Here is a 72,089-nt window from a genome sequence, read left to right as displayed (position 1 = left end):
AGATCCCTTGGTTTATTGACATATATGATTGGGGTTGCAATGCCGAAATATGTCTATAATATTTTCCCCTAAAGAATGAGGTTGTAAATCTTCTGTTGTCAGGTGAAATGATTTATCATGAGGATCCGAGGTATTCGAACTGGAAGGTGACCTGTATAAAATACAATACAATACATCATCATCATATTATTTTCATGATTTAACCGAGGTGGGAATTCCCATGGTTAGCTTTATAAATTCATTTTCACGTAAATAGGACAAATAATCGTTTGCTGTTGTAGACTGGTGATTCTTTGTAGAGTCATCATCCCTTAGCTTGGATGATCATCTATGCAGCTTTTGTGTACATTTGATGAAACTAGATCCGGTGTCTTCAAACTCATTCAATCTTCGCCCGATGTACAAGTCGATCCATGTGAAAATATGTTCTGAAATCAAACATGGAAAGACATCGCCTGATTACCAACCAATGATGTAAGTTGTTAACAAGTGCGAGAGGAATCACCGATAATGATAATGACCCTCAAGGTACTACAATACAATTCACGTGATGTGAATATATGATCTGATGTTGAACACCATGTAAAATCTTTCGGTCGAAGGCCATTAATTTAAACATGTCGCCGGAAGTGAGAAACTTGCCATTGAGGCATGCAAGCTTCAAAGTACTAAAAGGATTGTTCCTAAGTCAACTTCTTGGATGATGAGCTGATGTCAAAAATAAATTGCCCGTCATAGGAGGGCCTTAATGTATCCCACATCTACGACATGAAACAAAGCAAATGATTTTATGGAGGTGAAAATGATCTGATGATACAAGGTTCAGGAATGGCGGTCATGAAAAATGGAGGGTGAAGGTATTGCAGTGGATGAGCATTAGCTGGGTAGTGAATTCTCTAAATGACTTCTCTTGAACATGTCGGTGATACTGATATGGATTGATAGTGTTAACCCCAAAAGATGGATGGTTTGGAGGACCAATGGTGATATGACCAGTGAACAGAATATCCCAACCCGACTCAATCATGGTGGTGGAGTCAAAGTGTCATGTTCAAGAGTGACCTGCTACCAATGAAGTTCTTCAAGTTTTCTTCCCTTTTCTCCCAAGTAATTGTTGACTAGTACCTCTTTATTTTTGTCAAGCTTGAGGAGGATAACATGTGCTTGTTCTAAAATTTTCCCTTCGGGCAAACCTGTCGCTATGTTTTAGCGAGTCTAGCGATAGTGAAACACACTCTTTTCCAGATGGACAAGTTTGTCACTATCATTTTAACGAGTTTAATGACAAAGATAACTCGGTCCTTTTCATCTTTAGAGAGTTTGAAAAGGGATGAAAAGGAAACTCCAACAGTCCTTTTTCGTAGCATAATCTCTTAAGTTTAAAAAAGTATAAAATAATACGAAAGGGATGGCTTTTCGATCGCTTTAGGGAGTCGAAAAAGACAAGCACTTGATATTTCTATGGAATGATCCCTCGGGTCCAAAAATATTAAAATGTAGAGGAGGGATGCTGCTTCCTCTTACTTTAATGAGCTGGAAAGGCTAGTAGCTCAGAAATCTTTTCATATTTAACAAGTCTAAAAAGAGCTTAAAAGAGACTCGTTTTTTGAGGAACGAGTGATGTTTTTAGGTAGCAACTGGTTCCAGGTAAGTTTGGAACTTCCCAAAACATGGCAGTGTGAAGAGGGTGGCTAACAGGATCACTCATTGCAGATGTTCCTCAAAAGGGTAAACAATCAAGTGGAAGCGTATAATTGGCCAAAAGAATGGAGGTGATGGTAAGAACACAACCAAGGCTTGAAAGGTTGATAGCATGGCAATCACAAGTGTTGTTTACTGAAGGCGGGTTTATTTTTTAATGATCTTGAACCTTGCATTAACATATGCTCAGTGGCGGATTCATTTTTTAATGAGCTTGAACCTTGTGGAAACATTGCTCATGATAATAGCCAAAGACATTCAATTTAGCATTAACACATTAGATTCTTTCGATGGTCGTACAACCTGTTCAATTGCTCCATCATATTGATTAGAAATAAAAATACATGTTTGAAAAATGAGCTAAAACCCAACATTTTACTTGAAGTACGTGAATAGTAACATAAAAAGCAGTTTTACCTCTCATTTTTACCATTTCATTCAAAATTTGGAATTTTTGGAGCTCTGGAGGTGCTTTCCCCCTCAAATTTCATCATATGATTTCGGGAGATCTGGTGGACTATTCTCCGCACCGTCAGGGCCAGGTAGGAGCTAACCCTGAGCTCTTCAATTGAATTCCATCCTTTTCTGATTTTGAGCAAGTTTTCCCTTTCTTATGGGCCCCAGAGATTTAAAGAATTCGTTATTTCCTCATCACACCTAGCCTGCATCGAAAAGTGTGATGCATACTAAGCTGGACATTGGCCAATTTTTATGTATCTCACCCTGTACCTAGGCAGGGTGTGATGGGCGTAGAAGGGAAAGTTTGTATAGTGTTTTTTCATGAAATTTTTGCCCGTTTTTGCGCAAATCAGGATCCTAATTCATCTTTCGTTTGTGTTTCAGAGATTCATTGGATTAGGATGGTCATTACAAGGCGTGAACATGAGCAGGAAGAGAGGACATGATTGCCTTACATGATTCGGGTACGATTACTGCATTGCGAAACTGTGGCTTGCTAAAATTCTTTCGCATATACAACATGAGGCAACAAATCAATTTGTTGCAGTATTTTCTCGATGCATGGGATCCAATCAACCAGGAATTCCAGATTAGAGGAAATCCATTCCTTTGATAATAAAGGATATCTACTTTTTGACTGGGTTCTCGAGGCGTGGTGCCCTTCTCTCACTATCAGGATCTGCCCATGGGGGTGAATCTGTGAGGGATTATATTCGCTAGTTTTATAGAGATGGATGTTAGCCCAGCAAGGATGGCAACACCAATATCTGACATGTTATTGATCAGTCCTTGAGGAGCATTTTATTTACCTTTGCTAGATTAGCTGGTAGCGCAACTCTTCATTTGGCCAATTGATTTTATATGCAGTACACCCTAGAATGCCTGGAACCAAAGGTATTCAAATGGGGTGAGGCGGTACCTCTGGTCATAAAAGAACAACTCTCTAAGGTAAAGAATGGAAGATCCAAGAACTTTGGTTAAGGTTCCATTCTGACTGCTTTCGCCTTGGGAAGGATTCCACTGATGCAGTCATAGTACATTTCACTAGGATTGCCAGCACTGAGGGAACCATGGATGTAGAGATGGGTTGACCTCATGTCCAGACATGCTGGTCAGTCACAAATTTCATTCTCTGATGCCTTCTTTGAGTGGTTCGACCATTAAGAAATGGTCTTTGCAGAATATCCATACGTTGGGATGGATTTCTAAGGTGACCCAAATTTGGTGTTACTGGCTAGCAAGCAGTGTAGTGTTATGGGTAAAATGATATGACCATATCTTTGTTTATCGGTTTTATAATGTTCTTGTGTTTTCTAAATGTTACCAAGACTAATCAAACTCGTATATGTGTGTAGATGTTGGGTCAGTGCGACCAGCAGCATGCCCTAGGGCAGCAGCTAACGTTCCAGCAGGAGACGCTGTAGGGAGGGCTACCCTTCACGATCTGGACATAGCGGAGACCTTGGAAGTGCTACAAGATCAGATCGAGGGTCTCACTCTTGGTATTCAGCATGTGAGGACTGACGAGTTACCTTTGAGGTTACAGTGCCATACTACTGGCATGCCGAGTCGATGGACTAGGCTCTTACGTATGATCGCACAGGCGGTGACTTGCTATCACCAGCACCATTAGTCTAGGGTGCTTTTCTGCATTTTTGAGTTTTTGGGTCATATGACTGATTTTGTCTTGGACACAAAACATTTTGTAAAAACTATAAATAGTTATATATTTTTTATTTTCGGAGTTTTATTTCGGTTAAGTTATGTGATCCTGATGCAAATGTTAATGTGAAATGCTTTTTTCTTTATAAATGCTGCAAATGTCTATCTAACACATAATTTGCTAATGAATTAGTTAATGTGTTTAAGTTTTTGGAAATGTGTTGATATTGAATAGAATCAAACTGCCTTTCCAAAATCCTGACCCTTAGGAACATATGATAGATAGCTGGATTCCGAATGGAATAGACGCCAGTAAGTTGTAGGATGACGAGTTGCGAATCTAGTTTGACAACAAGTCGGTGTATGTCATGTGCGATGGCATTAGAGAGAAGCTCCATCAACACGTTGTTGGACACAGATTGTCATTGATGTCAATATGGAATTATTCGAGGAGCAAATGGAGCCAAGAGGAGCAAACGGAGCCAAGAGGAGCAGAACTCAGATATATATATATATATATATATATATATATATATATATATATATATATATATATATATATATATATATATATATATATATATATATATATATATATATATATATATATATATATATATATGTGTGTGTGTGTGTGTGTGTGTGCATGCATTTAAATAGCGTTTGGGGACCATATATTCCAAAATAGGGCTATTGGAGCAACAAAGGAACAAGCAGAGCTATAAGGAAGCAAACAGAGTGTGTTTAAAAAAAAAAAAAAACCATCAGAGGCGCAGACTTACATATATATATCTATATATATATATATATATCTATATCTATATATATATATATATATATATATATCTCTATATCTATATATATATATATATATATATACATATACATTTATACTATTGGGCCTGTAAAACCCATGTATGCATGTTCTAACATTATCGGCGGTTAAACACCATATAAATATGCATTTAACGGAAACAGAGGCGGAAGGCTTATACATATATGCATTTACCCATCAGAGCCAAAAACATAGTTATATGGCGTTTAACACTATGGGAGGGCAAACGGAGGCCAAAACACACTATCAGCAAAGTTTATATATATATATATATATATATATATATATATATATCGGCATATATATGTATATTGGCGACAGCGCTAATCAGCGGTTCGACTATGTGTCACCACCGAAACCTTTGATTGAGATAGTGTACGTGGACCCGATGCTGCATTGCGTTATGGTTGAATGCAATATCACATCCACCCTATTGGGACTCTCACATCGCAATACCCAAAGGTTTGTCCTCCTACTATGCGCTGATTGCGATGACGCATGTGGACTCGATGTGGAATTGTGTTATGGTTGAATGCTTTATCGCATCCGCCCATCTCAACAATACACAAATGAATTACACTCTCCCAAGCGTCGATTGCGATATATACACATGGACCTGAAGGGTATATCAACTACTACTTAATATCATATCGCATCCACAGCAATTGCAAGTCCTAAAGGGATTGTGCTATAATCTGCTGATTTTGATTGTGGTATGGACCCGATGGACTCATCAAAAACAGTTTATATAATATCACGTCTAGCAGGGGAATCAGCCATCGACAATTGACTATGTTATGTGCAAACCTGCGGAAGCGGTGATTACGATAAAAGGATGACATGGCATGTGGGACCTCTATGTGGCTATAGCCTCGTTTATATGGTTTTCGTGAAGTAATAACTCTGTGAATAAAAGATTCTCCGACATAAATATTTTTCATATACAATTCGGCCTCTCCTCCCTAGGAAGAAGTAATATATATATATATATATATATATATATATATATATATATATATATATATATATATATATATATATATATATATATATATATATATATATATATATATATATATATATATGTGTTGAAATGCTTCATTTCTAGAATTGGTCTCGAGCATCTATATTACGAACAAATAACAGTTCACGACTCGTGAGCTTGAAAAGAAAAAAAGGACCTCTCTGATATTTTTTAATAACCATCATTTCTATTGTAATTCGGCCCCTCTTCCTCTTGAACGTGTCCTATGAAGCATTGGTTAATTCAAATAGGCAAAGGAAGCTAAAGCAACTGAAATTCGGGAAGCCGAAGAAGCAAGCAAGCGCAGAGGAAATGACAGCACCGAGGAGGAAACTGACAAGATAAGCGAGTGTTGAGGAAGCCAAAGAGCCTGCGGACAAAAGGAAGCCAAAGGCCAGGGTTGTCATATATAAGAAAATAAAGAATTGTTTGAATGTGTGGCTTAGTTGTTGTAGGCTGTTGGTGTTGCGAAGAACTAGAGTGTGAGGTAGCAGAAGCAACAGAGGTGGTTAAGCATTGTATGAAGTTGCTGGTGAACACTGGTGAAGGCTGCTGCAATTGTTGAACACTGTTGAAATAGTTGGAGAAAACAGTAGAATAGAAAGAGGGTCCAGAATAACAGAAAGAGGGCCGCAGGGCTAACAGGACAACAGACAGTCAAAGGGGAGAAGTAGCCAACAGAGAACATAAGCTTGAACAAGAAGTTTTTCTTTATGCAGAGCTTAGTGCAGCTAACAGTAGAATAACTAGAGTTGTGTGAAGACATTATCAGAGAGCATGAAGGCTATTGGAGACTATGCGTGGGTAGTCTGTAGAGTTGTAAAGACTCATTCATAAGAAGACTGGTTGTTATTGATAATGTAGCTTGAAGATTGCAGTGAAGCTATAATCAGACAGAACTCAGTAGAGAAGAGTTCTGAGAGTAGAACATTACTATCCTTGAGGTTGGTGCCTCATAAGTGAGAAGGATTGGAGTCCTTGGGGCTGGTGCCTCAGAAGCAAGTAGTATTGGAGTCCTTGGGGTTGATGCCTCAGAAGTAAGTAGGATTGAAGTCCTTGGGGTTGCTGCCTCAAAAGTAGGAAGGATTGAAGTCCTTGGGAGTTTGTGCTCCTAAGTCCAAGATTGGTGTCTTGGCGAAATAGAGTTGGTGCTCTAGAGGTTGGAACCTCACCAAAGTCCAAGTTGGAGTTTGGAAACGGAAATCATGATCCCAACACACGTTGTACTCAGGGATGTTGTTTTTTGATCAACCAATACATATCCCTCTGAAACTCACTAACTCGCCACTTGGATCAAAAAATGGCCCAGGCTGCAGAAGATAGGTTCTGTGTACAATGACTAGCTCCGTCAGCGTATCCAATGAATGATTCGAATAGGTCCAACATCTGCAACAAAAGCAAAGTGGATTACCTAACCAAAATGACAACTCTTGACAAAAACAAAAGGTAACAAAAGCATATATATAAAGAGATTACTACACTTCATCAAGCATAGTAATGCTTAAGATACAACCTCTTTCGGGATTGCAATAGTGGAATCCCATCGTAATCTACTAGCTCGTAGGCTCCTTTTGCTAATACTCTTTTAATAATGTAGGGGCCCATCCACAACGGTTCGAACTTACCTGCTCCCAATTTATCGGAGTCCTGATCATATAGAAAGACCAGGTCACCTTTTGAGAAGACATGGGGCTTGACATTTTTGTCAAATTGCACCTTGAAAAATTTCTTATGAGCCTCGTTAGCCAATGCGGCATCATGATGGGTTTCATCCAATTGGATTAGTTCCAAGAAACGAGCCTCTTCCTCCGAAGTTTCGGGAAGTAGATCAATTGCGAGCTTGAGAGATGAAACTTCACATTGAATCGGTAAGACTACTTCCAGGCCATACACCAACTGAAAGGGTGTAAATGCAATCACATTTCTTACCGATGTCCTATATGCCCACAAAGCCGTGTACAATATTAAGTGCCAATTCCATTTGTGGATTCCAATCATCCTTTGCAACATGCACTTCAGGACTTTGTTGATTGCCTCAACTTGTCCGTTAGCTTGCAGATAATATGGAGTAGAACTGTCATGGGACAGTCCTAATTTGGCAACCAATTCAACCATCATGTGATTGTGAAAATGCGATCCATGATCTATGACTATAGCTTGTGGAACACCAAACCTAGAGACTACATGATTAAAAGAGAAAAGAGCAACCATTTCACCGTTGTTGTTTAATGTAGGCATCGCCTCGGCCCATTTTGTAACATAGTCAACTACGACTATGATATACCCATGCCCCCTGACCAAGGTGGGGTTACATGTCATGAAATATATGCCCCATTTGGCGAATGGCCCAACAACAACTACTGGATGCAACGGTGCAAGTGGTAGTCTGGTTTTGTGGTCGAAAATCTGACAAGCATGGAAACTTCTGACTACGATTATACAATATTTGAATATAGTAGGCCAAAAGTAACTAGCTTGTAAGATCTTTTGTGCCGTAGCATAACCAGATTGATACCCCCCACATGCACCTGAATGAAAATCATTTAGGACTTTTTCAGCCTCCTCATGTGTGAGGCACCTTCGTAGAACTATATCGACATCACGACGATAAGGTGTATCACCGACGATCATGTAGTTTTTGGCTTGGTATCGAGTACGCCGTTGTTCAGGGTGAGAGGTGTTAGGCCTAAAGGTTTGGGTTTGGAGATAGATCAGTATATCTCCATACCATGGATCTCTTGATGATATGAGAAACAGATTTTCATCCACGATTGATGCTTTAGATGTTGAATCTTTGGATGAAGATGGGAGGTTGCATAGTAACTCTGCGAAAACTAGAGATTTCTTTGATTTGGATTTAGTGAATTCCATATCAAACTCTTGCAAAATGGCTATCCATTTTGAATATTTGCCCCCTAGTAATTGATGCGACAAAATGTAGGTCATAGGGTTTCAATCTGACAAAATGGTAGTTTTGCAAAAGAGGATATAGTGTCGAAATCTTTGTATTGCTTGAAAAGCTGCTAGAGCCAGCTTTTCAACATAGGAGTACTTGCTTTTTGTATCATTTCAGTTTTAGCTTAAATAATAAACCAGATGTTCAATTCCTTCATCTTCTTGTACTAAAACCATGGCGATATTTGTATCTATTGCAGCGAGATACAGGTTAAAGTTTTTTTGATAGTCACGAGCGTACATTAATGATGTTGTTATTAAGGAATCCTTTAAAACATCAAAGGAAGTTTGCACAACCTGATCCCAGTTGAAGGGCACTTCTTTTTTCAAAAGACATGTATAACCTTAGCAAGTTCGGCGTAATTTGGAATGAACCTCCTTAGAAAGTTTGCTTTCCCTTGGAGTTTCTAAATCTATAGCAAATTTGAAGGTGGAGGCATGTCAATGATTGCTTGAACCTTAGATGGGTCGAATCAAATTCCGTCCTTAGAAACTACAAAACCAAGTAACCGACCAAAACCAACACAAAACACCCACTTGTGTGGATTGAGTCATATCTTGTAGTGTTGGCAACGCAGAAATATAGCTCTCAAATGTTGTGGATGGTCATTCTGCTTTCGTGAATGAGATGGTAGATCGTCGAGATATGGTTGAATGATGTGCTTGATGTCATGGAAGGCATAGTTCATTGCCCTCTAAAAAGTTTCCCATACATTCTTCAAACCAAAAGGTTGTTTACGGTACGCGAATGTGCCCCATGGACATATAAATGCAATCTTCGACTAGTCCTGTGTGTAGATATTGATTTGATTGTATCCGGAAAATCCATCCATGAATGAAAAGATTTCGCATCCGGAACATTCATTAATTATTTGGTTGATGAAGGGTGTAGGGTAGTTTTCCTTTAGACAAGATTGATTTACATCCCTGTAATCGATGCACACTCTAATTGTTCCTTGATTTTTCATCACAAGAACAATATTCAATACCCAATCAATTAGAGGAATAGGGTAAATTAAACCAGCATGTAAATTTTTTTCAACTTCAGCCTTAATAGAAGTGGATTTCCTCGGGTGAACCAGTCTAATCCGTTGTCATATTGGTTTTAAATCTGGGTACATCTTGATTTCATGTTCAATGATGCTCGAGTCAATGCCTGGAATTTCTTCATATGACCATGCAAAGACATATCTAAATTCACGAAAGAGAGCACAGTATATTTCCAGTTTTGAAGGAGAACAATATTTACATCAGGTCGCTCTTGAACATGACACTTTCACTCTACCACCATGATTGAGTTGGGTTGGGATATTCCATTCACCAGTCATGTCACCATTGGTCCTCCACACCATCCATCCTTTTGGGGTTAATGCTACCAAAAGATATTTGTTATTTAGGGTTATTTGTATTTGTGATACACTGTAAAAACAAAGTACAAGGGTATGATCTTATGAGGTTATTGAGCTACCACAAAGGCATTTGGGATGCTTGTAATTCAGATGTTCAGTTTATAAACCAACTCGGAGATTGACTGAAGCCGCATTCATCTACTTTGCAGTTGCATAGCAAAAGCAGTTTGAAGGCTAGCTAGCTAACTTCAGGATCCGTTTGTAGTTTATAAAGCAAACAACAATAACAAAAAATCAAACTATTCGCTACCCAATGGAGTCACCATTTTGTTTCCGATAAAACTAGTGTCTTTTCGATTTACGAGTCCCACTAAGATGGGCAGCTATCTTAGAAACAAACAATCAAAAATACATTGACCATACAATTGCATCCACAAATAACAAGATTCACAAATAGACGATTATATGGAGGAAAACTCAAAGGACTTTATTAATAGTAGAAGAGAGGATTACAACCTAGCTGTCTGATCTAGCATCATCCTCCCAGCATCAAAGCCCTCTTCACCTCATGAAAAGCAAGATCACCCAACAATATGTTAGAAAATTATATATTACGGAGCAATGGAACACATAAAATATTGCAGAAATATAAACACAGAAAGTGCACAAAACAAGAGAGACACAGATATACGTGGTTCACCCAGTTTGGGCTACGTCCACCCCGAACAACCAGTCCTTCCTTTCTATTATCCAGCAAAATGAAGAGACACAACCTACAGCAAATCCGCTGTAATATCCTCTGTTTTCTCTCACAGTCTCACCTCTCTGTTTCTCGCTCACAAAATACACATCTATCACACAGCCTCAAATACAATACCCTCATACAAAGAGAGGGGTTGCCTTCTAGGGCAAAAAACCCTAAATTAAACATAAGTTCTACCGTCAGATCATCCGCCTAATGAACGGCCCAGATTGACTAGAAATTACTATACTTTTACAAGGCAATTTTACATTTATTTTTGGCTTCGGGGGCGCTGCCCCGAGCCCCCGCCGAGGGACCGCTGGCCCCCGGACCCCAGCCGAGGGGGATCAGCCTCCCCGGATCCCCGCGGGGGGGACAAGCGCCCCCCCCCCCCGCACCCCCCCGCGTGGAGGGGTGTACAAAACTTCCTGGGGTATACATCTGGCTGAAACAAAGACCTCTGAACAATCATGCTCCACACACAACAATCTCCCACTTGGAGAATGATTGTAGCAACTCCACCGCTGCTTCATTTGCTGGACAATGAATCCTCTTTGGACCTGGCTGTTTCTCATCTTCATCGTCATCCTTGAAGACCAATTGAAACTGAGCATGTTCTCAGTTTCTCCCTGGTTACAACTTTTGTTAGCATATCTGCAGGATTCTGGCTAGTGTGTATCTTTTCCAGCTTCAACTCTCCATCTTCCAACACTGATCGTATGAAATGGTACTTGAGCTGTATGTGTTTAGTCCTGGAATGAAATGCTGAGTTATTTGAAAGATGAATGGCACATTGACTATCACTGTATAACGTGCCCATATCATGCTCCTTACCCAATTCACCCATAAACCTTTGTAACCAAATCATTTCTTTACTAGCCTCTGTAGCAGCAACATACTCTGCTTCTGTTGTTGAAAGTGCAACAACACTTTGGATTTTTGAAACCTAACTGACAGTTGTTCCTCCAACAGTAAATACATATCCTGTAGTGCTCCTCCTGTTATCTCTGTCACCTGCCATATCTGCATCAACATATCCTTGTAGGGAGATGTTTGAACCACCAAAGCATAATGCTTTATTTGTGGTACCTTTCAAATATCTGAGAATCCATTTCACTGCCATCCAATGTTTCTTTCCTGGATTGTTCATGTACCTGCTTACAACTCCCACTGCATGTGCAATATCAGGCCTTGTGCAGACCTTTGCATACATTAAGCTTCCAACTGCTGATGCATATGGAACTTTAGACATATAATCGATGTAAACCCATTTATTCTGCAATGCTGTTTTACCTGTAGGCAACCTGACTAAGTCCCAAGTCTGGTTATGTGCTAAGGAGTCCATCTCTTCTTTCATGGCTTGCTCCCACTTCTTACTGGTTTCTACCTGCACTGCTTCTTCATAACATTCGGGTTCACCAGAATCAGCCAACAATAAATAATATAATGAAGGAGAGTAACGTTCAGGGGGTCTACTTATCCTGGTAGATCTTCTAACACCACTTTCGGGTGTTTGGGGTGCATGTTGCTGTTGTGGTGGTTGCTGTTGTTGTGGTTGTTGATTATTATTATTTTCAGGCACCTTTACTTTTTCAGTGATTTCGTCAAGAACTGCGTATTCTTTGTTTTCTTTTTCCTGCTTCTTTTCCTGCAACTGATTCTTATACAAGACCTTTTCATTGAATATTACATCTCTGCTCCTAATGATTTTGTGATTTTCATAATCATATAAGCGATAACCAAAATCATTAACACCATATCCAATAAAGGTACATTTCTTTGACTTTGCCTCAAGCTTTGTTCTATTTTCTTTATCAATACGGACAAAGGCCTCACAACCAAAAGGCTTTAAAAAATAGTAGTTTACCTTTTTACCTATCCATGCTTCCTCCGGAACACCACCATCCAAGGAACTTGAAGGCCCTCTGTTTATTAGATAAACAGCAGTATCTACAGCATCTGCCCAAAATTGTAAAGGTAATCCTGCATGCAATCTCATGCACCTTGCACGCTCCATGATTGTTCTGTTCATCCTTTCTGACACACCATTTTCTTGTGGTGTTCTTGGAACTGTCTTCTCTCTACGAATTCCATGCTCTGAACAGTACCTATCAAACTCTTTGTTGAAATATTCACCTCCATTGCCTGATCTAAGACACTTCAATTTCTTTCCTGTCTCAATCTCAACCAAAGCTTTCCATTTCTTGAAAGTATCAAATACATCAGATTTATTCTTAATACAATAAATCCAAGTTTTTCTAGTTGCATCATCAATAAAAATAACATAATAACGAGAGCCACCGAGAGATGATACCTGAGCAGGTCCCCATACATCTGTATGCACAAGCTCTAATTTTTCATTCTTCTTTTCTTTCCCAACTCTGAGAAATCTGACTCTCTTCTGTTTTCCATAAATGCAATTCTCACAGAAGTCCAAATCAACATTCTTCAAACCTGACAACAGATTCCTTGAGTGAAGAATCTTCATCCCCTTTTCACTCATGTGTCCGAGCCTATGATGCCATAATGCTGCATCTGCTCCGTTGGAAGTTAAAGCATTAACAGAGTTAGAAATATCATTGCATAAATACAATGTACCAACATTTTCGCCTTTTTCTATTACCAGGGCTCCTTTGGTGACCTTCCAAGCTGTATCTGTGAAAGTTGTCACACAACCTTCACCGCCTAACTGCCCTGTTGAAATCAGATTTTTATTTAGATCTGGAACATGCCTTACCTCCTTTAATAGCCATTGGTTTCCATTCTGCTGTTTTACAAGAACCTTACCCATTCCAACGATTTTACAGGGTTTATCATCACCCAAACGAACTTGTCCAAAATCTCCTTGAACATAGTCATGAAAGTATTTCTTATCAGGTGTGGCATGGAATGAAGCCCCTGAATCTACCACCCAGGAATCAGTAATATTTTCGAAAGAAAGAATCAAAGCATCTTGTAACACCTCACCTGTCACATTTGCTTCATGATTGTTTTCTTGTTGTGCATCTCCTTCTTTTCCCTTCCAAGATCTACAGTCTTTCTTTAGGTGTCCTTTCTTTCCACATTTCCAGCACACTATCCCCGATCTAGACTTGGATCTGCCTTTCCTTGATTTACTGCGATATCCTGAGCTCTTTCCTCTTTCAATTTTTCTTCCTCTAGACTCTGCACTCAAAGCATTTCCCGATGTCTCACCGGAGCTTTTCCGTCGCATTTCCTCGCTAAGGATAGCACCGACAACATCATCAAACTTTAAAGTACTAGATCCAGAAACGGAGTTACTAATGGCCATTACCAAACCATTCCAACTTTCTGGTAATGAGCACAAGAATACCAGAGCTCTAACTTCATCATCAAAGTTTACCCCTACAGAACTTAACTGACTTGTAACTGTATTAAAATCATTTAAATGGTTTGCAACAGATCCACCTTCCGACATATTCATATTAAATAATCGTTTCATAAGAAATACCTTGTTTGAGGCCGAGGGTTTTTCATATAGTTTCGACAACGTCTGCATCAAACCCTCTGTCGTGGTTTCCTTCGAAATGTTGAAGGTGACTGATGCAACAAGGCACAACCGTATTGTTCCGAGTGCCTTTCTATCGAGAAGGTTCCATTCTTCATCTTTCATACCCGTCGGCATCTTTGTTTTTCCGCCCAATGGTAGGTATAGATCTTTCTGATACAGATAATCTTCCATCTGCATCTTCCACAGCGAGAAGTTTTGGCTGTTAAATTTCTCGACCCTAAACTTACCATCTTCCACCATTGCTCCCACTCGAACCAGGAACCCTTCTTTCCTGCGAGTTTATCAGTCAAATAGACCTTCGGCTCTGATACCAGTTGTTAGAAAATTATATATTACGGAGCAATGGAACACAAAAAATATTGTAGAAATATAAACACAGAAAGCGCACAAAACAAGAGAGACACAGATATACGTGGTTTACCCAGTTTGGGCTACGTCCACCCCGAACAGCCAGTCCTTCCTTTCTATTATCCAGCAAAATGAACAGACACAACCTACAGCAAATCCGCTATAATATCCTCTGTTTTCTCTCACAATCTCACCTCTCTGTTTATCGCTCACAAAATACAAATCTATCACACAGCCTCAAATACAATACCCTCATACAAAGAGAGGGGTTGCCTTCTAGGGCAAAAAACCCTAAACTAAACATAAGTTCTACTGTCAGATCATCCGCCTAATGAACGGCCTAGATTGACTAGAAATTACTATACTTTTACAAGGAAATTTTACATTTATTTTTGGCTTCGGGGGCGTTGCCCCCGAGCCCCCGCCGGGTGACCGCTGGCCCCCGGACCCCCTAGCCGGGGGGATCCCGGGGGGGGGGCAAGCCCCCCCCGCATGGAGGGGTGTACAAAACTTCCTGGGGTATACATCCGGCTGAAACAAAGACCTCTGAACAATCATGCTCCACACACAACACAATACAATGTCTCTTCTCAAAGAAAAACCAACGGAAATTCCTTACAAATTACAAAATTCCCCAGTGGAGTCACCATTTTGTTTCCGGGAAAAATAGTGTCTTTTCGATCTTCTAGTCCCACTAAGATGGGTAGCTATCTTAGAAACAAACAATCAAAGAAAATTTCAATTTCCTTTATGTATGATAGATAAGAGAGAAGCAAAGGGGACCAACCTGGATCTTCTGCTTGGCTCCTTGCTCGTTTCCTCTCTCCCTTGATAGAGCTTGCCACTCTTCTCCTACTTGTCCTGCTTTAGAGAATACATGTAGAGGACAAGCAACAAAATACCATCAAAGAATCTCGATCTATAATATCATAAACAATGCAAAATCAGAAATACATTGACCATACAATTGCATCCACAAATAACAAGATTCACAAATACACGATTATATGGAGGAAAACTCAAAGAACTTTATTAATAGTAGAAGAGAGGATTACAACCCAGCTATCTAATCCAACATCATCCTCCCAGCATCAAGGCCCTCTTCACCTCATGAAAAGTAAGATCACCCAACAATATAATGTCTCTTCTCAAAGAGAAACCAACAGCACTTCCTTACAAATTACAAAATTCCAGCCTCTAGATCTCTCATTGAGGGATCCAATTATAGATATTTGTAAAGGTGTGAGTCAGCTCTGGGTTTCTAATTGGTGTCATTCCACTTGCAGTTCTTAGTTCCACTTGGAGATTTCATTGATCTCTTACTCATCCATGGGCGAATTTAGAGGGGCAAGTGTCATAAGAGAAGTTTCTAGAAGATTCCATGAGCATCCACTTAGCAAATTGTCTCAGCCATTTGTCCATTCTCACTCATCACACCCTACAGAAGGCCTTTCTAGTATGCATCACACCTCTCATGTGTAGCAGGTGAGATGCATATCACCTTGACAAAGGAGCAGTCAGTATGGTCCAACTTTGGCCAATTCTAAATGGTTTTTCAGGTGGAACTTCTGGGAAATGATGTAATCAGTTGACCATGATATTTTAGGGTATGAAACAAAAATTTTAGGGGTTAAAGAGCCCTTGTTTTATCCACATATATGATTGGGGTTACAGTGCTCAAATATGTCTATAACAGTTGCCCCCTAAAGCATGAGGTCGTAAATCTTCTGATGTCGGGTGAAATGCTTTATCATGAGGATCCGAGGTATTCAAACTGGAAGGAGAATTGTATAAAATACAATACAATACATCATCATCATATTATTTTCATGATCTAGCTGAGGCGGGCATTCCCATTCTTAGCTTTATAAATGCATTTTCATGTACATAGGACAAATAATCGTCTGCTGTTGCAGACTGGTGATTCTTTGTATGTAGAGTCATCATCCCTTGTCTTGGATCATCATTTGTGCATCTTCAGTGTACATTTGATGTCTTTATATTGCTAGATATATCACAACCTGGATGGATGAAACTATATCCAGGGTCTTCAAACTCATTCAATCTTCGCCCAATGTACAACTCAATCCATGTGAAAAGACGTCCTGAAGTTGAACATGGAAAGACATTGCCTGAATACTAGCCAATGATGTGAGCTATTAACATACGCGAGAGGGATCATCGATAATGATAATGACCCTCAAGGTACTACAGTACAATTCACGTGGTGTGAATATATGATCCGATGTTGAACACCATGTAAAATCTTTTGGTCAAAGGCCATTGATGTAAATCTGTCGCCGAAAGTGAGAAACTTGCCATTGAGGCATGCAATCTTCAAAGTACTGAAAGAGTTGTTCCTAAGTCAACTTCTTGGATAATGAGCTAATGTCGACAAGAAGTGACCCATTGTAGGAGGGCCTTAATGCAACCCACATCTACGACACGAAACAAAGCAAATTATTTTCTGGAGGTGAAAACGATCTGATGATACAAGGTTTAGGAATGGCGGTCATGAAAAATGGAGGGTGAAGGTATTGCAATGGATGAGGCATTAGCTGGGTGATGAACTCTTTGAATGACTTCTCTTGAACATGTCAGTGACATTGAGATAGATTGGTAGCATTAACCCCAAAAGATGGATGGTGTGGAGGACCAATGGTGATATGACTGGTGAATGGAATAACCCAACCCGACTCAATCATGGTGATGGAGTGAAAGTGTCATGTTCAAGAGTGACCTACTACCAATCAAGTTCTTCAAGTTTTCTTCCATTTTTTCCCAAGTAATTTCTGACCAGTATCTCTTTATTGTTGTCAAGCTTGAGGAGGATAACATATGCTTGTTCTATAATATGCCCTTCGGGCAAACCTTTCGCTATGTTTTAGCGAGCCTAGCGATAGTGAAACTCGTTCTTGTCTAGATGGACAAGTTCATCGCTATTGTTTTAACGAGTTTAACGACAAGGATAACTCAGTCCTTTTCATGTTTAGAGAGTTTGAAAAAGGATGGAAAGGAAGCTCTAGTAGTTCTTTTTCGTATCATAATCCCTTGAGTCCAAAAAATATTAAAATAATACAAAAGGGATGACTTTTCTGATCACTTTAGCGAGCCGAAAAAGACAAGCACTCGATCTTTTTGTGGGATAATCCCTCAGGTCCAAAAAGATTAAAATACAGGAGGGATGGCACTTCCAATCACTTTAGAGAGCTCGATAGGCCAATTGCTTGACAATCTTTTCATATTTAGCGAGTCCAAAAAGATTTTAAAGTAGACTCGTTATTCCCAAACACTTTAATGAGCTAGAATGCTCGATAATCTTTTCATATTTAACGAGTCTGAAGAGGGTTTAAAGGAGACTCATTTTTTAGGAATGAGTGGTGTTTTTGGGTAGAAACTGGTTCCAGGTAAGTTTGGAACTTCTCAAAACATGGCAGTGTGAAGAGGGTGGCTAAAAGAACCACTCATCGCAACTATTCCTCAAAAGGGTAAACAATCAAGTGGAAGCATATGATCGGCCAAAAGAATGGAGGTGATAGAAGAACACAACCAAGGCTTGAAAGGCTGATAGCATGGCAATCATAGAGGTCGTTTACTGAAGGCAAGTTTATTTTTTAATGAGCTTGAACCTTGCATTAACATATGCTCACTGGCGGGTTTATTTTTTAACGCGCTTGAACCTTGCAGAAACATTGCTCATGATAATAGTCAAAGACATTCAATTTACCATTAACATGCTAGATTCTTTCAATGATCATACAACCTATTCAACTGCTCCATCAAATTGATTAGAAATACAAGTACATGTCTGAAACATGAGTTAAAAACCAACATTTTACTTGAAGTACGTGAATAGTAACATAAAAAGCAGTTTTACCTCTCATTTCTACCATTTCATTCAAATTTGGGATTTTTGGAGCTTTGGAGGTGTTTTCCCCCTCAAATTTCATCAGCTAATTTCGAGAGATCTGGTGGACTATTCTTCGTGCCATCAGGACCAGGTAGGAGCTAACCCTGAGCTCTTCAATTGCATTCCATCCTTTTCTGATTTTGAGCAAGTTTTCCCTTTCTTCTGGGCCCCAGGGGTTTGAAGAATTCGTTCTCTCCCCATCGCACCTAGCCTGCATCAAAAAGTGTGATGCATACTGAGCTAGACATTGGCCAGTTAGTATGCATCTCACCCTGTACACAAGCAGGGTGCGATGGGCACAGAAGGGAAAGTTTTTACAGTGTTTTTTCATGACATTTTTTGTTGTTTTTACCCTAATCAGGATCCTAATTCATTTTTTGTCTATGTTTCAGAGATTCATTGGATCAAGATGGTCATTACATGGTGTGAACATGAGCATGAAGAAGATGGCATGATCACCTTACATGATTCAGATACGGTTACTGCATTTCAAAACTACGGCTCACTAAAGTTCTTCCACACATCTAGCATGAGGCAAAAAATCAATTTGTTGCAATATTTTCTCGATGCATGGGATCCGATCAACCAGTTATTCCATATTAGAGGTAAACCCATTCCTTTGACAGTCGAGGATATCTACTTTTTGACTAGGTTATCGAGGCGTGGTGCCCCTCTCTCACTATCGGGATCTGCCCGTGGGGGTGAATCTGTGTGGGATTATATTCGCCAGTTTTGTAGAGATGGATCTCAGTCCAACAGTGATGGCAAGATCAATATCCAAGATGTCATTGATCTGTCCTTGAGGACCATTTTATTCACCTTTGCCAGATTGGCTGGTAGTGCAGCTCTTCATTTGGCAAACAGATCTTATATGCAGTACGCCCTGGAATGCATGGAACCAAAGGTATTCAACTGGTGTGAGGTGGTACTTCCGGTCATAAAAGAACAGCTCTCCAAGGTAAATAATGGAAGATCAAAGAACTTTGGTTACAGTTCCATTCTGACTGCTTTCGCCTTAGAGAGGATTCCACTGATGCAACCATAGTACATTTCACTAGGATTGCCAGCACCGAGGGAACCACGGATGCATAGATGGGTTGACCTCATCGCCAGACATGTTGGCCAGTCACAGATTTCATTCTCTGATGCCTTCTTTGAATGGTTCGACCGTCAGCAAATGGTCTTTGTAGAATATCAATACGTTGGGATGGATTTCCGTGGTGACCCGGATTTGGCGTTACCAGCTAGTGAGCAGTGGAGTGTTATGGGTAAAATGATCTGACCATATCTTTGTTTATCGATTTTATAATGTTATTGTGTTTTTTAAATGTTACCAAGACTAATCAAACTCGTATATGCATGCAAATGTTGGGCCAGTGCGACTAGTAGCATGCCGTAGGGCAGCAACTGACTTTCCAGCAAGAGAGGTTGTAGGGAGGGTTGTCCTTCATGAACTGGATAGAGCAGAGACCCTAGCAGTGCTGGAGGATTAGATTAAGGGTCTCACTCTTGGTATTCAGGATGTGAGGACCAAAGAGTTATCTCGAAGGTTACAGTGCCATACTACTTGCGTGTCGAGTCGATGGACTAGGCTATTACGTATGATCACACAGGTGGTGACTTTCTATCACCAGCACCATTAGTTTAGAGTGCTTTTCTGCATTTTTGAGTTTTTGGGTCGTATGACCGATTTTGTCTAGAACACAAAACATTTTTTAAAAACCATAAATAGTTATATATTTTTGATTTTCGGAGTTTTGTTTCGATTAAGTTATGTGATCCTGATGCAAATGTTTATGTGAAATTATTTTTTCTTTATAAATGCTGCAAATGTCTATCTAACACATAATTTGCTAATGAATCAGTTATTGTGTTTAAGTTTCTGGAAATGTGTTGATATTGAATAGAATCAAACTGCCTTTCCAAAATCCTGACCCTTAGGAACATATGATAGATATTTGGATTCCAAACGGAATAGATTTCGAAACAAGCAGATGTTATACTCCTGAAGCTTGACAAAAATAAAGAGGTATTGGTCAGCAATAACTAGGGGAAAATGGAAGAAAACTTGAAGAACTTCATTGGTAGCAGGTCATTCTTGAACATGACACTTTCACTCCACCACCATGATTTAGTCAGGTTGGGATATTTCGTTCACCGGTCATATCACCATTGGTCCTCCACACCATCCATCTTTTGGGGTTAATGCTACCATACAATTGCATCCACAAATAACAAGATTCACAAATACACGATTATATGGAGGAAAACTCAAAGAAATTTACTAATAGTAGAAGAGAGGATTAAAACCCATCTGTATGATCTAGCATCATCCTTCAAGCATCAAAGCCCTCTTCACCTCATGAAAAGAAAGATCACCCAACAATACAATGTATCTTCTCAAACAGAAACCAATAGCACTTTCTTACAAATTACAAAATTCCAACCTCTAGATCTCTCATATGAGGGATATATTTATAGATATTTGTAGAGGTGTGAGTCAACTTTGGATTTTTGATTAGTGTCATTCAACTGATATTTCTTGGTTCCACTTGGATATTTCATTGATCTCCTACTCATCCCTAGGCAAATTTAGAGAGGCAAGTGTCATATGAGAAGTTTCTAGAAGATTCTCTGGGTATCCACTTAGAAAACTGTCTCTGCCATTTGTCTACTCTTGCTCATCACACCCTACGGAAGGATCTTTCAATATGAATTGCACCTAGATAGTATAGTAGCCAGTATGCATCACACCTTGACCATGGAGCAGTCGGTATGGTCCAGTTTTGGCCAATTCTAAGTGGTTTTTCAGGTGGAACTTTTGGGAATTGATGTGATCAGTTGACCATGATTCTTTAGGGTATGAAACAACACTTTTAGGGGTTAAATAGCTCTTGGTTTATTGGCATATATTATTGGGGTTGCAGTGCCCAAATATGTCTATAACACTCCTCCACAACCCAAACACCCCCTGTTACTCCAACTTTGGTTCACACTCCTACCCAACCTAGAGTCATGTCCAATAGATATGCTCCCCTAGTGATGCTTGTCACCCTAGGCACTATGTCATAGGACTATCAGAGTAAAATTGTTACTTTTGATGGCACTGGAATATACACAGCACAACAACACACTAGGAAAATGACATACTAGTTTGAAATTCATGAGATTAACACACCAGATGTCCAAATGAGAATTTTCGTCCAAATTCTGGCTGGAGAAGTAAGAACATGGTTTAGATATTTAACCCCTCAGAGTATATATAGTCTAAGAGTCCTTTACCAACAATTCTTGAATTGGTGGGAAAAGAAGAAATACCCCCTTCAAATTTTATCTGAATGTGAAAACCTTAAAAGGGGGCCAAATGAAACTGTTTAGGACTATTGCACCAGATTTAACAATGTATATAGTTGTTGTTGGGAAAAGTATCCAATACGGAATGACCCTATCCCACTCTAAGGGTGATAGTACCTCAGCAACAACCGAATGCAAAGCTAATCAAGATTACTTCTTTATGAGATGTAAGAGAGGGGAGAAAGAGATCCACTAACCGTTATCTTCTGCTAATGATTGATCCAATCTTCTCTCTTTGCTGCTTGCTCCCAGCTCCTTGCTCTTTCACTGGCCCAGCTACACCAAGATCCTGCAAAATAACAAGAAAGGGAAACTACAAGAAGCATACATTCATAATTGACTCAAGGATTAGAATAAATCAAATATACAAGCATAACAATACGCCATTGAGACACATGCATATAGAAGAACCTCAAATGCTTTATTAATTGAAGAAGTAAAGTTCAGGAAGTGATACAACCATAAAAGGCCCAATCCAGCATCACCTCCCAGCAGAAAGAAATCTCCTCTTCACCTCCTTCAAGCAAATCACCCAATAGTTCTATACTAAAACCAACAGCACTTCCTTACATTCACAAGATTCCCCCCCACCTAGACCTCATGAGAGAGCTCTATATATAGGAGATTTGGAGAAAGGATGAGTCAGCTTGAGGCTGGCATGAAGCTGACTAGTGTCCTCTCCCACTTCAGTTATACTTCAGTCCTTGAGTCCACTTGGAGTTTCTTTCTTCCACTTGGAGATCTAGATCCTCTTACTCATCACAAGGCGAATTCCCTGATCCAAGTGTCATTTTGGAAGCTTCCTGGGCATTTGACACCTTGCAGAATGACTGTGCCACTTGGCCAATCTCGCCCAGCGCAGGTAGCCTTCATTGCTTTTGACATTCAGCGCAGGTACAGAGTGGAGCAGTTGACATTCAGCGCAGATGCTCAGTGGAGCAGTTGACATGATCCAGAATTAGCTTGTTTTTGAGTGTTTTCAGGTGGAGAACTGATTTTCAGTGCTGTGGTTTGCTGACCTTGTTCCTCTAGGGGTAGGAACAACATGTTTAGGGACTTTGGATCCCTCAGATTATCGACATTTCATGCTTCATGCTGTAAGGCACAAAAATGTCTATAACAGTTGCCCCCTAAAGTATGAGGTCGTTTATCGGGTGAAATGCTTTATCAGGAGGATCCGAAGTTCATTCAATCGCTGAGAGGTGCCCTGTAATAAAATACAATACAATACATTATTTTTCATTCTGCTTTCATGATCTAGCTGAGGCGGGCATTCCCATGCTCAGCTTTATAAATTCATTTTGGTACATAGAACAGACGATCGTCTGATGGTAGACGGATAACTCTCTGCTGAAATTATCATCCTTTGAGTAGGATGATCATCTGCTGCAATGATGTACATAACAAATGTCTTTATATTTCCTGAATATATATCGCAACCCGGATGGATGAAACTAGATCCGGGGTCTTCAAACTCGTTCGATCTTCACTCTAAGTACAAGTCGATCCATGTGAGAATTGCTCTGAAGTCGAACATGGAAAGACATCGCTTGATTACCGGTCAATAATGTAAACCGTTAACAAGCGCGAGAGGAATCACCAATAATGACAATGACCCTCAAGGTACTACAGTACAATTCACGTGGTGTGAATAAAGGACTTGGCGTCGAACACCACGCAAAATCTTCTGGTCGAAGGTCATTGATGTATACCTGTCGCCGGAAGTGAGAAACTTGCCATTGAGGCATGCAAGCTTCAAAGTACTGAGGGTGTTGTTCCTAGATCAACTTCTTGGATAATGAGCTGAAGTCGACAAGAAGCGATCCGTCAAAGGAGGGACTTAATGAATCCCACATCAGTGGCACAGAACGGAGCTAATGATTTTAGTGGAGGTGAAAACAATCTGTGAAATATGATTCAGGGTGGCGATCATGGGTGGATGAAGGATAATGTATGGTAGTGGATGGGACACGGTTGACTCTTTCTGAACAACATCTCTTGAACATATAACGACACTGATGTGATGGATCGGTAGCATTACCCCAAATGTGGATGGTTTGGCGAGGACCATGGTGATGAGACCGGTGAATGAAACAACCCAACCCGATGTGATACGGAGGACAAAGTGTCATGTTCAATAGCGACTTGCTACCATTAAAGCTTTGAGGTTCTCCCAGTTTTTCCCCAGTCATTTCTGACCAGTACCTCTTTATTTTTGTCAAGCTTGAGGAGGATAACATATGCTTGTTCTATAACCTGCCCTTCGAGCAAGCCCATCGCTATGTTTTAACGAGCCTAGCGATAGGGAAACTCGTTCTCGTCTAAAGACAAGTTTGTCGCTATTTAATCATTTTAACGAGTCTAACGACAAGGAAAACTCGGTCCTTTTCAATTTTAGAGAGTCTGAAAAGGTACAGAAAGTTAACTCCAAAATTCCTTTTTCGTCATCTAATCCCTTAAGTCCGAAAAAGTATAAAACAATACAGAAGGGATGAATTTTCGATAACTTTAACGAGCCGAATAAAACAAGTGCTCGACCTTTTTGTGCAATAATCCCTCAGGTCCAAAAAGATTAAAATCTAGAGGAGGGATAGCTCTTCCGGTCCTTTTAACGAGCTGGAAGGCCAAAACTCGGCAAACTTTTCATATTTTACGAGTCAGATGAAAAGAGCTCAAAGAAGACTCGTCTTTTGAGGAACGAGTGATAAACATGGATAGCAGCAGATTCCAGGTACAGGTTGGAATTTTCCAATCACGGCAGTGTCACAAGGATGGCTAGGTGAAATCACTCTTCGCAGCAGTTCCTCAAAATAGGTAAACAATCATATGGAGGTGAACGATTGGCCAAATGGAGTGGAGGTGGCGGGTGCAAACACGACCAAGGCTTTTATGGCTAATAAATTTACGATCACAATGGTTATTTACCGGTACTGGGTTCATTTTTTAAAGAGCTTGAATGCGCCAAAACACTGCTCAATCTTATGTTTATTTTTTAACGAGCATGAACTATGCGCTAAAACTGCTCGGATCTCGCTTTTCTATTTTTTAACGAGCATAAATTCCGCGGTAAAACTGCTCGATGATAAGGTTGCATGCCCCCAGCATAATAATGCAAATCGAGGTGCACGCCCCCCAAGCTTCATTGCATTCAACTTGGTGGTTGGAATGAAGGTTTACCTTGGGGATTTGTTTCATTTTTTAATGAGGTTGACACAAGAAAGAATTATCCTCTTGACTCTTCATTTTTTAACGAGGTTGACCTGAGACAGGAACTATCCTCGATGTTTTTGGATCCATTTGAAATAGAAGGTTTCATATTCCACTGCGGCCATTTCTGCCAGATTACTTGGAGGCGGTAAGGCAAAAGTACCCATTAAAGTAGGGTCTTTTAGGAAAATGACTCCGATATTTTGGAGAGGATGATTGCTTCTATGGATCTTTGGAATGCTTCCTGTAATGAATGGTGGCATAACTTCTGCCGAAGTTGTCGTCGAACTGCTTGGTTGATCTCTTCCTTTGCCGTTCGACAACTGCGGATTCCCGCAGTCTTTGCTTCTTGTCGAAATCAAAGCATCATCCTGTTGCTCAGAGGTCGACACCATTAGCACCTGGCACCCGGAAGTATTTCCACTATCAACCAGATTTTGACCTGGATTGGGAAACGGATCAGTCAACACAGCTGGATTTTTCGGACTCTTAAAGAATCTTTTTATCTCAGCTTTGTATGGACAGTCTGCTGTCCAATGATCCTCGTCACATATAAAACATGGACTTTTTGGTTTTCCTTTCCTGGGAGAGTTCGAAGAATTCTTTCTAGGAGATGACTCACCCTGTTTCTTCTTCTTCTCTCTGTTTTGATTTTTCTTGCTTCCTGGTTGATTGGTTTCTTTGCCTTTATCTTCTGATACGGCATTTACTTCCGAAGCAAGAATTTCCTCTTTTGCATTTTGATCCGAATTCTTACGGGCTTTCTTTGACGAAGCCTTTATCGATTTCGCGTTTGCCGTGCCAATCACACCGTCACTGGCATGAGAGTCACTATTTGATTTAGGAGGGGGAGGAATCGAAAACTCTGGTCTAGGGGCGTCAGGTATTTTGTCATAGAGTGTGTCGGACTGAGTATAAACTAAGTCCAAATATTGTGCACGAGCAATCACTTGCTCCTCTATTACGACTCCCCCCTTAGCCACATCTTCCGTAATAGCCGAAAGTAACGACTTTATAAACCATTCAGCTAATAGCTGATCGGGAACATATGTTTTCACCATCCTACGATGACGACGCCACTCATGTATATGATCAGATATATGGGTAGCAGTTGTCTGTTTGAAGTTGGTTAATATTTCTGTTCCCGTTTCATACCTTATCGGTAATTGAAAGTGGGTTAAGAAAGTCGTGGCCAAGGAACTAAAATTGTCGAAAGAGGCTCTTGGCAATTCAATATACCATTTAGCTGCTGGACCTGTCAATGTCCTCTGAAAAAGGCGAAGCCTTATCGAATCGTCGTTAAGGGTGTTCGACGAACACCACAGATGAAAAGTCATCACGTGATTCGACGGGTCTTCACCTGGATTTCCATTGAATTTAGGAATGTCAGATGGAAGTTTATGAGGAATCGCTGGCCACCAAGGGGCATAAGCAATCAGATCGTTGGTTAAACAGTGTAAATCGGGTAACTCTAAAGTTGCCACGAATGGTAACTGTTGATTCAGGTTAGGCGAAGCGTAACCAGGGTACGATGGAATCGCTTGAGCAGTGGGCCTTTGAATACCAGCATAATGTAATTGATGTTGGTATGACTGATACGGTTGGTGGACTTGACCACTGTAAAGTGGTTGGTTTTGACCGTTTTGGATATACGGTTGTCCACTGTTCGCAAAGATCTGCTGCTCAGAACCTTGGTACACTTGCTGGAACTGCGGTTGTTGGTATTGCACAAGCCATGGTTGTGACGCCATGTTCTGTTGCGCCATGCTAACCATTGGACCAAGGTGTGGGGTAATTGTACCCGTTTGTACTTGTGTCGTCCCTCCAGTTGGCGATTGTGGTTGTGACCCATGGTCAAGCGACTGTTGCATTACAACCTAAGAAATCTGAGGTTGACATGTAACAGGTATCGCTTGAACTTGCGACACGGTTACAATAGCCGGTGTGGTTGGGATGTTCGTCACAGGTACACACTGTTGCATAGAATATACAATCCTCGGTTGTTGAGGTAGCATTGGTACCCAACTACTTGATGCAATTCCAGTATAACCTGAATACTGTTGAGAACTGCCATATGGATATCCTCCCGGAGGAGGTAATGAAAGGGCATACTGCCCCCCATACGGTAGCAATCCGGAACTCAGAGGGATTGTTAGTCCTTGAGGACTGGATGGCCCAAATTGACTCCCATGAGGATCAATCTGTCGAGTTTCAACATAATAATTACCGGGTATTACTCCAGATGAACAAACTGGAACAGACCATACTGTCGAAATAGTCCCTTGGTGGACTCCTTCTAGTTGTTGAGAACTAGTTGGGATAGCTGGTATACCGGCAAACATCGTCGGAGTGACGGCAGGGACTTCTGCTGTCGCTGTGTCATTTGACACAGTCCTAGATGATGACGGTTGTTTAGACATATTAAGTCTATCCAATAGATTTCCTAGCGATTCTACAAGAACTTCCACTTGTGGTGGATTAACTTCTGATGAAGGAAATAGAGTGATCCCGACTCCAAAATGAGTTGGAGTACTTGCTTGCGGATCCTCTGCAATCTCCTCTATCGCAATCAAACCTGGTGGAAGAGGAAGACCGTCAGGTCCGTAAAATATTTCTGGTGCCGAAGAAGTGGTTGCTTCGACAGCGACAGTGGTTTGAGGAACAAAACTCTCTGGACCGGTTACAGATGGAACTGGTTCAGTTATGCAAGTATTTGCCCCCAGACTAGGATCAGTACTACTGTCCTTCTGTGGCTGTTGAACTTCTTCTATAGAGGCAGGGTTTCCAGAAATGTTAGGAGTAACCGGAACCTCAGATGCAGTAGGAACACCTGTTCTAACTTTCAAAGGAGATTTTGAACCGGTTAAACGAGTTCGCTTTGCCCGTACTGTTTTCGATTCCAGAGACAAATACGGTTGACTCGTAAGCCTCCGCGAACGACGGGGTTTCAATTGACTTTCTTCCACGATTGCGGATTACTCGATCAACCAAAATATTAAAAGGGGGAATTTGTGTTTCCGAACTGAATGAATTTTATTAGACGCTTTTAGACACAACTTGCTTTTTCACTTTTTAAGAGTCGAGAAAAAGCTAAAGATGACTCTAGTCTCCTTCGATGTATTAATGAGCCCGAAGTGACAAATGCTCGGTTGGAATTTTTCAGTTATAGAGTTTGAAAAAGGCCAAAAGAAACTGCTCTGGAGATCTAGGCAGAGGGTGTACCAAACCTTTCGCAAAACCACAGAATACGTTTTACGGTACGAGTGGTCGATCTTCGTGAATGCTGTGTTCACTGCATTGCGATCAGTAGGGCGGCCGACACGGTTTCCTATTGGATAAAGGCTTTGTTCCTATAGGGGTCTCCCAATATATACGCGACGGTACATGGGAGCACAAGTCCGTATTAGTGCCACCGACTCTCAGGAGGAATCACCCACCTTCGTCGAGATCGACAGTCACTACGTTTAACGACGCCGGAACACGTCTCTAGCTTAGACCTCTACGTGTTGCGTTATGTTTCAAAGCGTTGTTAGGTTCATTCAGTATATTTTAAGTTGATCTTTTTAAAGTTTTCCTTTCAAGGTTCACCACGAGATGTTTTGATACAAATTCCTAAATGCAGTCTAAGATGAGAAGCAAGCTTTTTCAATCTTTTCGACTTATGAAAATCTTAACTACTGAGGGAAAAGAGAGATAAAATCTTTTCACACAGATCAAAGAGCACTCGCTAATGCACTCTTTCCCTAAATCAACATACAAACTTATATGCAAAATGCAAAAGATGCAAGTATTTATTTTCTCTTCCTTAATGTTTATGCGACACAAAAAGAAAGCTGTTGTATAACTTTGAATTCAATTTCAAGTGAAAACAAACAAGCTTGTCCAAAATCAAAAGACACCTTAAGATTTACTTGTTTCGACACTAGAAATATATAAATCCAAACCAAATGACGAAAGCAAAAGCTCAATCAGCTATGAACAACAAACAAACTAACTCTTAATATCAATACGACACTTTATCACAGGTCTAGATCTAAGAGGCCACAAAAAGACTGGTTCACTTTCGTTATGGGAAACTGTAAATGATACAAGAAATACACAAAGAACAAACACAGTTTCTTTATACAACCAAGGTGGAATAGTGGTAAGGAAAGTTGGTTTCAGATAGGCACATTGACTGGTAACAGACAACAAAAACAAGAGTGAAAACAGGGCAAGAAACAACAGGAAACCCCAGTAGCACAAGGCAAGACTGGTCCAGCGCAGGTGGGACACTGTCTGTTTGACCTTCAGCGCAGGTAGCCCCTTCGGGAACTGCGCTGAAATGCAGACAGCCTTTGTACAGCCTGCACTGAAGAACGAAACTTTCATTTCTCTTGGTTTCCGGGTCACAGATTGCTCAAAAATTCACAGTTTTTGCTCAAATCAGAAGCTATCAGTCAAGGACACACTAAGGGATGACAAGGAGGATGAAAAGCTATCACTAAGAGCTTATTAGAGTCCTTTTGGATCAGCTCTTCAAATCATAAACTTGCCCAGAAACTGAGCTAGAGTAGCTGCCCTCTACTTTGCATTTGAAAGATTCAAATACAGTTCGATTCGGTACTCCCTTTGTTTATGAAATGAATAGCAAAAACACAAACAACCAAAAAGATACGATCCCCAGTGGAGTCGCCAATTTGTTGTTGGGAAAAGTATCCAATACGGAATGACCCTATCCCACTCTAAGGGTGATAGTACCTCAGCAACAACCGAATGCAAAGCTAATCAAGATTACTTCTTTATGAGATGTAAGAGAGGGGAGAAAGAGATCCACTAACCGTTATCTTCCGCTAATGATTGATCCAATCTTCTCTCTTTGCTGCTTGCTCCCAGCTCCGTGCTCTTTCACTGGCCCAGCTACACCAAGATCCTGCAAAATAACAAGAAAGGGAAACTACAAGAAGCATACATTCATAATTGATTCAAGGATTAGAATAAATCAAATATACAAGCATAACAATACGCCATTGAGACACATGCATATAGAAGAACCTCAAATGCTTTATTAATGGAAGAAGTAAAGTTCAGGAAGTGATACAACCATAAAAGGCCCAATCCAGCATCACCTCCCAACAGAAAGAAATCTCCTCTTCACCTCCTTCAAGCAAATCACCCAATAGTTCTATACTAAAACCAACAGCACTTCCTTACATTCACAAGATTCCCCCCCACCTAGACCTCATGAGAGAGCTCTATATATAGGAGATTTGGAGAAAGGATGAGTCAGCTTGAGGCTGGCATGAAGCTGACTAGTGTCCTCTCCCACTTCAGTTATACTTCAGTCCTTGAGTCCACTTGGAGTTTCTTGCTTCCACTTGGAGATCTTGATCCTCTTACTCATCACAAGGCGAATTCCCTGATCCAAGTGTCATTTTGGAAGCTTCCTGGGCATTTGACACCTTGCAGAATGACTGTGCCACTTGGCCAATCTCGCCCAGCGCAGGTAGCCTTCATTGCTTTTGACATTCAGCGCAGGTACAGAGTGGAGCAGTTGACATTCAGCGCAGATGCTCAGTGGAGCAGTTGACATGATCCAGAATTAGCTTGTTTTTGAGTGTTTTCAGGTGGAGAACTGATTTTCAGTGTTGTGGTTTGCTGACCTTGTTCCTCTAGGGGTAGGAACAACATGTTTAGGGACTTTGGATCCCTTAGATTATCGACATTTCATGCTTCATGCTGTAAGGCACAAAAATGTCTATAACAATAGTGCCATTCCACTTGACCTTAGGCCTCCACCTAGCTTAGCCCTGATCAAATTTCCAGATGGATTTGATACAGATATGGCTTTTCAGTTAAGAGAAAGAAATCCCCCCACTCTGGAAGAAATTCAAAGTGTGGCAGTAAGCGTTGAAGCTAATCTGCTTTCCAAAAGAGCCAAAACTAGAAGTGAGAGAAGGACACCCTTGAAAGATGAAACTTCACAATTTGATCAAAAAATGGATGCCTTGGCCAAAGGAATGGAGAAGTTGATGGAAATAATAGAAGTTATTGAAAGAAAACCCTACTAGGATAACCAAAAGGCTAATACAGTGAGAAATCTAAATTTTAGGAAAAACCAGAACCAAAACACTGGTGAAAATGGTCCCGGTCAGAACATTAGACCACCTTTCCAGGAAAATTAAGTTGAGAGTTCCCACCAAGAAGACCCTGAGATAGATACCCAGATCAATCTTATGGGCTTAGATGAGGAAGAGAGTGTGTTTTTAACTCAGGATGATGAAGAACTATATATGCTTCTTCTTTTTTATTCTAATCGGGGACATCAGGGTTCTTCTTGCTTATTGGGCTTAGAATCCTTCGACTATAAGCAAGGGTATGACTCTGCTATTTTTGAGGTTCATAAATATTACGACCCAATAAGCAAGAAGAACCCTGATGTCCCGATTAGAATAAAAAAGAAATGCCTAATCGGCCTAAGAAAGGAAAAGCTATAAATCAAAACCCTCAAGTTACACAAACCTTTCACATCCTTTCTAGACCACATCAAGATCCTCCTAGCCCCAGCATTGAAGATGTAACAGATAACCAACCTATTGATGAGCATCTTTCCACCTCAGTTCCCCTCAAAGGAACAGTGGAACAAACTCCAAAAATCATACTAGAAAATCCAATTCAAAATACTCCTAACAATAAAAAAGAAGAACTTATTACTTAGAGCTCTGGCTCTAAAATTCCAAATATTCAAACAGATAAATCCTCTCTGCCTTTCCATTTGGGAGCAGAGGTGGAAACGCTCAAAGTTTCAATCCCTCTAATAGAATTGGCCAAACATGATGCTTACAGGTCCCAAATTAGCAAATCATTGAAATTTATTGAGAATGCAGACATTGTAAATCTAATTGATGACCAACATGAACTAGTCTTTGGTCTTGAGGTAAATGGAAATCTAGTTGAAGGAGGTATACAACCTTTCTACATAAGCCTCGACATTCATGATAGGATATTACACAATGCCATGCTAGACAGTGGAGCCTCACACAATCTTATGGCCAAATCTATAATGGAAAAACTCAACCTGGATATCACCCGACCTTATAAATATTTATTCTCCTTCGATTCAAGCCAGGTAAAATTCTTAGGTCTCATAAAAGATTTATGTGTCTCCCTAGTTCAGTACCCTTCCAAAACTATACTCATGGACATTATTGTTGCAGATATACCACCCAAGTATGGCATGTTGTTATTTAGATCATAGGGTGCTAAACTCCAAGGATCTCTGCAATTGGATATGTCTTACGCTACTATTTCAGTCTTTGGTCATCCCAAGAAACTGTATAGAGAAAATTTAATGAAATATGTAGTGAGTAGTTAGGAGAGACCACAAAATTTTCCCATATATTCAGTACATTCGGATATGGATTCTTTTATTCTCTATAATGCTGAAACAAATCCCGAAATTAACTCCATAGGCATTATAGTAGAACCAACAGAAATTGCAATATTAAAAGAAAATTCAACAGTTCAAATCCATGAAATATCAGATGAAAAGGAAAACCTAGATGCATTAATAAAAAAAAATAACCCTACTCCAGACACCAATTATGAACATGAAATCTTGTGGCATATTGAATTTGATGGATCAGTAAATAAAATAAGTGCAGGAGCAGGAGTATGGATCTATAATTTAGAAAATGATTATGTAGAGGGACATGCCTATAGACTAAAATTTAAATGCACCAACAATATGGCAGAATATGAAGCACTTCTTTTAGGTCTTAAGCTAGTCAGAGGATTAGGAGCCATTCGAATATCTATCATGGGAGATTCAGAATTGACAGTGAAGCAAATTAATGGAGTTTACTTGACTAGAGATCCTAGATTAATTTCTTACAAAGGCATAGTTGTAGATATTCTTAACACCTTTTTAGAGACCAAGCTTGTTGTTATCCCTAGAAAACACAACATGCAGGTCCATAGTTTAGCCATGTTTACCATTACATGTAAATTGCCCTTTCAACCTAACCAACAATACACTGCCAAGGTTAGGCACAGACCATCCATTCCAGACAATTTGAAGCACTGGCAAGTATTTGAGAAGATAGGCATATTAACAATTTTTTAACATTGGAGGAACAATTTGCTAATACTAATATAGATGCAAACTTTGCTAATGAAATAGAAGTTGCTAATGAATTAGAAAATGATAAATTAGAACAGGATCAAATAGCTATGCTTCATCCCATAGAATTTACAAAGACAGAAATTCATGATCTAAAACAGAGAGAAATTTATGAAATCATTGACGATGAGACTGAAGTAATAAACCTAAAAGATAAGTTTTTTCCCAAAGGGTTAACCCCTTGGAAGACTTATTCGACTCCAATGACATTCCTAAAAAGTCAAAGATGGAGCCCTTGAAAGCAGATATTGAGGAGTGTAATATATGTTCAGAAGAATATCCTAAATTCATAAAACTATCACAATCATTACCTCCTAGTGAAAAAAAAAACATATAGAACTACTAAAAGAATTTCAAGATGTATTTTCTTGGAACTATGAAGACCTGAAATCTTATGATACAAGCATAATACAACACACTATCCCTTTCAAAGAAGATCAGAAACCTTTTAGGCAAAAGCTAAGAAGAATTAATCATGTTTTATTACCTTCCATTGAAAAAGAGACCAAATGAATGTATGAAGCAGGAACCATTTCCCCCATTAGGTTTTTAGATTGGGTATCTAAGCGTGTGCCTGCCAGAAAGGAAATAGGAGAAATCAAACTGTCTGTAGATCTTAGAAATTTAAACAAAGTATCACTTAAAGATAACTATCCTCTACCAAAAATGGACCACATACTGTAGAGGGTGGTATGTTCTTCCAAGATTTCACTTTTAGAAGGATTCTCTGGCTACAACCAGATCTTAGTTCATCCTGATGATCAAGAAAAAATTTCATTTCCCACTCCATGGGGTACCTTCATGTATGCCAAAATGCCATTCGTATTGAAAAATGTAGAAGCCACCTTTCAAAGGGCAATGTATATTTCCTTTGCAAAGTAAATCCATGATTTCATGGTTATATACATTGATGATATAACAGTTTTTTCTAGCTCAGATCAACAACACCTGGATCATCTTAGGCAAGTTTTTCTTAAATGCAAGAAATATGGCATTTCTTTGAACCCAAAGAAGTCTTTATTTGGTTTGGAAGAATGAAAATTGTTAGGCCACATTATCTCTAAAGATGGAATCCGGATTGACCCAACCATGATTGAAGCTATCTTGCAAATACCTCACCCAAGAAACCTTAAAGAACTTTAGGCATTTTTAGGGAAAATAAATTTTTTAAGATTCATCTCTAATTCAGCTGAACTAATTAGATTATTGAATAACATGTTGAAAAACATTTCGGCTATTAAGTGGACAGTAGAGGCTAAACAATCATTTGAAGAAATAAAATTAGCCTTAACTCGAACACCAATCCTTACAAGCCCAAAATTTGACAGAGACTTCATTATCTTTCCTTTGCATTAGAACACAACATAGCTATAGTTTTACTACAAAAGGATGATCAAGGATGTGAAAAACCAATAGCCTTTTTTTAGTAAAGCTCTTAAAGATTCCTCATTAAAGTATAAAATAATGGAAAAACAAGATTTTGCTTTGGTAAAAGCTATTAAGGATTTTAGAGTGTATATTTTGTATTCTCATATAATAGCTTATGTTCCCAATGCTATAGTCAAAGACATCCTGACACAAGATGGAGTTGATGGCAAAATGGGAAAATGGATAGCCACTATTTTAGAATATGATTTAGAGATAAAACCTACCAAGTTAATTAAGGGTCAGGGGTTGGCCAAATTATGGAAAAAACAAATTGCCAAGCCCTAGACATAAATTTTATTGCAAAACTGGATAACGAACAGGAGATGGTGACTCTATTAAGAAATTTACTATATAACATAAATAATTACTGGGAGGAATAAATATAAAAATAACTAGCAACAACCATAAACAAATAAACACAAATGTTTATTCGGGAAAACCCCAAATCCGGGGAAAGAATCAACCTAATAATATCTCATTAGCATTGGCCAAAACCTTGGCCAATCTGACCAAGTGAGCCTTCATCGCTCACCTCCAGGTCTTACATTACAATGAAGTCCTTCCAGCCTTTTATAAGCTCCATTACATATAATACCACCAGAAGAATACTATGGGTGCACAATACCATGTGCCCCAAAACCATTATTGTTTAACCTCGTCAACTTTGACTCTATCCCAAGTCAAGTTTACCTAACAGACTCCACAGATCAGCTAGCCCTTTCTATATTCCCCCTAGTATGATGATATTATATATGTCTTACAAAACCTGCAGGCTCCTCTAGGGTTATCCAAAACTAAGAGTAGGTTTTTGAAAATGAAAGCTTTGAAATTTTGCATTATGGACAATACTTTGTTTTGGAAAGGTCATGAAGGTATTTTGTTGAATTGTTTATTAAAAGAAGAATTTGACAAAGTACTCCAAGAATTTCTTGCAAGAGATTGTGGTGAACATCTTTACTGGAAGTCAACTGTTGACAAAATTCTAAGAGTTGGATTTTATTGGCCAACCTTGTTTGCAGATGTTAGAAAAATTGTAACTTCCTGCCATAAATGTCAGATCTTCGAAGGCAAAAGAAAATTTTTACCCTTGCTTTTGAAACTCATTTCCACAGAAAAACCTTTTTTAAAATGGGGTCTTGACTTCATTGGAGAAATCCATCCACCCTCTTCTGATTAGCATAAATGGATACTCATTGCAACTGATTACTTTACGAAATGGATAGAAGCTATTCCCTCTATACATTCCACTGATATTGTAATAATAGGTTTTCTAGAGGCTAATATCCTGTCTAGGTTTGGTTGTCCTGACAAAATCATCACAGATAATCTTGCAGCCTTCAAGTCAAAGAGAATGATTGATTTTTGTCACAAGTACCATATAACCCTTGGTCATTCCATAGCTTACTATCCTCAAGGGAATGGACTTGCAGAATCCTCCAATAAAATTCTAATGAATATTATAAAAAGAGTATTGGAAGACAACAAGAAAACTTGGAACAAGAAATTCACCAATGATTTATGGGCAGATAGACTTACAACTAAGAAATCCATTGGAACCAGCCCCTATGAGCTAGTATATGGAATGGAGGCAGTTTTCCCTTCATCTTTAGGAGTTCTAGTCATGAAATTACTTCAAGAATTCCAAGTGGAACCAAATAGTATATAGAGGAGAATTAACCAGACTATCCATTTACATCAAACCAGGGAGGAAGTATACAACAGAGCCCAAGTACTACAAGAAAAACTTAAGAAGATTTCTGACAAAAGGACCAAAGCAGAAGACTTCTATCTGAGAGACAAAGTGTTAAAGTGGGATTCAAGAAGAGAGGACAAAGGGAAACATGGGAAGTTTGAATTCCTGTGGAAAGGTCCATACATTGTATATGCCTTCAGAGTTTCAGTTGTACATACTTTATCCTTCATAATGTTTAGAGTGGATTGGATGGGAAATTTTTGAAGTTGAAGCCTGATGAGAAGGCCCTAAGCTTCAGAAGTATTACTGTCATACATACAAATAAAGTAGCAGGAAAAAGGAAATTTGTAGAGTACAATCAAAGTCTTTCAAAGGCCATTGATCTACAGCTCTTGACTTTCCACCAGGGAAAGCCATCCCCAAGTGGAGCCATTGTTATGTTCCTATACTAATAGGTGTCATATATCATGATTGACTTGGTTTAGCTTGGAAATATGTACATACCTTTGCTTGTTGCAAATGTTTTCCATATTCAAAAACTCAAAAAAAAAAAAAATGTAAAGGGGTATGTCCTAGAAAAAGAATAAAATGACAAAAAGAATGAAAAGGTTAAAAGAAAAAAAGATGAAAAATGAACCCCAAGAAAAAGAAAAAGACCATGAAAGTGTGCAAGTCCAAATGCCACTTCTATTTTACTTCTTGTATAATAATGATTGTGTGAAACGTGTTACTTATGCCACAATCCATGGTAACCAAATAGTTTAATCTTGGTTATTCCATGTTTTGAATTTCATGCTTAGAGATAGAGAATAAAATCTGACCAAACTATTTAATCTTGGCAAATAAGTAGATAGGTAGAGTGAATAAAAGGAGCTCAACAGTTTAATCTGAGCCTTTGGATGTAATAAGGATAGACTTAGTTAAATTTCCGTTGTAAAAGAAAAGAAAAGTTTGAAAACGGTTTGCCAATTTAAGTGAACCTAAATAAAAAGAAGAAAAAATAGTAGGATGAGTACGTATTGTAAGTAGATGAATGGTTGCAGAATTGTGTATGATGAATGATTAGTCAAAACTCATATCATTTACTTTCATCATCAAAAGCACTTGAAGACATGGGTGACAATGAGACATTTACATCATAGATAAAGTTAAAATAATTAACCTCCTTACTAATTTTTCCCCTAAATTTTACTAATTTCCCATAAGTATTAAAAGCACCACCAACCTGAAAGTTGAAGGGGCTCAGAGCATTTCTTTGACTTCTGGAGGGACTGGACCCTCGGCCCAATAACTTGTAAGGTCTAAATGCTAAAGCCCCTTCATCCAAATTCATCCCCTTCATAATTCATTCATTCCCTACAACCCCTTTCCTAAGGTAAAATCACTCTTTACTTACGAAAGATAATTTTCCTTCATAAAAACCCCCAAATGCATTTTAACCTAAGTTATAATGTTTGATGACGAATATATGTTTTGAGGGCATTTACTTAGCGCATTTTCATTTCCATTGTCATACTAATTTTAAATTTCTATTAGTTATTTAACTCCCAAAACAAATTCCCCTCTCCCATATTATTATTAAAAATCCAAAATAAATGAATATCCCTTCGTGATGGTTTGAAAAATAAACCATAATAAAGTTAATTAAATTGGATTAATTAATCGAATCGCGATTAATTAAGAGCTAAAACCCTTGATGTGTTAATTAAAGGGATTAATTAATCATTTGGGTTAATTAATAACCTCTCGTCCAACCATATCACCCCCAATATAATTAAAGTCATTTTAATTATGGTCATGCCCCTCCATTAACTCCTTAACACTTTCCACTCTCGACTACTGCACAATCTGCCTTCCCTCATCCAACGACTCTCACTCATATCACAAATGCCTTTTCGTCAAATGTTAACCATGTGATATAAGTTGTTTTGACTTTTCTCCAATCCTACATGTCATTCAATGTGTGGCATTGCGTGACCCACTGCCAAAACCACCAACCTCCCAAAAGTTGTGCGATGAAAACCATTACCACTCCTGCATACCACCATCACTAAATGACAAAAGGTCCAATCTATTAACTGGCACCATTTGTCCCTTTCGCCACACTTGCCAAACATTTTGACTTTATGAATAAAACGAAAACACTCATTAGTTTTTTTTACCGAAACAAATAGAATGTCCTGTTCTCCATGCACACAGAAGCACATTCATGTTGTCACCCAATGTTCAAACCATCAACTCCACCAGACCGCCGAACTCCCAATCATCATTGTAGACCAACATGACCCATCCAGACTACACACCATTGCCATTCCATTTCTGGTACCCCCATAACCAAGTATTTACCCACTTCTACTGGAAAACCCTATGTTTATATCAAACCAGGACTGAATTGCTTCACAAATTGAGTGTTTTTATCAAAATAAACGGTCAAATACTCTAAATATTCCCTAGAACAACTTGGTTCTCCATAAGATCCTTGAATTTCCCCTCCCGACGTCCTTGAATACACAGGAACCAAGAATGGAAGCTCCCGTCACCCTGAATGTCATGCCACTTACTACTCCCCACAGGGATTTGGACTACCTTCCTTTGGCCGATAAAGATTTTCAAATCAAAGACCTTACTTTTGAAGAAAACCCCTTGAAACTATATTGCAAGCATCAAGACAATTGTCTGAACAATTCTGATAAAATAGGTCTTTGGGAGTCAAATCTTCCTAAATATCAATTCCCCACTATCCATATTTTCCCAAATATTTTCCACCAATTCCATGCAAACTACAACCCCAATATGAGAGTTGTAATGTCCCCTGACCAGAAAATCATTTTCACCATTACAGCTGAGTCTATAAATTAAATGTTGCAAGTACAGCCTGGCCAGGAACTCACTCCCCTTTCTATTGTCGATTTACTTGAAAAATCTTCAAAGTTTTCCAGTTCTGAAATTAACCAAATCTGTCAAACTTTCATGGAAGAAAATACAGGCCAAAAGAACCTCCTCCTTATATGTCAAGCTTCTTGAAAATTCTGGGCAAGGATATCATCACCATGATTGCTTGCATTTTTGGTTTTACTACTAGTAAGTATGTAGATGAGTTGACCTTAGCCTACATGTCTATTTTCACCGCTAGTCAACCTCCTGTATCCAAATTTGATTATGCTACATTCATTGCTGACAAGATACATGACCAAGTTATGAGATTAGAGAATGAGAGGGTATTTAAATATTCTTCAGTCCTGTATCATCTTTTCTAGTACCACCAAACTAATAAATCCCCTTTATCTGTGCAAAATATTGACACCAGAGGGAACCCTAGGTCAGTTATCTTTTGGACTTCTATTTTTCACAATTCGCCTTATTCTCCTCATCCTTTTACATATTTTATTGATCAATTTGTGCATCCAGTAACTACCATGTTGATAGGAAGTCCCCCTCCTAGAATCAGTGATGAGATTAAGAGAATTCTTCAGTTATCCAGGCATTACAAGGTTGGGGACTGGTAATTATACCAGAACCATACCGAGATTAGAATTTATGGGTGTGAGTTGTCTCCCTTTAAACTTCCTAAATACCTCCCCATGAGATTATTTCCCCCGGAGTACTACAGAAAAATGATCAACTCTGATGAAATCCACTTTATGAAGGCTAAGAAGAAAGCTAAGCTAAGGATAAAGGATCACTTAGGCCCATTTGTTTGCAACAACAGATAAGCAAGGAAAGAGGGAACACTTATAGAACAAGATAGTACACAAGTTGAAGTAGAAAATGTTATGAAAGATTTGGAGAAAAGACTTGATCTGGATTCCTTTGTATAGGTGCTTGAAGAATCTTCACATAGACCAACACAAGGGCATATTGCATAGACATCAGCACAACCAGAGACTTCAGGACAAGGGAAAGATTCAAGATCACAGAGAATTTCTGAGGATTTGACCCAAACTAATACAAACATGAGCAACCCTCCAGTATGAAAAAACCAAAAAAGGAAGCAGAAATGAGGTTTCTCCCTCTACAGTGCCACTGGACCAAGTATATGTAAAGAGGCAGAGATTAAATACTATGTCTAAGCAAGAATATGAAGAAATTGAAAGTGAAACCGCAACAAAAAGAAGTAATACAATGCAAACAACACTAGCAGGGGAGACACCATCTACCTCTCATGCACAGGCACTAAACAAGCAGCCAAGTATAGAAGTGCCATCACTAAGGACAGTTTCAGAGCAAAGCCTAGATTTGAAAGAAAAGTACAAAGAGATTAAGGCTAGGAATGAGCAGCTCAAGGCCCAAAACTATGCCAAATATCTGAAAATGGCTCCTACAAGTCAAACAAGGTTGATGTCAACCTTTGACATTAAAGAGGGAAAGATGCAGATGAGCTTTTTGAAGCCAGCAATACAACAACCAAATTCCATGGCTGATTATTTAAAAAAAAAAATTGAAGATCTTGCCAAAGACATCCACCCAGTTGATCAAAATGAGCTCCATAAGAAAACTGGTGAGATGGTCTATTCCACATTGACCAGTAAATCCATCATTGCACATCAATTATAGAATTCTTTGAATAATACTACAGCACAGTTACAGTTGGAAAAAGCCTCTTCTCAGGCTATGGACACAAGGATAAAATCATTGGAAGACCTGGTGATCGAGTTGGGACATGATCCCAAATATGTTAAAGATGTTGAAAGTTTGATAAAGAAAAAGAATGAGGACATTGCTACACTCAGGAAGAAACTTAAACTCCCTCCCCTCATACATCTACAAACTACAAAAGTAATTGAGAAACAAAATGAGGAAGAACTTATGGATTTGATCCTTAAGTTGAATGAGCAGTTGAAAGAAACATAGCTAGAGCTAGAAAAAGCATTGCAAACCAAAAAGGGTGAGCTGACCACCATTCCTCAAAATGTAATACCCATAATTTCTACAGCAATGCTGTCTACTATTGCAACATCTTTGGCACCCAACATTCCTCTAGCAATAGCTCTGCCAATAACAAAAACAGCAGGTACATCAGAAGAAGCAACAACTTTAAAAAAGAAAACAAAGGACTTAATAAATTCCATGGAGGAAATGTAAATCCAAGCAACCGAAATAAAGAAACCAAAAGAAATAATTACTAGCTTGAAACACAATTATGAGATACCACAGATTAATTACACTGAAGAAGAAAGGAAAAATAGAAAGATGACTGAAAGAATCAAGACATTAGAAAAGGACTTAACATTGGAAAAAACTTTGAGAGTGTTAGAGTCGGTCTTGTCAGTCCTCTGGCAGAGATCAAACATGCTCTTACAAAGTGATTTTAAGGTGTCAAGGTCAAATTTTATCATTTTAGTGAGTCTTCAAGCGAAATTTGGTGACTAGGTACTAGGTCTAGGGTTTGCTTTTACTCCTGTCAAAGTTGTCCAAATGTCAGTCCATGTCACCGTTCAGCTGAGTGTACCATCATTCAGAGGGTTATCATTATCATGTCAAGTTCCACTGGGTTATTTTACACCTTGTTCATGCTTCAGTTACGCCTAGGTAAGGTCATTTCCCTCTCCTAGGGTTTTGAAGGCAATTTCTCTTGGATGGTCAAATCATCAACAAAACTTGTATCCTGATGTTCATACACCTTCCCCTATCCTTAAAGTACCTTATCAAACACTTCCCATCACTGAGATCCCCCAAATTCCTCATTTTCGCACAAACCATAGTTTCTTGCAACAACCTGGCAATTTTCTAGGTTGGACCTATGTTTTTCCTTTTTGGACCCTTTCCCCTCACTCAATCTTTGAAATTCCACTTTCCCTGCTTCTTAACATCCCTCCCTACCTCCAATAATTTTCCCAAGAATTTAGAAGCCGCTTATCCCCTTCATTTTGCTTCATTTTGACAAATCTCTTGTTCCACACATCGGGATAGGTTTTATTCCAATGATGTTTCTGAGAAACAAAATATGAATTGGGAAACTTGAGAGAGGTTTTTGTCCAAAATTAGCCAAGGAAGAAAAACCTCCTTCACTTTTTACACAGGTCTCATGGTTTTAGAGAAATGTCAAAAATACAATTGCCTCGGGAGAATTGATGCACCTCTAAAATGACCTTGGGAAAATCAAGTTTTCTCCTAGGTTGGTTGGCCAAATGACTTTCTTGATGAGTCAAATGATAACTAGACACAAATATATTTGCAATTAGCTATCATGAGATGAATTTGGAGTTGAGAAAGGCATTCAAAAGTTTACTATAACAGAACTCTGCCTTGAGGCAGCCTCATTTGGCACATTTTGACTTGTCTTGGGAGATTTGATTTTTGAAAGGGAACATGAACTCCAAATTGAAAAATTATAGTTGGGTTGGAAATTAGACTCAAATACCTTTCCAACGCGCTATCCTGCACCCAATTTGGACATTGAGAAGGCCTCCAAAAGGCTCCCGCAAAAAGGCACGGCGCACTGGGATAAATTTTCCAGTGTAAATTTACACTGACACGGCGCACATGGGAGGCGCGGCTCACAGGGCTAAAAGGCTTGAAATTCATTGAAATATTCCTCCAAATTTCAAATGCTTCATTCCACAAGTAGGTAAAGCCTCCATTTTGGTGTTTCATCCAAGTTTGTGCTAGGGTATGGTGGTTTATGGATGCTAATGATTGAAACAAAATTTCAACCCCTCTCATTTTGAATTCCTCACATGTAAACTGCTGCCTAGGGTTTCAAAACTTGTTCACCACCAAGGTTACTCTTTTCCATTATTTCTCTTGTCATTAATTCCCTTCTTTCCCCATCCCCTAAAGTTACTAAACCCTATCCTAAATTCCCTTTCCCAAAACTTTCAAAGGCGAAACCCTAAACCCTATCCCACACATAAGATCCCTCAAACCCTCCTATATTTCCCAAAAAAATATTTCCCAAATAGTCCCTAATCCCTCACTATTTTTCCCTCCCCTTACTATCCCTCATGTCATTATTTTCTCTTGCTGACAAAGTTTAAGCACATCATCAAAAGCATTACAAGACAGTGTGACATATCAACACCTATTTGTCCAAGACAGTTTGTCCACCAGCAAACATGACATCTGATCCGTCATATGATCATGAAGAAGAGACACACAGTGATTTTCCAACAGAGGTACATGCAACCAGGAGGCCTCATAGAAGTGGCAAAACATCCGTGAAGACCAGCAGGATGCCCAATGAAGCCTAAATGAGAGGACACCCATTCAGTAGGAGATAGAGGCTGATCGAGAGTTTTGGCTCAAGAGGATCAACATCCACTTAGAGAAGTTTTTGGAAAAAGTGACAAGGACAAAGCATTATTGAGGCATATGGTTTATCATTACAGGGCACGCAATATGAGTTCCAAGGCTCGGATAAGGAATTTGAAGGCGAAATTGAGGAAGGCAACAAAAAGACAAAAGAGGAAAAAAGAGAAAGATCGGCTCTGAATCTTGGCCGAAGCCTCTTTGGCCCAGCATGACACCTCATAGAGAAGCTCCAGCCCAAATTTCAAGAAATTTGGAGCATTTTTGGCATTTTGGAAATTTTTTGTACCAAAAACACGGTTTTTCTCCCTGTGGCGTGGCGCTTATGATAGGGAGCTCCAAATCATGAAAGGTTTGCATTTTTGGATTCAACATGAAAAATCATGATTTTTGGTGCATGGACAAGAAGTTTGGTCAAGTTTTAAGTCCCCAGGAGGTCAAAAACATTCAAAAAATGACCTCTCTGCCCCTATTTTGACACACAGAAAGAAGTCTTGGAAGATTGAAGTTTGGGAGGGGAAAATGAGCACCAAATTCAGAAATTCCACTTGGGTTGGAACGTAGACAGGCAAGGATTTCTAACAAGCACACTTGGGCACAATTTGGACTTCAAAAGGTACCTCAAAATCACCTCCAAAGTGGCACGACGCATATAGCTTTGGGCGCAGAACATATAGACCCAAAGGCCAAAATCACTTCCGCTCCGTGAAATTTCGATTCGCGACTTTCTCCAAGTGGGCCCACTCATTTACACTACACTTTTTTTGGCACCTAAGGAAAAGTTTAAATAATATTTTCACTAAAGGTTGCCTTCTATCCAAGTGGCAAAGGAAGGAAAGCAGTCACCCAATCAATTTGTCATTTTTGTAATGTTGCACCTGTCACTAATGGTTGGCTTTCCATTTCCATTTTGTAATGATTTGAAAAACTCCCCAACTGTGGCTCGTTCTATTTCAATGGCATAGTATATTCATTGTATGAAAAACTATTTTCAAAGGGTTGGTTGTAATTTCTGGGAGACTGTGGGAGAGAAAACTCAGCTCTGCACTGCACATTTTGGCCAGGGAATTAATAAAATGATGCAGCTCTGATTCATGAGATTCATGTGGTATGATGTTTAGAAGATGTTTCTTCTTTCTATTTCATATGTGTATTTGTTATGTTTTATACAGTCCATTCATAACCATTTCCAGTTGAATTCTTTAAATTAAGAAAGGCAGAATCCAGTTTACTGCTTTGCCTCGGTAAGGTATTCATGCCGTATGTTTATTCTTCTGTTTGAAAAGGATTCATTTGCTATGCCCTTTTAAACCTCTTAACAATATTTCCATTCCATATTACTTCAATCTTACTGCTAAACCTCCTACCTATCTTGCCTCATGAAATATTCTGTGTCCTTGATTTAATTTCCCAGCTCAGGTGTTCCTTTGGTCCCTTACAGCCCTGAAAATTCAGTCATTCAAAAATCGCCTTTTCCATATCTATTTACTAGCGTAAAATTAGTATTTCAATTTGAGTTATCTCAGACTTTATTGTGTATTTTTACTGAGTGTGACCCGGAGAGAGCCCTCTCCTCTTCTGGTAGGGATAGCTACCAGACTGAGCGTGGTTTGTGGTTACCCTGAATTTTGCCTTCCTTCAACCTAAGGTAGATTTAGGTGCTAACAGAGAGATATTAGAGTGATTCTATAGACCAATATCATTGATTCCATCAATGATATTTGGTCTTCTATTCATATAATTTTTTAACAGATCGAGTTAGTTAAACTAGCTACAGAGGCTATACAGAAGACCAGGGAAGAATTGGGAGAGAAACTTGAAGAGGCAACCCAATTGATCAACTTCTTGAAGAGAAAAAGCAAGCACCAGCTGGAGCAATTGGAAATCGAGGATCGAACTGTATTATCCTTGAAATTAAGAAAGTTCTTACTAAGAAGAACTTGATGCTGAACCTGGAAAGAAGATGTCAAATTATTCAAGAAGACATAGATGATTTTATGGTAAAATATGGCATTCTAAGAGACAAAGGCCTCCCAAGCCCACTAGTCATAAATGACAAGTTAATGACTCATGAGAACTACATTGAGAAATTGCACAAACAAGCCAAAAGTAAAGCCGACTCTTCCATAGTAAAAGAACTACCTACAAGAAAAGTGTTGTATGATGGTTTGGAAAATCTTTTCTATATTGAGCATGAAGTTAAGCACATGTTCACAGTCCAACCCAATTTTGCAAAATACACTGAAGCTGACAAAGTGTACAGGAAATTAATCAGAATGAAGATACCAAATGAAGAATGGTGGACCAATATGACTAATATCCTATAATTTAATATGGTAACTCAGTTGGTACATAGAAAATATTTACTAAGGTAAAGTCTGGTAAACAGGTAAAGAGTATCAGGAAAAGGTAAAGAGTATCAGAAGGGAAAAGTAAGCAAAGGTCCAACACACAATTACCAAATCAACATCAAGAGGCAAATTCAAGTTTCAACCTCCAGCTCTTTGTTATAGACATTTTTGTGCCTTACAGCATGGAGCATGAAATGTCAATAATCTGAGGGATCCAAAGTCCCTAAACATGTTGTTCTTACCCTTAGAGGAACAAGGTCAGCAAACCACAGCACTACAAATCAGTTCTCCACTGAAAAACACTCAAAAACAGGTCAATTTTGGATCATGTCAACTGCTCCCCTGAGCACCTGCGCTGAATGTCAAAAGCTCTATGGTGTACCTGCGCTGCATAGCAAGTGCAACAAAGGCTACCTGCGCTGGGCATACTTTGACATGTGGAGGAATCTTTTCTCAATGTGCCAGTGCCCAGGAAGCTTCCAAAATGACACTTGGATCAGAAGATTCGCCTAATGATGAGTAAAGAGGTTCTAAAACTCCAAGTGGAAGGTAGAAACTCCGAGTGGACTCAAGGACTGAAGAACAACTGGAGTTGAAGAGGACAACAAGTCACACATCAAGCTGACTTATCTTCACTCCAAAACTCTATATAAGGATCTCATCCCATGGGATCTAAAGGCCGGAATTTAGTGCAAAGAATTGCTGTTGGTTTACAGTTGTGAGTATTGGGTGATTGCTTGAGGGAGGTGAAGAGGAGATTTCTTTCCGTCGGGAAGGTGATGCTGGATTGGACCTCTTACGGTTGTATCACCGCCTGAACCTTACTTCCTTATATTAATAAAGCATTTGAGGTTCTTCTATTCGCATGTGTTTCAATGGTGTATTGTCTTACTTGCGTATTTGATTTATGCTAATCCTTGAATCAATTATGAATGCATGCTTCTTGTAGTTTCCTTTTCTTGTCTTGTTCGCAGGATCTCATGTAGCTGGGCCCGTGAGAAGACTTGGAGCTGGGAGCAAGCGGCAAATAGAGGAGATTGGATTGACCATTTGCGCAAGACATCGGTAAGTGGATCTCTTCCTTTCATCTCTTGCATGTCATAAAGAAGTAACTTTAGATAGCTTTGCTTCAGCTGTTGCTAAGGAACTATCACCCTTAGAGTGGGATAGGGTCATTCTGTGTTGGATACTTTTCCCCACAACAGACTGGCGACTCCGCCGGGGATCATGTCTTGTTGGTAGCTTGTGTTTCTTGCTATTCATTTCCTAAACAAAGGGAGTACCTAATCGAACTGCATTCGAATCCTTCGAATGCAAAGTAGAGGGCAGCTACTCTAGCTCAGTGCTGGGCATGTTTATGATTTGAAGAGCTGATCCAAAAGGACTCTTTTTAGCTCTTTGTGATAGTGTTCATCTTCCTTAATCATCCTCTAGTGTATACTTGGCTGATAGCCTCTGATTTGGCCAAAAACCATTGATTTTTGAGCAAACTGTGACCCGGAATCTGAGAGAGACGAGAGTTGTCTCTTCAATGCAGCCGCAGCAAAGGCTACCTGTGCTGCAACGCAGGTCCCGAAGGGGCTACCTGCGCTGCATGTCAAATTGACAGTGCAGTACCTGTGCTGATCCAGTTTTGCCTTGTGCAACTGGGGTTCCCTACTGTCTGTTGCCCAGTTTTCAATATTGTTTTTGCAGCCTGTTGTCAACCTGTATACCCAGCTGAAACTACCTTTCTTTGCCTTCATTCCGCCTCAGTTGTATGAAGAAACCGTGATTGTTCTTATTGTATTTCTTGCTTTCATTCACAGTTTCCCGTAGCGAAAGTGAACTAGTCTTGCTGTGACCTCTTGGATCTAGACCTGTGAGAAAGTGTCATTGTGATTCTAAGAGCTAGTTTATTGTTGTTCATAGCTGCTTGAGCATTTGCTTTCGTTATATGGTTCGAATTTCAGTATTTCTTGTGTTTGAAACGAGTGAATCTTAAGGTGTTCTTTTGATTATTGGACAAAAACTTGTTTGCTTTCGCTTGAAATTGAATTCGAAATCATACAACAGCTTTCTTTTTGTAATACATCAACATTAAGGAAGAAGAAAAGAAATACTTGCATTGTGCATGTGCATTTTGACAGTTTGCATGTCGATTTAGGAAAAGTGCATCAGTGTGTGCTCTATGATCTGTTTGAAAAGATGATGTCTTTCTTTTCCCTCAGTAGTTAAGATTTTCATAAAGTTGAAAGAATTAAAAAAGCTTGCTTATCATTCTTAGACTGCATTTAGGAGTTGTATCATACATCACGTGGTGATCCATAAAGGCAAACTGCTAAGCAAGATCAACCTAAAAAGAACTGAATTTATCTAACAACGCTTTGAAACATAACGAAACACAGTAGAGGTCTAGGTAGAGACGTGTTCCGGCGTCGTTAAACATAGTGACCGTCGATCTCTACGAAGGTGGGTGATTCCTCCTGAGGGATGATAGCACTAATACGGACTTGTGTCCCCGCGTACCGTCGCGTATATTGGGGGACCCCTATAGGAACAAAGCCTTTATCCATAGGAAGCCGTGTCGGCCGCCCTACTGATCGCGATGCAGTGAACACAGCATTCACGAAGATCGACCACTCGTACCGTAAAACGTATTCTGTGGTTTCGCGAAAGGTTTGGCACACCCTCTACCTAGAACTCCAGAGTAGTTTCTTTTGGCCTTTTTCAAACTCTATAACTGAAAAATTCCATCTGAGCATTTGTCACTTCGGGCTCGTTAATACATCGAAGGAGACTAGAGTCATCTTTAGCTTTTTCTCGACTCTTAAAAATTGAAAAAGCAAGTTGTGTCTTAAAAGCATCTAAAATTAATTCAATTCGAAAACACATTTTACCCTATGTATTGTTGGTTGATCAAGTAATCCGCAACCGTGGAAGAAAGTCAATCGATGAACAGTCGTTCGCGGAGGCTTACGAGTCAACCGTCTTTGTCTCCGGAATCGAAAACAACCCGGGCAAAGCGGCCTCGTTCAACTGGTTCCAAATCTCCTGTCAAAGTTAGAACAAGTGTTCCAACGACATCTGAGGTTCCGGTGACTCCAAACATTTCTGGAAACCCTGCCCCTATTAAAGAAGTTCAACAGCCCCAGAAGGACAGTAGCACTGATCCTAGTCTGAGAGCGCATACTTGTGTTACTGAATCAGTTCCATCAGTGATCGGTTCAGAGAGTCTTGCTCCTCAAACAACTGTCGCTGTCGAAACAACCCCTTCTTCGGCACCAGAAATATTCTACGGACCTGACGGTCTTCCTCTTCCACCTGGTCTGATCGCAATAGAAGAAATTGTAGAAGATCCGCAAGCAACTACTCCAACACATTTTGGAGCAGGGATCACTCTACTTCCTACTGCATCAGAAGCTAGCCTATCACCCAGAGAAGTTCCTGAAGAATCACTAGGAAATCTACTGGATAGACTCAAAATGTCTGACCAACCGTCAACATCTAGGACTGTGCCAAATGACACAGCGACAGCAGAACTCCCTGCAGTCACTCTGACAATGTTCGCCGGCATACCATCTGTCCCTAACTCTCAACAGTGGGAGGGGGTCCCTTCGGGGGCCATGACGACAATGTGGTCTGTTCCTGTTTGTTCTCCCGGGATAATACCCGGTAACTCCTATGTTGGGACTCAACAAATTGATCTTTTCGGGAATCGATTTGGGCAATCCGGTCCTCGAGGTGTAATAAATCCTCTCGGTTCCGGACCACCACCGTATGGGGGGCAATATGCTTTTTCATTACCCCCTCCGGGAGGTTACCCATATGGGAGTTCACAACCATATTCAGGTTATACTGGAATAACTACAAGTGGTTGGATACCTGTGCTACCCCAGCAACCAAGAGTTGTGTATTCTATGCAACAACAGATGCCTGTGACAAACATCTCGACGACACCAGCAATTGTGACTGTGTCGCAAGTTCAAACAATACCTGTTGCATGTCAACCTCAGTTTTCTCAGGTTGTAATGCAACAACCCTTTGACCCTGCAACTCAACCACAATCGCCAACTTCCGGGGCGACACAAGCACAAATGGGTACCCTTACCCCTCATCTTGGCCCAATAGTAAGCATAGCACCACAACCAATGGCATCACAACCATGGTTGGTGCAGTATCAACAACCGTAGTTCCAACAAGTGTACCAAGGTACTGAGCAGCAGATTTTTGCGAACAATGGACAACCGTACTTACAATACGGTCAAAACCAACCACTCTATAGTGGAGTAGTCCATCAACCGTATCAATCATATCAGCATCAATTACATTATGCCGGTATGCAAAGACCAACTGCTCAGGCGATTCCATCGTATCCTGGGTACGCTTCACCTAATCTGAGTCAACAGCTGCCATTCGTGGCAACTCTAGAGTTACCCGATTTACATCGGTTGACAAACGATCCGATTGCCTACGCCCCTTGGTGGCCAGCAATTCCTCACAAACTTCCCTCGGACATTCCTAAATTCAATGGAAATCCAAGTGAAGACCCGTCGAATCACGTCATGACCTTTCATCTGTGGTGTTCATCGAACACACTGAACGATGATTCGATAAGACTTCGCCTCTTCCAGAGGACATTGACAGGTCCGGAGGCTAAATGGTATATAGAATTGCCAAGAGCCTCTTTCAACAATTTCAGCTCCTTAGCCACGACTTGCTTAACCCATTTTCAATTACCTATCAAGTATGAAACAGGAACCGAGATACTGACCAACTTCAAACAGACGACAGCTACTCACATATCTGATCATATACATGAGTGGCGTCGCCGTCGTAGGATGGTGAAAACATACGTTCCTGATCAGCTATTAGCCGAATGGTTTATAAAGTCATTACTTCTGGCTATAACGGAAGATGTGGCCAAGGGGGGAGTCGTAACAGAGGAGCAAGTCATCGCTCGTGCTCAATATTTAGACTTGGTATATACTCAGTCTGGCACGCTCTACGACAAAATACCTGATGCCCCCAGACCTGAATTTTCAACTCCTCCCCCTCCTAAATCGAATATTGACTCTCATGCCGGAGATGGCGTGATTGGCACTGCAAGCGCGAAGTCGAAAAAAGCTTCACCTCAAAAAGCCCGTAAGACTTCAGATCGAAATGCCCATAAAGAGATTCTTGCTTCGGAAGTAAATGCCATATCAGCAGATAAAGGCAAAGAAACCAATCAACCAGGATGCAAGAAGAAGCAAAACAAAGGGAAGAAGAAGCAACAGGATGATCCGTCACCTGAAAAAACTTCTTCGAACTCTCCTGAGAAAGGGAAAAAGAAATGGCCCTGTATGATATGTGACGAAGATCACAAGACATCAGAGTGTCCGTACAAAGCTGAGCTCAAGAGATTCTTTAAAAGTCCAAAGAACCCAGCTGTGTTGACTGACCCATTTCCCAACCCAGGTCAAAATATGGTTGATAGTGGAAATGCTTCCCCGTCGCAAGTGCTAATGTTATCGATCTCCAAGCAGCAGAATGATGCTTTGATTTCGACAAGGAACAAAGATTATGGGAATCCGCAACTGTGAAACGAAAAAGGTAAAGATCAACCTAGTAGTTCGACAACAACTTCGACAGAAGTTGTCCCACCCATAATGCCAGAATTAACGATAAAACCACCTAAGGGTGTAGTACACAAATCGACTTTTAATCCTCGTGCCAGAGCGGCGCAACATTATAACATAGTAAAATATTTGGCTCAATCGCCATCCGCTATGTCGACTCTAGAAGTACTACAAAATTGTCCATCCCAAAGGCAGGCATTGTTATCGGCAATAGGGGGGGTTGATCCTAAGGATTCCAATCTTGTGTCCTTTGATCACAAAGGGTATGACCCTCAGTTACCAGCTCAACTAGCTTTCCTTATTCAAGTGAAGGCCCTCAACAAAACTGTTCACAGAACAATTATTGACGAGGGGGCATCTACATGTATTATGTCGATGAGCTGCTGGAAAACGCTAGGGTCACCAACCTTGTCGAGATCTTCGACAACACTAAAGGCTTTCGATGGTAGGACATATACCCCCTACGGTATCCTAAGTAACTTGAAAGTTGAACTAGGTGGAAAAATAGTAGAAATTGATGTTGAAGTCATAGATGGGAATCTGGATTACAACATCCTACTGGGAAGACCATGGATTTATGCCATGGCAGCTGTCGTGTCGACTTATTTTAGGAAGATCGCTTTCCCGTTTGAAGGAGGGATTACGGTCATCGACCAACAGAACTTCCTCCTTAATGGTTCACAAGTTACGGGAAGCATTCCCATGATCCATGAAAGCAACCATTCAATTCAAGATATAGGAGTAGACCTGTTGAAAGACCCCACGATGATGGGGACTTTCTCGCTACCAAATCATATGTACATAGGAAATGTACCATTGGTGGCTACCTGCAACATGATATCTTCCACGAAGGTCACAAAAGACAAAGTCGTCATGGATCGGGCAATGGTCTTGCACCCGAGCCCAATCGAAATATTGTAGCAATCAATGTTTCAGGCATGGGAGGCGAGCCCAAATCAATGCTCGTCAAGCGTTTGGGTAGATAGGTCAGGAGAATGTGGTACCCCTTTGGATCCTTGGTCATGAGTGCATGCAAGTGACGAAGGAATCCTGCAATCAATGTGGATTGAGGGGGCACCATGGGATGATAACCACCATCGTTCCCTTCCTAAGGAAGATACTCAAGGCGACCTGTATCACCCTTCAGTATTTGAATTCCTAACGAATACTGTAAATACGGTGGACTCCGAGAGAAACCTATCCAATATAGAAGAAACTATAGCCATAAATATCTCGACCAAAATAGACATTGTAGAGAATATTTATGTCGGCAAAGGTTGTTCCCCTTCAGAACAAGAAATATATAAAGCTCTTTTCCGCGAATTTAGAGATGTCTTTGCTTGGTCATATGATGAAATGCCAGGCATTGACTCGAGTATCGTTGAACATGAAATTAAGATTTATCCTGATGTCAAACCAGTAAGACAACGGCTTCGAAGTACACCCCAAGAAGGCCGGTGCCATTAAAGCAGAAGTTGAGAAGCTTCTCCATGCTGGTTTCATCTACCCGGTTCCTCTAACCGATTGGGTATCGAATATTGTCCCTGTTATGAAAAAACAAGGAACAGTACGAGTGTGCGTCGATTATAGGGATGTAAATCAAGCCTGTCCAAAGGACAACTACCCTACACCCTTCATCGACCAGATAATTGATGAATGCGCCGGATGTGAAATCTTTTCGTTTATGGACCGATTTTCCGGGTATAATCAAATTAATATCCGCCCACAGGACCAGTCAAAGACTGCATTTATTTGTCCGTGGGGCACATTCGCTTATTGAAAATTACCCTTTGGTTTAAAGAACGCAGGGGCGACGTTTCAGAGAGCAATGAATTATGCTTTCCATGACATCAAGAACATCGTTCAACCTTATCTCGACGATCTTCTGGCTCATTCGCAAAAGCGGACTGAAAATCCGCAGCATTTAAGAGCGATATTTCTACGATGCCGACACTACAAGATAAGACTCAATCCGCACAAATGTGTGTTTTGCGTCGGTTCTGGTCGTTTACTTGGCTTTATAGTCTCCAAGGATGGGATTCGTCTCGACCCTTGCAAGGTGCAGGCAATCATTAATTTGCCTCCACCTTCGAACTTGCTTCAGATTCAGAAACTCCAAGGGAAAGCAAACTTTCTGAGGAGGTTCATTCCAAATTACGCACAACTTGCTAAAGGTTATACCCGTCTCTTAAAAAAGGATGTACCTTTCGTATGGGACCAGGTTGCGCAAGCTTCCTTTGATGCTTTGAAAGAAGCGCTAGTCAAAGCATCATTAATGTACGCCCCAGACTATCAAAGAGACTTTAACCTGTATCTGGCTGCAGCAGATACGACCATTGCGATGGTTTTAGTTCAAGAAGTCGATGGAATTGAACACCCTATATATTATTTAAGTAAAAACTTAAATGATACAGAAAGTAAATATTCTCATGTTGAAAAGCTAGCATTGGCGGCTGTTCAAGCGATACAAAGATTTCGGCATTATGTCCTCTTTAGGAAGACCACCGTATTGTCAGATTGCAACCCCATGACTTATATACTGTCGCGACAGTTGCTTGGGGGAAAATATTCAAAGTGGATAGCTATCCTTCAAGAGTTTGATCTGGAATTTGTTAAATCCAAATCAAAGAAAGCTTTAGTCTTCGCAGAATTATTATGCGATCTCCCATCACCGTCCAACGATGACACTTCCCAAGAATCAATCGTGGACGAAAGCTTGTTTCTGATATCAGCAAGTGACGAGTGGTATGGAGATATAATAGTTTATCTCCAAACCCAAAAGTTTCGGCAAGACACCTCCCACTCAGAACAAAAACGCATTCGATACCAAGCAAAAGACTACATGATCGTCGGTGATACGCTTTACCGTCGTGGTGTCGACACGGTTCTGAGAAGGTGTCTAACCCATGAGGAGGCCGAAAAAGCCCTGAATGAATGTCACTCAGGCACTTGTGGAGGGCATCAATCTGGATATGCTACAGCACAAAAAATCTTACGAGCAGGATACTTCTGGCCAACCATGTTCAAAGATTGCATAACCGCAGTTAGAAGTTGCCATGCTTGTCAAATTTTTGATAGCAAAACCAGAAAACCCCCCGCTCCTTTACAGCCAATAATAGCTGTGGGGCCTTTCGCCAAATGGGGCATCGATTTCATGCAATGTAACCCCACCTCGACCGGGGGGCATGGGTATATTATAGTCGCAGTTGACTATTTTACCAAATGGGCCGAGGCGATGCCTACATTGGATAATACTGGTGAAACGGCAGCCCTATTTTTTCTTAATCATGTAGTCGCCAGATTCGGCGTACCACAAGCCATAGTAACAGATCATGGGTCGCATTTTCACAATCACATGATGGTTGAATTAACTGCCAAACTAGGATTGTCTCACGACAGCTCTACCCCGTACTATCCGCAAGCTAACGGACAGGTTGAAGCGATCAACAAGGTCCTGAAGCGCATGCTGCAAAGGATGGTTGGGGTTCACAAAAGAAGATGGCATTTGATCCTGTACTCGGCTTTGTGGGCCTACCGAACGTCGGTAAGGAATGCCACTGGATTCACACCGTTCCAACTAGTATACGGCCTGGAAGCAATCCTACCGATCCAGTGTGAAATTTCGTCCCTTTAACTCGCAATTGATCTCCTCCCCGAAACCTCGAAAGAAGAAGCTCGTTTCTTGGAATTAATCCAGTTGGATGAAACCCGTCGTGATGCCGCCTTGGCCAATGAAGCCCACAAGAAACGAGTCAAAGCGCAGTTCGACAAAAATGTCAAACCCCGTGTCTTCTCGGAAGGTGATTTGGTCCTGCTTTATGACCAAGAATCCGATAAATTGGGAGCTGGGAAATTCAAGTCCTTATGGATGGGCCCTTATATTGTTAAAAGTGTGTTAGCAAAAGGTGCCTACGAGTTGGTAGATTATGACGGAGTTCCACTGGCGCAACCCCGTAACGGGTTGTACCTTAAGCGTTACTATGACTAATAGTAACCTGTATGCTTTTGTTACATTTTTGTTTTCGCTAGAGCGTTTGTTTCGGTTTAAGTAAGCCGCCTCTTTTACACTTATTGCAGATGTCAAATCCATTGGAACCATGGGTTGGATATGCCGACGGAGCGAGTCGTAGTTCGAGGAACCTATCCTCTGCAGCATGGGCCATTTTTGACCCGAGCGGCGAGTTAGTGAGTTTCAGGGGGGTATGTATTGGTCAATCAACGAATAACATCGCTGAGTATAGCGCGTTGATAGAGCTCCTCTCTGATGCCATCACCCATGGCATACGCCGGCTAGTCGTCAGGTTAGACTCATAGCTCATGGTACTACAACTCAATGGTACCTACTCTGTCCGAAATCCAGCTATTTATCGCAAGTTCCTAAGAGTTAAAATCTTGGAAAGACAGTTTGATTTTATCCAATATCAACACATTTCCAGAAACTTAAACACATTAACCGACTCATTAGCAAACTATGTGTTAGATAGACATTTGCAAAATTGATAAAAAGAGAAGCATCATCGATGTTTCATACATGGATCACATAAAAACTGGAATAAACCCCGAAAATCAAAAATATATATAACTGTTTACGGTTTACATATAATGTTCTGTAACCAAGACAAAATCGGTCATACGACCCCAAAACTCAAAAATGGCTGGGGGGCACCCTAGCCTAGTGATGCTCATGATAACATGCCACGGCCTGTGCGATCATGCGCAGAAGACGAGACCATCGTCTAGGAACACCAGCAGTATGTCGCTGCAATCGTAGAGGCAACTCATCGATCCGTACATCCGGAATCCCAAGGGTAAGACCCTCGACCTGTTCCTGCACAGCTGCAAGAGTCTCGGCCAAGTCAAGGTCATGGAGAATAGCTCTCCCAGGAGCCTCCCCTGCTGGGGCAGCGGCCGGAACTCTCGGACGAACTGCTGGACGGACGGGGCCCACATCTGCATGCACACATGAGTTTGATTAGAGTCTTGATAGAGTAAAGCACAAGGACATTATAAATAAAAGACAGTAAACAGTGATAAGGTCAAAATATTTACCAAGATCACCCCACTGCTCGCCGTCCGGTAGCACCAAATCCGGATCGCCTCGGAAATCCATGCCAATATATGGATACTCGGAAAAAGCCATATCCTGCCGCTCGAACCACCTAAAGAAGGCATCAGTAAAAGTAATCTGAGATTGACCTGCGTGTCTGGACATGTTGTCAACCCACCTCTGCATGCGTGGCTCAGTAGGAGATGGCAAGTCGAGAACAATATACTGAGGTTGCATCAGGGGTATCTTCTCCATGGCGAAGGTAGTCAAAACTGAACCGATGCCAAAGTTCTTCAGTTTCCCGTCCTTTACTTTGGTCAACTGGTTTTTCATCTGAACCAGTACTGCATCACACCAGTTAAAAACTTTCGGCTGAAGACACTCCAGGGCGTGCTGCACATAAGACCTGTTGGCAACATGAGGGGATGCGCTACCGGCCATCCTACAAATCGTGTACAGAATAGACCTGAGAGACCTGTCAGTGATATCACGGATAGAAACCTTGCCGTCTCTGCTCGGCTGGGATCCCTCCCTACAATACTGACGGATATAATCTTTCATGGAATCGCTCCCTCGGGCCGAACCGGACAAGGAAGTGGGGGCACCCCGCCTTGACAACCCAGTCAAGAAGTAAATGTCCACTATGGTCAAAGGGATGGACTTGCCCCTAATCTGGAACACTTGGTTAACAGGATCCCAAGCATCAAGCAGGTACTGCAGTAAACGTATCTGTGCCCTCATGCTAGATATGTGGAAGAATTTTAGCAAGCCACAGTTCCGCAACGCGCTCACGGTAACAGGATCATGGAGGGCAATCATGTCCTCCTCTTCATGCTCTCGTTCTCGCCACGTAAGAGTCATTCTGCTCCAATAAACTCTGCAAAACAAACAAGAGGAGGAGTAAGATCCCTGACTCGGTAAAGAAAATGGCAAAATTCTCATGAAAAAGAGTGCAACCAAGAAGTTTTATGCGCCCAACGCAGGTAGAGAAGGGTCTCACCTGCGTTGGGGGACAAACTGCCTTTGAAAAATGAGAACCCCAACGCAGGTTTCGAATGGGGCACCTGCGCTGATGGCAGAGCGCCCTAGTGAAACCCCAGGGGCTCATGGGGGCAGGAAAACAAGCATAAAACTGAGAAATAAGACCATGAAAAGATAGAGCTAGGGTTTAGCTCCTACCTAGTGGAAACGGCACTGAAAATCGTCCACAGAATCTCCCGAAATCAGCTGGTGAAAAATCGAGAGGAAGAGGCACCTCCAAAGCTCCAACAAACCAAATGCACATGAAATGGTAAAATGAGAGGTAAAAACATCTTTTAATTGCTTTTTTACGTAGTTCAAAGTAAAATATTAGTATTTTTACTTCATGTTATCCGTTTCTAACAAGTTTGTTGCAGCAATTGATGAAACAGTACTATCTCTGGAAAAGAAAAACTAGTCATGGTAAAATATGAATTTGACCTTATCAAACGAGCAGTTTTGGCAAAGTTCATGCTCGTTAAAAAATAAACGCAAAAACGAGCAGTTTTAATGCGGAAATTCATGCTCGTTAAAAAATAAACATAAGCATGTGAGCAAGCTTCCCCCAGAGTTCAAGCTTGTTAAGAAAACTGAACCGGTAAATAACCATTCGAGACCGTAAATTCATCAGCCATAAAAGCCTTGGTCGTGTTTGTGCACCGTCACCTCCATTTTTCATTTGGCCGATCATTCACATCCACTTGACTGTTTACCTATTTTGAGGAACAGCTGCGAAGAGTGATTTCACTTAGCCATCCTTGTAACACTGCCGTGATTGGAAAATTCCAACCTATACCTGGAATCTGCTGCTATCCCTGTTTATCACTCGTTCCTCAAAAGACGAGTCTTCTTTGAGCTCTTTTCACTGACTCGTAAAATATGAAAAGTTTGCCGAGTTTTGGCCTTTCGGCTCGTTAAAAGGACAGGAAGAGCTATCCCTCCTCTAGATTTTAATCTTTTTGGACCTGAGGGATTATTGCACAAAAAGATCGAGCGCTTGTCTAGTTCGGCTCGATAAAGATATCGAACATTCATCCCTTCTGTATTGTTTTATACTTTTTCGGACTTAAGGGATTAGATGACGAAAAAGGACCCCTGGAGTCCACTTTATGTACCCTTTTCAGACTCTCTAAAAATGAAAAGGACCGAGTTGTCTTTGTCGCTGGGCTTGTTAAAAATATTAGATAGCGACAAACTTGTCTTTAGACGAGAACGAGTTTCCCTATCGTTAAGCTCGTTAAAACATAGCGATGGGCTTGCCCGAAGGGCAAGTTATAGAACAAGCATATGTTATCCTCCTCAAGCTTGACAAAAATAAAGAGGTACTGGTCAGAAATGACCGGGGAAAAATTGGGAAGAACCTCAAAGCTTAATGGTAGCAAGTCGCTCTTGAACATGACACTTTTGCCTCCATAAATATCGGGTTGGGTTATTATCATTCACCGGTCCCTTCACCATGGTCTCGCCATACCATCCATACATGGGGTAATGCTACCGATCCATCACATCAGTGTCGTTATATGTTCAAGAGATGTCATTCAGAAAGTGTCAACCGGGTCCCATCCACTACCATACATCATCTTTCATCCTTCCATGACCGCCACCCTGAATCATATTTCACAGATCGTTTTCACCATCATCACTAGCTCCGTTCCGTGTCACTGATCTGGGATTCATTAAGGCCCTCCTTTGATGGATCACTTCTTGTCGACATCAGCTCATTATCCAAGAAGTTGATCTAGGAACACCCCCTCAGTACTTTGAAGCTTGCATGCCTCAATGGCAAGTTTCTCACTTCCGGCGATAGGTATACGTTAATGACCTTCGACCAGGAGACTTTGCGTGGTGTTCGACGTCAGATCCTATATTCACGCCACGTGAATTGTGCTGCAGTACCTTGAGGGTCATCATCATTATCGGTGATTCCTCTCGCGCTTGTTAACAGTTTACATTATTGACTGGTAATCAAGCGATGTCTTTCCATGTTCGACTTCAAGAAATTCTCACATGGATCGACTTGTACTAGAGTGAAGATCAGACAAGTTTGAAGACCCCGGATCTAGTTTCATCCATCTAGGCTGCGATATATATTCAGGAGATAAAAACATAGACATGTGCAGCAGATGATCATCCTACTAAAAGGATGATAATTAAAAGCAGAGAATTATCAGTCTATTATCAGACGATCGTCTGTTTATGTACAGCAAATGTATTTATAAAGCTGAGCATGGGAAATGCCCGCATTAGCTAGATCATGAAAAGAAAGTATGAAAAGATAATGTATTGTATTGTATTTTGTTACAGGTCACCTCCCGACGATTGAATGAACTTCGGATCCTCCTAATAAAGCATTTCACCCGATAAACGACCTCATACTTTAGGGGGCAACTATTATAGACATTTTTGTGCCTTACAGCATGGAGCATGAAATGTCAATAATCTGAGGGATCCAAAGTCCCTAAACATGTTGTTCTTACCCTTAGAGGAACAAGGTCAACAAACCACAGCACTGCAAATCAGTTCTCCACTGAAAAACACTCAAAAACAGGTCAATTTTGGATCATGTGAACTGCTCCCCTGAGCACCTGCGCTGAATGTCAAAAGCTCTATGGTGTACCTGCGCTGCATAGCAAGTGCAACAAAGGCTACCTGCGCTGGGCGTACTTTGACATGTGGAGGAATCTTTTCTCAATGTGCCAGTGCCCAGGAAGCTTCCAAAATGACACTTGGATCAGAAGATTCGCCTAATGATGAGTAAAGAGGTTCTAAAACTCCAAGTGGAAGGTAGAAACTCCGAGTGGACTCAAGGACTGAAGAACAACTGGAGTTGAAGAGGACAACAAGTCACACATCAAGCTGACTTATCTTCACTCCAAAACTCTATATAAGGATCTCATCCCATGGGATCTAAAGGCCGGAATTTAGTGCAAAGAATTGCTGTTGGTTTACAGTTGTGAGTGTTGGGTGATTGCATGAGGGAGGTGAAGAGGAGATTTCTTTTCGTCGGGAAGGTGATGCTGGATTGGACCTCTTACGGTTGTATCATCGCCTGAACCTTACTTCCTTATATTAATAAAGCATTTGAGGTTCTTCTATTCGCATGTGTTTCAATGGTGTATTGTCTTACTTGCGTATTTGATTTATGCTAATCCTTGAATCAATTTTGAATGCATGCTTCTTGTAGTTTCCTTTTCTTGTCTTGTTCGCAGGATCTCGTGTAGCTGGGCCCGTGAGAAGACTTGGAGCTGGGAGCAAGCGGCAAATAGAGGAGATTGGATCGACCATTTGCGCAAGACATCGGTAAGTGGATCTCTTCCTTTCATCTCTTGCATGTCATAAAGAAGTAACTTTAGATAGCTTTGCTTCAGCTGTTGCTAAGGAACTATCACCCTTAGAGTGGGATAGGGTCATTCCGTGTTGGATACTTTTCCCCACAACACTCTTCCATAAATAAAGGGAAAGCAGCAATCAGTTTTACATCTGTCTCTATCTTCTTGTAAAAGATATTTTGTAGTCCCTAGAATAAATCTCATGTAGTTATGAGAAATTTTTGATGTAATTTTTGTATAAATACTTCTCCATTCGAAGTATTGTGGGTAGATTCTATAACATCTCTGTAAATCTATGCTATCAAGCTGAGAAAGCTTTTGTACTCAAATCTGGATTTTTTCTAGAAAAGGAATGAAAGTTGAGGACATTTCATCATATTCTCGTGTAGTATAATTACAAATAATTATTCTATCCTTGTGATTTTATGTGTTTTATATATGTTTCAATGTTTCATGCATCTTAAATCTAAATGGTAAAATAGTCAAAATATATCAGAATTAACTTTATTTCTCTCTGCTATCAACAGTCTACCATTTATATGTTTTCTTCTAAACTATTTTGATAAAGGAATTCTTAACTACTCCTCTATCCCTATAGTTTTTCTCTAATAAGTCCCTGGTATAGGATTGTTAATTGCCCTCTACTATTTGACCTATCTTCCTTTCCTCTTTTTGATCCTAACTTGAGGATTCTTGATTGCCCTCTATTTTTGAGAAGAACTATCATCCATTCAAGCCCCACAGTTTGTTTTTACTCTGTTATCCTGCCTATTGAACTCATACCTCAGCAATTTGACTTAATCCAGTGAAATATCCTTGATTGAATCCATAGCCCAATGGCCTAAAAGCCTAGTTTTCCCATTTGTTTCAGAACCCCACCACTCTCAAACAAAATAGCCTCACTAAACATTAATAGCTAGCCTGAAATCAACTTAAAACAACGCTAAATTATAAAGAGAGAGCCCTCTCTGAACTTAGGTTGGCTAGTACCTAAGTCTAAAAGATTGGTTTGTGGTTACCTCGGATCCTTTCCCTCTTCCACTAACTTCTGAGGAAAATTTGAGAGATAACATAGTGGCAACCATACTAGGGAGACCATCTTCAGTTCTAGTAAACCTTTGAGACACATAACAATTTGAATCTTAAATCATCCTAAAGGATTACCAGAAGTTAGTTTGAATATCCTTAAAAGAAAATAAACCAAGAACTCGAAATCTGACTTCAGAAAGAACTCATTACACTAGGGCTAACCCTGATCCAAACCCTCCCCATGTGTTTGAGAATCCCAATTTGATTCCGACAATTATTAGAAGACAAAAGAGTTCAGTCAATCCTAAACCTTTGTTCAGATCACATTCATGCCCTGTTGAGTTGTTGTTCTTAGAAGACCTTCCTTTTGATGAACATTTTGAACTTTCTTTATTTAGAACCACATCTGGTAGTGAGCTATTGGACTTAGTCCAAGATCCAGAGTTTATCAGAGAACTTGAAATCTAACATGCTAATTTGTCAATTGATTGACATCTATAGAACTCCCTTCACTCATGCCTTACTACTAATAGAACTCCTGAAATTTCTGAAACAGCTTCACCTTCTGTTAGTACATCATTATTCCCCACTTTTCTGAATTCCAGCCCACCCCTCCATTCATTCCTTCACTTCCACTTCAACCAATCACCACTCAACATCCTATCACTACCTCTAGTTCCTCCTCCACAACCCAAACACCCCCTGTTACTCCAACTTTGGTTCACACTCCTATAGAACCTAGAGTCATTGCCAATAGATATTCTCCCCTGGTGATGCCTGCCACCCCAGGTGCCATGCCATAGGACTATCAAAGTAAAATTGTTACTTTTGATGGCACTAGAACATACACAACACAACAACACACTAGGAAAATGACGGACTACTTTGAACTTCATAGATTGACACACCAAATGTCCAAATGATAATTTTCGTCAAAAGTCTAGCTGGAGAAGTGAGAACCTGGTTTTAGATATTTAACCCCTCGAAGTATAGATAGTCCAAGAGTCATTTACTAAAAATTCTTGAATAGGTGGGAAAAGAAGAAAGACCCCCTTCAAATTTTATCTGAATATGAAAACCTTAAAAGGGGGCCAAATGAAACTGTTCAGGACTATTGCACTAGATTTAATAACGTATATAGTGCCATTTCACTTCACCTTAGGCCTCCACCTAGCTTATCCCTGATCAAATTTCCAGATGGATTTGATACAAATATAGCTTTTTAGTTAAGAGAAAGAAATCCCCCACTCTGGAAGAAATGCAGAGTGTGGTAGTAAGCGTTGAAGCTAATCTTCTTTCCAAAAGAGCCAAAACTAGAAGTGAGAAAAGGATACCCTTGAAAGATCAAAACTTCACAATTTGATCAAAAAATGGATGCCTTGGCCAAAGGAATGGAGAAGTTGATGGACATAATAGAATTTATTGAAAGAAAACCCCATTGGGATAACCAATAGGCTAATCCAGTGAGAAATCCGAATTTTAGGAAAAGCCAGAACTAAAACACTGGTAAAAATGGTCCAAATCAAAACATCAGACCATCTTTCCAGGAAAATTACACTGAGAGTTCCCACCAAGAAGACCTTGAGATAGAAACCCAGATCAACCTTATGGGCTTAGATGAGGAAGAGAGTGTGTTTTTAACTCAGGATGATGACGAACTATATATGCTTCAACAGTCGTAGACCAAAACTGGAGAAACTTCAACTATAAGGAAGGGTATGACTCTGCTATTTTCGAGGTTCATAAACAATACAACCTAAGAAGCAAGAAGAATCTTGATGTCCCCGATCAGAATAAAAAAGTAATGCCTAATCAGCCTAAGAAAGGAAAAGTTATAAATCAGAACCCTCAAGTTACACAAACCCTTCACATCCTTTCTAGACCACATCAAGATCCTCCTAGCCCCACCATTGAAGATGTAACAGATAACCAGCCTATTGATGAGAAACTTTCCACTTTAGTTCCCCTCAAAGGAACAGTGGAATAGCCTCTAGAAATCATACTAGAAAATCCAATTCAAAATACTCCTAACACTTCTCAGAGCTCTGACTCTAAAATTCCAAATATTCAAACAGATAAATCATACCTGCCTTTAAATTTGGGAGCAGAGGTGGCAAAGCTCAATATTTCAGTCCCTCTAACAGAATTGGCCAAACATAATGCTTACAAGTCCCAAATTAGAAAATCATTGAATTTTATTGAGAATGCAGATAGTGTAAATATTTGATGACCAACCTGAACTGATCTTTGGCCCTGAGATAAATGGAAAGCCAGTTGAAGGAGGGATACCACTTTTCTACATAAGCCTCAACATTCATGATAGGATATTACACAATGCCATGTTGGACAGTGGAGCCTCACACAAGCTTATGCCCAAATCTGTAATGGAAAAACTCAACCTCGATATCACCAAACCTTATAAAGATTTATTCTCCTTCGATTCAAGCCAGGTTGAATGCTTAAGTCTCATAAAATATTTGTGTGTCTCCCTAGTTCAATACCCTACCAAAACTATACTCATGGACATTTTTGTGGCATATATACCACCCAAGTATGGCATGCTGTTATCTAGATCCTAGGGTGCTAAACTCCAAGGATCTCTGCAATTGGATATGTCTTACGCTACTATTTCAGTATTTGGTCATCCCAAGAAACTGTATAGGGAAACTTTAATGAAATATGTAGTGAGTAGTTAGGAGAGACCACAAAATTTTCCCATATATTCAGTACATTCGGATATGGATTCTTTTATTCTCTATAATGCTGAAACAAATCCCGAAATTAACTCAAAATACATTATAGCGGAACCAAAAGAAATTGCACTATTAAAAGAAATTCAATACTTAAAATCCATGAATATTATATGAAAATGAAAACCTAGATGCATTAATCAAAAAAGATACCCCTACTCCAGACACCAATTATGAACATGAAATCTTGTGGCATATGGAATTTGATGGATCAGTAAATAAAATAGGTGTAGGAGTAGGAGTATGGATCTATAATTTAGAAAATGATTATGCAAAAGGACATTCCTATAGACTAAACTTTAGATGCACCAACAATATGGTAGAATATGAAGCACTTTTGTTAGGTCTTAAGCTGGTCAAAGGATTAGGAGCCATTCAAGTATCTATCATGGGAGATTCATAATTGATTGTGAAGCAAATTAATGGAGTTTACTTGACCAAAGATCCTAGATTAAGTTCTTATAGAGGCACAGTTGTAGAGATTCTTGATGATGATGATGATGGTGGTTAACGTCCACTGAGACCAAATTGGTCTATCGGACCTATAATTTTCCTAGTTTTTAATTGTCTGGCTCCTCGTCTTTCTTGGCGAGATTAGTGTTGTAGCATTCTTTTTTTCTCTACGGTCTTATAACTTTCTTTATCTTGCATCTCCTTCATCTCTTCTGGTTCTTGGGACATTGGGTTTTACTTTGCGATCTATTGTGTTCGTCCTTTTGAAGATAATCAGAGAAGAGGTTTGGTCTAGGAGATTTGTTTTGCTGTTAAATGAATATTTATTTTGTGTGGTATTCGAATCCTCATAATTGTCAAGTTCACTCTTTTGTTGTTGGGTGGGGCTTTCCTCCTGATTGTCTTGAGAGTTGTTTCTTTCTTGCCCGATTTCTTGTGTTATAGTTTTCTCGAGAGTATTGTTCTTAACACCTTTTTAGAGCCCAAGCTTGTTGTTATCCCTAGAAAACACAACATGCAGGCCCATAGTTTAGCCATGTTTGTCAGTACACATAAATTGCCCTTTCAACCTAACCATCAGTACACTTCTGAGGTTAGGCACAGACCATCCATTCCAGACAATTTGAAGCACTAGCAAGTATTTGAGAATGATAGGCAGATTAATAATTTTTTAGCATTGGAGGAACAATTTGCTAATACTAATATAGATGTAGACTTTGCTAATGAAATAGAAATTGTTAATGAATTAGAAAATGATAAATTAGAATAGGATCAAATAGCTATGCTTCATCCCACAGAATTTACAAAAACAGACATTCATGATCTAAAACAGAGAGAAATTGATGAAACCATTGATTATGAGAATGAAGTAATAAACCTCAAAGATATTTTTTTTCCCAAAGGGTTAACCCCCTTGGAAGACTTATTCGACTCCAATGAGATTCCTAAGAAGTCAAAGATGGAGCCCTTAAAAGCAGATATTGATGAGTGTAATATAGGTTCATAAGAAGATCCTAAATTCATAAAACTATCACAGTCATTACCTCCTAGTAAAAAATCAAAATATATAGAACTATTAAAAGAATTTCAAGATGTATTTGCCTGCAACTATGAAGACCTGAAATCTTATGATACAAGCATAATACAACACACTATCCCTTTGAAAGAAGATCAGAAACATTTTAGGAAAAAGCTAAGAAGAATTAATCTTGTTTTATTAGCTACCATTGAAAAAGAGATCAAACGAATGTATGAAGCAGGAATCATTGCCCCCATTAGGTTTTCAAATTGGGTATCTAATCTTGTGCTTACCAGAAAATAAATAAATAGGAGAAACCAGACTGTGTGTAGATCTTAGAAATTTAAACAAAGTATCACTTAAAGATAACTATCCTCTGCCAAAAATGGACCACATACTGCAGAGGGTGGTAGTTGTTGGGCCCTGAATACGACCGCTTTTTAACACTTATTTCATCCATTTTTACTCTTCTTTATCATGTCATTTATTATAATTTATTATATAAATCCATTTTATAATGATTTATGCTTTTATGGATGAATATTATTTATTCTCCTTTATTTCTAATAAATTGATGATTATGCATGATTTTATCAATGATAGTTTTAATAAATTGGTTGTAACATTATTCACCATTTTTAGCCTCCAATACAATTTCCAAATTGAAGATTTGATCATTAAATATTCCAACTCAGCGATTCAATGGAATAAGAAGTGACAGTTTTGCGGTTGCGATTCCGGGCAAATGAAGAAGAATCTGGAAAATATGGAACATGGGTTTTGTCCAAAATGGACCAAATTAACTTTTTCAAAGAATAGTTTGCCCAAATTCGGCTTGTATTGAGAGAAACACAGGGTTCTTTGAGCATGATTTTCTCAGATTTGTTGTATGGCCATTTTCCAAATCCCAGCTGCAAAGTCAATTTCACCTTGCTCTTGTTGAAAGATAGATGGAAATATATTTTCCTGTTGATCAATTGGTTAGAAGCAAACCAATTTTATAATAGAAATGATGTTGTAATTATCTCTGTTGTAACTGCTCTCTGATCTCTCTATTTAAATGAAAACAAAGATTAGATATGGGGATGGAAAAATGATGAAGAATTGAGGATTCAGAATTGGAAATTCAAGAATGATGATGGGATATGATAGAATAGGAGGAAAAGGAGATTGTTGCATTACCATTGTAATTCTCAAAGCTTCAGCTGCTGTAATGATTTCACAGTTTGATGATGAATAAATAAAAGGGTTGTCGTTCATTCTTCTCATCTGAAGTAGCCCAGCAGCATCCGCTGGCGGCTAAGGGCCCAGCCTCCGGTGGAGTATGCTACTGTTGTATTATATCTTTCCAATTTCCATCGTGTGATGGTTTGATTTAATTCCTATTTCTTTGAATCGTATTGCCTTGCAGTTTCATGTTTTTGCAACGAGCTGTTATAATATTTTATGAAATTGTTTTATTGCACAAGTTGAGATTGAATCGCGTGGCTATTATTTTCCAGCATAACAGAGATTATTATCCTTTTCTACTTATATTGTTATGTTATTCATTTCAATTATAAGGCTTCACTGTTCATTTCAGAGTTTGATATTCATTATAGATTGTTGGTTATTCGATTCCTTTAATTATAGTTTGTTGTCCATTTACTTTGTTGTTCATTTCTGTTGGTTAATTGCAAGAGTTTGCTTTTAAAGAGTTTTCCTAATTTACTTTCAATAGCAGCTTTAGTTCAATTTCTATTTCCTTTTGATTGTTTTAAGCAGGGCTGTCAACTGTAGAGAACATTGGTTATTTCTTCCTCATTCTTAGATTGATTATCTTGTTCTAGTTTGATTTCAATTGTATCAATATCTAGAGGAATGAGTTATTGCTATTGTATCCTCGATTTATGTTTGCTGAGTGAATAGTTGGATTTCAGAGCATTTGAGTTTATGTTGTTGTAGTTAGATTTCTTTTCAAGCATCCATTTAAGTTTAAGCACTATACTGCAAAACATTACTCTTGAGTAAATAGCCACCTCAGACTGAGTACACTCTTGAAATAAAAAGTCATCCCTAGGTTGACAATTAATGTGAAGATAATTAGGAGTTTAAAAGACACCTTTTTATCGCTTGACATTTTGGCACCGTTGTCGGGGAGAGTGTAGCCATTTTTAAAGAGTAGTGTGCATCTGATGAGTGCCTGTTAGGAAAGAATTGGATATTAAAAACGGAGGGTAAGAACCTGCGTATGGAGCATGTAGAAGCCCTACTCCACCACCCGCTTTCCAACATAATTGCTAACGAACTTAGGGTAAAAGTTTGAATTTTTGTGTGAATGACTAAAAAAAAAATAGAAATCTGAAAAACAAATCTTATGATTTCACTCAAGTGGTGATGTAAGCACCACCCATTTCACTAACCGATTGACAAGAACATTTGAAAAAGGAGCCTCAAAGAAACACGTGAAAAACATCTTCTATTATGGTAAGAAATGGCTTACATTTCTACTTTTGTATTTCCTATCAAAGATCTAGGAGGAGTGACACAAATGCACATAATTCCCCCATTGTCTCTACCAAATTTTCATGGTTTAGCAAATGAAGATCCAGATACATTCTTATTTGAGTTCGAAATACTTTGTAGAGGATATGATTATTGTACTAATGATCAAAGGTTGAAAGCGTTTCCTCTTACTCTAAAAGGAGTAGCTCTCCAATGGTTCATGAGCCTAAGTGGGAACTGCATTCAAACATGGGAGGACATGAAGAACATATTCTTGAAGAAGTACTAAGACTATTTCAAGGCTGATGAATATATTTTCGATATGATACAAGGGGGAGATGAAATCTTGGAGGACTATGTAAATCGATTTCAATATAACCTTCAAAAATCAAAACATAAGCATTTGGAAAAAGAAATTTTAAAAACCCTCCTACTCAAAGGGATCAAAGATGAATTTTTAAAACTCTTAAATCTGATAGGAAAAGGTGATGTTTTTCAGTTATCATATGATGATGTTTGTGAGTTGTGCATAAGGTATTCAAGAGGAATCTCCAAAGCTGATAAGAACTCTAGAGATGTTTGTCTTTTCTTTTCCAAATCTGGTACAAGAATAGGAGACATAAGAGCTGAAATCAATGTTTTATTTGAAAGTTTTAAAGTTGATTTTATTAGCTCTCTAAATGCAAAATTGGATGCTTTGCAGGTTCATAAAAATAAAGAATTTGATGAAGTGTTTTGCCCTCATGACCAAAAGGAGCATCCCATAGATAGTTGCTCTTGCTTATCTAGGATGGAAGTATCATATCAAAGAGATGAGGAAGCTGCAACAAGGTCAAAACCATGGAAATCATGGCCTACAGGTATGGTTCAAAACACTTTTTCTCCATTCTTGTACTTGCATAATCCATTATGGAATAGTAATGTGTTAGGGAAGCCATGTCAATTTCAATATAACCACCACCAATCTTGTCTACAAGCTTGGCATGGTTCACCTTATGATCATATGAATACTCTCCCCCATCTTGTAGCACCAACATATTCTCCATATCCTTTACCAGCTCTTGCACAACATCTTGATTGCCCATCAAAACTATTTACACAACCCAATCAACCACATCATCAAAATGCTCTATTCCATACACAATTTCCTGCTCAACTAATTCCACACCCTCACTACAATAAACCAGTACAACATGCTTACAATGTTGAATTGAAAAATTTACCCACCCTTCCCACCCATTCTATCTCACATGCACCATTGGAGAAAACTTACAATGAGATTCAGAATGTTTCAAATTCAAAAATTGTAAAAGTTATAGAAGAAAATTAGGTTTCTTTTAGTTTGCATCAACAAGCCATTTTAAAAGCTCAAGAACTTCATGATATGATGGCTATGGGAAATCAAGAAAGTAAAGGATATATTGAAGATTGGTTTTACTCCATCACTTGTTCTAGCATCACTCCATACTTCAACAATTTTTTACAACATCTTTTCAAGGGAAGTTGGCTTCTCATACCCTAATTTTTATCAACATGCATTTTTCAAATTTGGGTATGTACATACTAGAGGCCTTATTTCTAAGATGGTTCCACTTGAAATACTCTTATACATAAACATATTTGATTCTAAAAGAAGAGTAGGATAGTGGAGAAAATAAAATAAATAAAGAAATAAAACAAACACATTTTTTTTTATTTTTGTAAAAATAATTGTTTCTTTGTTGCAACACGCTATCGAAATCAACATCGGTGATAAATATTTCAATTTATTTGTGTATGTATATGAATTATATTTAAAATAACAATTCTACAAACACTTATATTTATTTTTATCATCAATATGAAAAATTGCTTGAATATCATTTTTTTGGCTTGCGGGCTTGATGAAATTTCTTGAAAAACAGTTGGGATAGTCATGTTTTGAGGGACCAAATGGTTATATTTTTAAAACATGTTTCTATATTAATTATCCCTTGATGTCTACTTTCCAACCCAATTTTAATCATTCAATTTGGATTTGAAACGAAAAAGTTAGAACCAAAACATTGACTGGATGTCTAGTAGGAAGCTCAGGAATAGAGTTGGGAAAGTTGGTTTTTGGAGGCCTAAATGAATGAATTTTTAAAGCCTGTTTCTATGGTAGATTCCCCTATGAATCTAGTTTACAATTCAATTGGAATCACTCATTTTAGATATCGTATGAGAAAGTTATGGCCAAAATACTCACTGTCTATCGTAAATCAGCACTCTTAAAACTCTGTCTTTCCGGCTGTTCCTTACAGTATTTGACCTATCAATTCTTCTTGTCTTCAAAACATATTTCTATTGGAGATAAAAAAAATTAATCTACTTCATTTACAATTTGAATCCGACACCAAACGAAAAATTTGTGCTTGAAATATCAACTGGTGGTCTAAGCTGGGTAATCGAAAATGACTCTGTTATGCAGGTTGTTCTAACTAAAATTGACATATCATATCATTGAATATTTAAAACCTATTTCTACTAGAGATAAACCTTTGAATTAGCTCTCATTTGGCTTTGAAATCACTCAATTTCGACAAAAAACAAAGAAGTTGTGACTAAAACACTACAGGTTAGCATGATTGGCCACGACTCTCCCGCAAATGACAAATAAATCTTACTTTGTTATTTTCTCGATGGATTTGTTCTACAGAGCAACTACTTGTTAGTTTTTTGCATAATTCTTGGATTAGAGTAGCCTGCGCACCTCTCTTTCTCCATGATTTAATGTTTTATTGCAGCTAGATACTCGTTTTTTGCAGGTCCTAAGAGAAAAAGAAGGTCAATTTATGGACAAGTAATTCTTGAGAGAAATTTTAGTGAAACAAGGGCATTTCATCCAGTTCATTGCCTAACGGATTCATAATAGAAGAAATGAAGAATTGATTTCCATTTGAAGATTCATGTTATGTCTTTGCTACCAAAACATTTTTCGAAGAGATCATTTTTTTTACATAACATCATAGCTGTTGTAACTTAATTTATTTATTTACATACTGTTTTTTAAATAAAATGTTGTTTCTTTCCTGATTTCTCTTATATTTTGTGTTTCAGGTGTTGCTTCATTCAAACTGTAACCCATCCTCAGCATCAATACAGTAAACAGCTAATTCATTCTTTGCGTTCTTGCATTTTATGCTTGTGCATTTTGTTGTTCCTTTTCTGAAGGGATAGCATTTGTGTGCACTTTTGTTTTTTCTGTTGTTCCTTTTCCAAAGGGACAACATTTTCATTTTGTCATTCCTTTTGCATGGCTCATTTTTTCGTTTCTTTTCCACGTATCATTTATCCATTCCTTTTCTACCACTCATTTTGTTGTTCCTTTTCCATGATTCATTTTGTTGTTCCTTTCCGAATGGAACAACAATTTTGCACT

The sequence above is a fragment of the Pinus tabuliformis genome, chromosome 1_1, assembly GCF_031772625.1.
Source record: "Pinus tabuliformis cultivar Carrire ecotype Pingquan chromosome 1_1, CPIR1, whole genome shotgun sequence".
Taxonomy (NCBI): domain Eukaryota; kingdom Viridiplantae; phylum Streptophyta; class Pinopsida; order Pinales; family Pinaceae; genus Pinus; species Pinus tabuliformis.
Note: the sequence above shows the minus strand (reverse complement) of the source record.